Here is a 72,089-nt window from a genome sequence, read left to right as displayed (position 1 = left end):
GATTTTGTATTACCGAGTGGGCCCCGAGATACCTCTCCGTCACACGGAGTGACAAATCCCAGTCTTGATCCATACTAACTCAACTAACACCTTCGGAGATACCTGTAGAGCATCTTTATAGTCACCCAGTTACGTTGCGACGTTTGATACACACAAAGCATTCCTCCGGTGTCAGTGAGTTATATGATCTCATGGTCATAGGAATAAATACTTGACACGCAGAAAACAATAGCAACAAAATGACACGATCAACATGCTACGTCTATTAGTTTGGGTCTAGTCCATCACGTGATTCTCCTAATGACGTGATCCAGTTATCAAGCAACAACACCTTGTTCATAATCAGAAGACACTGACTATCTTTGATCAACTGGCTAGCCAACTAGAGGCTTGTTAGGGATGGTGTTTTGTCTATGTATCCACACATGTAAATGAGTCTTCATTCAATACAATTATAGCATGGATAATAAATTATTATCTTGATACAGGAATTATAATAATAACTATATTTATTATTGCCTCTAGGGCATAATTCCAACATCTCTATCACTGAGACGCCTACACATGACGTGTACCCCAGCAACGTACTCGTCTTCGATGGTCCTCCGCCATCTATGGGGTTCTTCACCCCGTACCATGTCGCCGCCGTCTCGAACGTCGTGGAGGTGATGGTCATCAGCGCTGGCACCAGCACGACTCATGGCAAGGCGTCAGCAGACGCTGGTGAGCCTGCTGCTGTCACCGCTGACACTATTCAGGCTGCGCTTAACGGCGTGAAGACACCCATCGCCGCCTCCACAAACCCTAACAATGCGCGGGCCTTGCTGGAGGAGGCTCGCAGGCAGATCTTGGAGGAGGGCATCGCCATTGCTTCGGCTAAACGCCAGATGGAGGCCACGCAGCGCGAGTATAACTCTACATAGCCGGCTTGGCTCGGTCTGCAGTCGTGGCCGGGTCATCGCCGAGATTCTAGGCGGCAAGCAGCCCATCTACGGGACTCCTACAGCCAACTTGCGGGCAGCCTAGGCGGACATGGCCGAAATGCCTAGTTTGCAGGGCGAGAAGCGCGTCTTCCAAGAGAAGTGGGTCAAGGATCTCCTTGACGCCGCCAACAAGCAACAGACATGGCTTGACCCCGGTCAAGCCCAGTCAGAGTTTCCGGGACCCAACCACCAGAGCGCGCCGCAACCCCAGCGGTCATCAGCGCGTCGAAGGATCTTCCTCGCATCGCACTTCCGGCCGGAAGGGTGAGGGCAGCCACGACAGGCGCTCCCAGCGCCAGAGCGAGCATACTTCGAGCCGGCGTCGTGGATATGACGAGAGCGACTCGGTGTATGAGGTTCCTCGACCGAGGAGGACCCATGCCACCGGTTCGCAAGGTGCCCTTCCGATCACAGCTCGGTTCGGCACTCGCGTCCCTCAGGGCAACCACGACGCCCACAGGCATCTCAACGGCCTAGCGCGGTCAGCTCTTCTGGAGGATGATGGTCCCATCGGTCTGGCCTGCTTCGGCCCCCGGATCCGAGGGGAGTCGTTTCCCCGAAGCTTCACCCTGCCTCGGGATACTCCCAAGTATAATGGCGCCGCCAAGCCAGAGGACTGGTGATCGACTACACCATCGCCGTCGGCATTTCCAGGAGCAACAAGCGCGTAGCAATCCGCTACGTGCCACTTATGTTGGCCGGCTCGGCTCGGACATGGCTTAACAGCCTTCCAGCCGGCACCTTCAACTCATGGGTTGACTTCGAGGAGGCGTTCGTACACAACTTCACTGGCACCTACAAGTGCCCTGGCCGGCCTCGCGAGCTGGCCATGTGCGTCCAGAGGCCCGACGAACCCCTTCGCGACTACATCACGCGCTGAACGGAGCTTCGCAACTCCTACGAGGGAGTGCATGAGGTACAGGCCATCCAGTACTTCATCGACGGTTGCCGAGACGGCACTCTCCTCAAGCACAAGCTCATGTGCTCCAAGCCCACCTCTCTGGCGGTGCTCATGGCCAAGGCGGACAAGTACGCCACGACTGACTCCACGATGCGAGTCAAGGTGACCGCCTCGGACAAGGTTGTCCCCATGCCGGCTACTCCTAAGCCGGCTAGAGAAAATCGAGGCGGCCAGAACAACAACAAGCACAAGGCGGATTAGCTAGATTCGCGCTCCAACAACGAGTTGGTAGCCAACGTGGAGGGTGAGGCACCGGCTACTCAGGCCGGCTCCCAACGAAGGCGGCCCAACAAGGGCAACTGGCAGCCCAAGCAGACCTTTGAGCAGATGCTTGACACACCCTGCAAAAGGCATTCTGGGGCACAACCCTACCCACACTCTTTGACAGTGCAGCTTTGCACGACGATTGTCACAAGGGGAGGGCCTGCCGGCTGCCCCAGGTGCACAGGCTGCGCCTCAAGCTCTGGCTCCCGGTCCTGCTCCGGCTCCACCACCGCCGCCTCATGACGACGGGCGTCTTCACGAGGACTACCCCCATCAAGACGGAGCATTCGTCGTCTTCACTAGTGAAGGCGACGACAAGCATAGCCTGCGCCAACGTCGGCGTGAGGTGAATGCCACGGTCCCCCCGGCTCCCCAATACATGCACCGGTCTGAAAAGCCCATCACATGGAGCCGGGTCAACCATCCTCCGGTGATGCCCAACCCGGGCTCATACGCGCTCGTCCTCGACCGTACCTTCGCCTCCAAGAGGCTCACCTGTCGGTTCTCCCGGGTGTTAGTCGACGGCGGCGGTAGCATCAACATCCTCTACCTCGACACCCTCCTCAAGCTCGGGCTCAAGGAGACGGACGTCTTGCCAACTAGCACTGTCTTCCATGGCATCGTGTCGGGGCAGTCCTACTCGCCGATCGGCAAAATCCAGCAGGACGTCCTCTTCGGCGACAAGGCTCACTTCCGCCGTGAGTCCATATGGTTCGAGGTGGTGGACCTCAGCAGCCCGTATCACGCGATGCTGGGCAGACTAGCTTTGGCCAAGTTCATGGCTATCCCCCACTACGCCTACCTGGAAATGAAGATGCCGGGTCCAAAGGGCATCATCACCATTGCTGGCGACTACAAGAAGTCGCTCGAGTGTACACAGGACAGCAGCCGCCTGGCCGAGGCCATGGTGATTGCTGAGGAGAGGAGGCAGATTGACCGGCTCGTGGCTCAGGCTACCGAGCAACCGGCAATCCCTTCTCCTCCATCCCAGTCGTCCGACGAAGGCTCCTTCAAGCCGGCTAAATAAACCAAGCAGGTGCCACTCGACCCTGCAAACCCCAAGCAGTGCATCACCATCGGGGCTGGCCTCAGCCCCAAATAGGAAGGCGAGCTCGTCGACTTCCTCCGTGAGACTCGGCACATCTTCGCATGGTCCCCCAAAGACATGACGGGTGTTCCGAGGAAGTACGCCGAGCACAAACTTCACGCGCGACCGGATGCAAAGCCGGTGAAACAACCTTTGCGCTGCTTCGCCAAAGGGAAGCGGCGCACGATTGGAGAAGAGATTACTCGGCTCCTTGCAACCGGCTTCATCATGGAGGTTTTCCACCCGGACTCGTTAGCCAATCCAGTCCTGGTGCTGAAGAAAAACAACACATGGCGAATGTGTATCGACTACACAAGCCTGAATAAGGCATGCCCGAAAGACCCCTTCGTGTTGCCCCGGATAGATCAAGTTATCGATTCCACTTCCGGCTGCGAAATGCTGTCATTTCTGGATGCTTATTCAGGCTACCATCAAATCAAGCTGGATCCAGCTGATCGCCTGAAGACCTCCTTCATCACGCCCTTCGGGGCCTACTGCGACACCACCATGACGTTTGGTCTGAACAACGCTGGTGCGACATTCCAACGCTGCATGCAGCAGTGCTTACTACCACAGATTGGCAGAAACATCCACGTCTATGTGGATGACATCGTCGTCAAGACCAAGCAGCACTTCAGCCTCCTCGACGACCTGCGGGAGACGTTCGCCAACTTGCGCGAGTACAAGATCCGGCTCAACCCGGAGAAGTGTGTCTTTGGAGTTCCAGACGGCAAGCTCTTGGGGTTCTTCGTGTCCGCTCGGGGCATCGAGGCGAACCCCGAGAAGATCGGCACCATCAAGCGGATGGTGAAGCCGGCTCGAATCCTAGACATCCAGAAATTCGTCGGCTGCCTGGCGTCCCTTAGCCGGTTCGTCAGCCGGCTCGGTGAGAAGGCCCTTCCACTCTACCAACTCATGAAGAAGAAGACAAAGTTCGAGTGGAACGACCAGGCGGACGAAGCCTTCCGTGACCTCAAGCGGGTCATCTCGAGCCTGCCAATCTTGGCAGCACCGGCTGAAAGGGAACCCATACTCATATACATTGCAGCAACCACTCGCGTGGTTAGTGCAGTGCTAGTAGTTGAGTGCAAGGAGGAAGGCAAGGTACTTTTAGTGCAACGCCCTATCTACTACCTTAGCGAGGTCTTGTACGCCTCCAAGCAAAACTACCCCCACTACCAAAAAATGTGTTATGGTGTTTACCTTGCCGCAAATAAGTTGAAGCAATACTTCCAAGAGCATGCCATCACTGTGGTGAGCACCGCTCCACTTTCAAAAATCATGGGCAACCGTGACGTGACTAGCAGGATCGCCAAGTGGTCCATCTCCATGGCGGACCATGACATCCGCTACGAGCCTCGCACTGCCATCAAATCTCAGGTGGTGGCCGACTTCCTAGTTGACTGGGTTGAAACCCAGTTTGAGCCGCCTCCTCCAGACTCCACTCATTGGCGGATGCACTTCGATGGCTCGAAGATGCGAACTGGTCTAGGAGCCGGCATCGTCTTGACATCTCCAAAAGGAGACCAGCTCAAGTATGCTCTCTAGATTCACTTCGCTGTCTCCAACAACGTCGCCGAGTATGAAGCACTCGCTCATGGCCTCCGGCTCGACAAGGAGATTGGCATCCGGCGGCTCCTCTGCTTCGGTGACTCAGACCTCGTGGTGCAACAAGTTTCTGGCGAATGGGACACCAGGGAGGCCAACATGGCAAGCTACCGCTTCCTCATCCAACAGTTGAGCGGCCCTTTCAAGGGTTGCGAGTTTCACCACGTTCCCAGGGCAGACAACGAGGCGGCCGATACACTGGCTAAGATAGGCTCCACGAGAGAGGTCATCCCAGCCGGCATCTCCCTCGAGCAGCTGCACAAGCCATCTATCAGGCCGTCTCAAGAGTCGGCATCAATTTTCATGCCGGCTGATCCCTCGGTGCAAGCGCCGTCAGCTACACCAGCTGCGCCGGCTACAGCTCCTGTGCCGGCTGCACTGGTTGTGCCGACTCCAATTGCGGCACCGGCTACAACCACTTCGCCGGATACGAATACTTCGCCGGCTACAACAACAAATCCGACTCCGCCAAGCCTCGAATCATGTCGTCTCGACACCCAGTGGGTGGACGTCATGGAGGTAGACGGTGAGCTGGCTGCCACGACGGCATCAGAGACAGAGCGTCTCGAGCCCGCGACTGCTTCATCAAGCACGGGGGCCTCAGAAGCCCCCGACACTCAGGTCGAGACGGAGCCAGCCCTTGTGTCGGCTCCATCATGGGCTCAACCCATACTGGACTTCCTTCTTTGCGGCGAACTTCCTCAAGAGGAGGCAGAGGCGAGACAGATCCAGCGCTGATCTTCAGCCTACGCTATCATCAATTGCGAGCTGGTTCGGCGTAGCGTGACTGGCGTGTTCCAGTGCTGCGTCGAATCAGAAAAGCGGCAGGAGATCCTCAGAGACATTCACCAGGGGGAATGCGGACATCATGCCGCCTCTAGAACCCTGATGGCCAAGGCATTCCGCCATGGATTCTACTAGCCCACAGCCCTCGAGGAGGCCATGGACATGGTCAACAAATGTGAGGGTTGCCAACGCTTTGGCGCGCAGAGCCACATGCCGCCTTCGGCCCTCAACATCCCCTTGTCATGGCCTTTTGCCGTCTGGGGGTTGGACATGGTGGGGCCATTCAAGACGGCTCGTGGTGGCATGACTCACCTCTTGGTGGCCATCGACAAATTTACCAAGTGGATCGAGGCTAGGCCCATCAAGAAGCTTTATGGCCCCACAGCTGTCAGGTTCATCATGGACATCTCTGTCCGATATGGCGTCCCCCACAGCATCACTGACAACGGCACTAACTTCGCCAAGGGCGCTTTGGCGCTCTACTGCTCCAAGGTATGCATCCGACTCGATTTGGCTTCAGCGGCACACCCACAGTCCAACGGCCAGGTGGAGAGGGCCAACAGCCTAATCCTGGCCAGCTTCAAGCCAAGACTGGTGGCACCGCTTGTTAGGTCAGCCGGCTACTGGATCGAAGAGTTGCCGGTAGTACTGTGGAGTCTCCGCACCACGCCCAACCGGCCAACCAGCTTCACCCCGTTCTTTCTGGTATACGGGTCTGAGGCTATCATCCCTACGGATATCGAGTTCGACTCGCCTCCGGTCACCCTGTATACAGAAATGGAGGTGAAGGAGGCAAGAGAAGATGGCGTCGATCTCCTCGAGGAGGCACGGGACCTAGCCTTGAGCCGGACGGCAATCTATCAACAGAAGCTGAGGTACTACCACAGCAAGAAGATCAAGCCTCTCTCTTTTAGGGAGGGAGACTTGGTGCTCAGAAGAATCCAGCGCACAGCCAGCCAGCGCAAGCTCTCATCCCCATGGGAGGGACCCTTCATCATCAGTAGAGCATTGCACAACAATGCATACTACTTGATCGATGCCCAGAAGCCAAGGAAGCGCAAGAGGGACGACTCCGGCGAGGAGACGGGATGTCCATGGAACGCGGCGTTGCTTCGCCCGTTCTATTGCTAGAAGGCAAGTATCAAACATGGAAAGAGCATGCGCATATGTATCTTTCTCCCTCTTCACGGATTTCTAATGAATGCAGTGAAAAGAGCATGCGCATATACTTCTTTTTAGATTCATATCTATAGTTTTCACTCACTCTGTGAGTCCCTTGACCGGCTCTAATGGGCTCGGGGGCTTGCTAGCCGCCCGGACGACTTCCATATGTTGTATAAAAGCACCTAGTGTACGCCGGATCGATCCCTGGCCGTCTCGTAACAAATACAAACCGGCTCTCGGCTGTCCGGCTAGCAAGGCGACGCCAGGTAAGACCGGATACATGAAAAGTTAGACTACAATAAGGTTGCCGGCTCGGGTTGGTTTGATCTTTTTACAATCCCATTCTAGCCAGCCTCTGAAGGTTTATGTTTGAGTCTTTAAGTCTTGATGGCTTCGAAAAATCTAAGTCGTATATTCCCAAAGACAGAAGCCTCGACCCAGTCACAGACCGGCTCCCAGCTGTTAGGCTGGCGGGGTGGATGCTAGGGGGAGTAGAGGGGTTGGAGAAAAAGAAGTCAAGCAGGAATCAAAAGATGAAAACATAAACAGCACGCATGGCATTACAAATATAGTGCAGAATTCATACATTCAAAAGCATTGGCCCACGGCCGAAGTTTATTACACACCCCCAGTGGGTGGAACTGTTGGACTGACAATTCATTGCAGACAACCAAAAAAAACAAGACCGGCTAAGGGGCGACGGCCTCGTCTGTCGTCCCGGCTGCGGCTCTTGAAGTGGTGGCTTAACCATCGTCGGCTGCTCCCGAGGCGGTGGCGTTGTCTCCTCCATGAGGGCTTTCGGCTCCGTCCTTGGCGGAGTCGGCATATGCCTCGCCGCTGGAGGCGGCGTCTTCCACCTCACGGGCCGCCTCGTCGGAGCTGCCTTCGGCATCATAGGGCCGAAGGTCATGCAGATCCTCGAGGATCACGTTGCCGTCTTCACCCCGCTCTAAGTTGAGCTTATCCCAGGCGGCATACGAGGCGATGTCGCTGGCCCTCACGCACAGCTGCTCCTCCACGACTTGCAGCTCACCCTCCGAGCCGTCGCGCTGAGCGACGAGCTTGCCCAAGTCCAGGTTTCGGTACCAGGACTTGGCCAAGCGCAGGGCCATGTAGGCTCCAGCACGCGCGGCCGAAGCACGCCAGGCGTCAAGGCGATCATCGCCAGCCGCGAGCCAGCGGGAGAGCCGGCTCATCGATGCCGGCTCTATGGCATCAGGCAACCAAGCCTTTATCATCGACGAGCCTGCGACTTGGAGCCGCGCCATGGACTCGCCCAGGGCACGCAGGCGGGCTCTGAGGCCCACGCCGATCTCCTCCACGCTCCAGCCGGAAGCAACGTCTACCTCCTGCTCGTCCACTCGATGCTCCTTGCGGCTCACCTCGACGGCCGTCTCGGCCGCGTCCCGTGTCTCAGGGAAGAGACCTGAGATAGGGGAAGGGGCTCAAAGAAGTGTAAGAAGAGGAGGCGGCAAAGAAGAAAATTCAAGACAAAACAAAGAGGACTCATGGTCGAAGTGGCCTTCGGTCTCGTGAGCACTCTACAGGGCCTCGAGCTCCCGCACCTTGCTCGCTTGGGTGATGCGTGAGACTTCTTCCTGGAGGGCCGCAGCTGTGTCCAGCGCCTTGGCCAGCTGCGTCTGCCTCTGGATCAGGGCTTCCTCCTTCTCCTTCAAGGCAGCGTCCTTGAGCTTCATCTCCTTGAGATGAACCGTCTCAAGACGCTCCATGTAGGCAGCATGGGAGTTGTCCTTCTCCTGTTGGGAGGCGCGTAGCTGCTCCTGCTCAGCCTGACGGGCCGCCTCGAGCTCCTTCTTCTCCGTCTGGAGAAGAGTCAACTGCTGCTGGAGCCGGCCGTCCGCCTCGTGCAAGGCGTCCCGCTCCGCAACGACCTCACCCAGCCGGGCCTGAAGTTCGGCGACCTGGCCATCAGCTGTCTGGTTCTGACCTCGCAGCATGTTATATGTCTGCACCTGGGCATCATAAAGATCCTACAAGCAAAGCAAAGTAAGATTCAACCTGGTTAATTCATAACCAGCCCGAATCTCGGGGGCTACACCGAGTGGGTGCGCTAGCGCGCCCCCACTAAAAAAGCAAAGCAAGAGATAAACTCGAAGAGATTCGGCCTGGCCAACGCTTGGTCGGCCCGATTCTCAGGGGCTACACCCAGTGGGTGCGCTGGCGCGCCCCCACTGATTCAAGAAGAAGAAGAAGAAATTAAAAACCAAGGCAAAGAGGAGGCAAAAGACGAAGCACTTACCCTGGTGCGCTCCTCGAGATGCTCCAGATCGCTGCCCGCCATGCGGGCTGCCTGCTCCACCTTGTACCGGCTGTTGGCGAACAGCGATACCAGCTCCGGGACGCCTTGGTGTATGGTGCACGCGGGCAGTGTCTGGCGCTCAAGGTTGGCCGCTCACCAAGCCTTCATGGGCCGGCTCCCGGCTCTGGGACCAGCTCCTGGAGCAGCCGGGCCACGATTGGAGACGACGATGGTGCCGTCTCCAGGCATCAGTGTGGTGGCCGGCTCCGCCAACGTCTGAGCCGGCGCGGTCTCCACAACAGGAGGTGGATTGGCCGCGTGCGGCGCGTCCATCACCACCTTTGGCGCACCCATAGCCGCCTCCGACACGTCCAGGTTTAGCTCCGACGCATCGGCCGCCGCCTCGGCCTTCGGCGACTCAGGGATCTCCTCGAGGTCCACTGGTGCAGAGGCGTTTGGCTCGGACGACCTCGCTGCCTCGGCCCTCCGGGTATGCCTCGGGGCCGCCTCGCTAGCTGGCTCCTCCACGCGAGCACACGTGGAGGGGTCATGTTTAGCCTTCGTACGCCTCTCTGTAGGCTTCTCGGCCCGGTTGGCCGAGATCGGCCTTCGGCCATCTTCTCCGCCGCCACCTCCCAGCAGCGGGTGGATTGTTCTTCAATTTCCTTCTAGGCAGCGTCAGCCGCTGCCCAGACGGCTTGCTCAGCGGCAGAGGCGGTATCTTCCTCTACATCCTCCGCCTCCCTGCCAAGTAGCGCCTTGAGGAACATGTCTTCACACAAGACAAAGCAAAAAGAATGAAAGGGAACCCTTACCCCGCGACGATGGGCACCTGCCTCCTGCTGGCACCAGCATGGCGCTTCTTAGCGCCGCCTGCTTGTACTCTGGTTGGAGGACCTATATCAACTCGCTTGGGAGCCGGCCTGGAAGCTGTGGCACCCTTGCCTTTCCTCCGGGCCGCCTCACCAAGACCGGCCGTCTCAACTGCATGGCGGCGACCGCGCGTGAGGGGTGGACTGGTGACCTCCTCCACCCCATCGGAGTCTTCCGCGAAGGCTACATCAGATAAGGAGGGCGGTGTCTCATCATCATCCGTCCAAACAACAATGGAGGGCTTCAGATGCTCACCAGCCGGCTCTGTGCCCTCCGACTCCAGCGCATCCTCCGAACCTTTGAAGGCGGCAGAGCGAGACTCGATCATGCCCTCGTCCTCGATCTCCGAGGCGTCAGACGTCACCATGTCGGGGGCAGGCGGGTTGAGTGCCTGCAACTTCTCGAACATCTCCGCAATGGAGTCGGCGGCCGGCTCAAAAAGATGATCGACTACAAGAAAAACAACAAGAACAGCCTCAACTAGAGGGCTTACCATCGGAGGAAGACGGGACTTGCCATAAGGGGCCAGCCCCCACTCCCAGTTCCCACCATCGTCCATGTGGGCGGTGGAAATCTGGTTCACACCCCGCGCCACTGTGCTAGCTGTGAAGCTCTTGGTGGAGGTCCGGCAGGGATCATATCGGCCGCTCATCTGGCAAACCATATGGGGCCGCCTCTATAGTGGCAAAATCCTACGAGAGACCATGGTGGTAAGTAGGTCACGGCCCAGGAGGCCGCGACCCTTCAAGATGTCGAGGTAGGCATCGATCTGCGCTACCTTGGGAATCGGCCTCGGATACTTCACGTGCCAGTTCAACTTCGCCATCGGAGGCTCGATGTCGAATGGAGGCATGTTGAGGGCGTCGTGTGCGGGGCTGGCGTTCTTCACATAGAAGAAGCCTCTCTGCCACTGCTTGATGGATTCTTGCAGTGGCATCTGGGGGAAGCCGGACTTCGAGCGGTGGTGCACCAGTGCGGCTCCGCATGGCGTCATCGGGCGAGGGCCACCGAGTTTCTCCAGCTCGGCCTTGTCCATCTTCTTGGACTGCTGCTTAAGGAAGAATAAGCTCTGCCAGAGGTCGAGGCAAGGCTCGATCCCCAGAAAGCCCTTGCACAGGACGACGAAGGAAGACAACTGGAGAATGGCGTTCGGCGCCAGGTGGTGTGGCTACAGGCCAAAGAAGACGAGCCATTTGGAGAAGAATGTGCTCGCCGGAAGCCCGAAGCCCCTATAGAAGTGCTCGTTGAACACGACAATCTCTCCGTCTCGCGACATCGGGGCGGTCTCAGCATCGGGGATCCGCACCGTCATGAGAGAGGTCGGAGGCAACATCCGGCGGTGGCAGAGCGCCTCGATGTGATCGTTACAAATCTCGCTGCCGAGCCAAGCTCCGTGGGACGAGCCCTTCTTCGAAGAGGAGCCGCTCGCCATGACCACGGGCGACTGATGCTTCGGAAGACTGGTGGCGATGGGTGGCGCGACGGCGACGGAGAGGATGAAGACGAAGACAGACGGACTCTTTCTCTCTGGGCTTAGGGAGGAAGAGGGCGTCGATGCGGGGTGAGAAGGGGGCAAATGGCCTCCTCGGTACCCCCGCACCCCATTTAAACCCCACGAAGGATCGTGAGGAGGGGATCCGATGCACGCAGAGGCCCACTAATCCCGTGTATTACGGGCGGTAACGTTTCCCGAGACCCAACCATCGTGGAGTAAATCCGCAGAAGATCCTCCGCACGGCGGCCGAGGGGCGTCATGGCGGGACCTAGGGCCTAGGCCCGGTTCCGTCACCTACGTAAACCATCATCACGCCAGGCTGGGCCTGGCATGTGGAATGATTTGCGCAGCCTACGACGAAGCCGAGGCGTCACTTGGAAGCCAGCCGGCTTTCGAGCCGGCGCCCCCTACCGCAGGCGGCGACAAGAATACAACGACATACAATCAAGCCGGTGAGGCCACCCGCAACCAAGCGGCGGGCCTCTCCAGCTTCGGGGACTACCGTCGGGGGGGTAACCCCGGGATGGGCTCAACGAGCCTGCTCCTTTAGCTTCAACCCAGAAGGAATGACCAAAACAATTCTACAAGGCCCAAGTCCCCTGGCCGGCTAGGAAACACCTACCAGCTGGGGGGCGACGCGGCCAACTATCTGGCCAGCCAGGAAGCACCTGCCGGCTAGAGGCAAGACGGCTACCTCTCCCTGGCCGCCTAGGCCAAGCCAGACGGCTAGGGACGAGGCGACCGTGCCCAGGGCGGCTAGTCGAGCAGGCTAGCCGGCTGGGGATCACAAGTCACATAAGATCATAGGTCATGACGATACCCTACGATTAAGTGTGGTTGCGCGTCAACAAAGGTACTAGATCGAAGTGCACGGCGGGTACCAGCGTCGGCGGCCACGCCGCTGACCTCCCCCGGCTCTGATCCATCACCCTGCACAGTGTCGGCCCGTCACACTCCCACTCCATTACTACACTCGGCGTGGGAACAGTGGAGGCGGTCGTACTGCCTGCACATGACGAATCTCGTTGGACGACGCCGAGCATACCATACGTGTCCTGCGTCAACCTTACGCGAGAGCCTCATTGGCTAGCCGACGGGTCCCACAACCAGATGGGACCTCGCAGCCGGCGGGCCCCTCAAGCGACCAGACAAGACCCCCGTGGGGCCCCTGGCCAGCCGGCGAGGCTGCCAGCCGGGTCCCACTCTTGTACCCTTTATCCATATTATAGGCTGGTGGGTTCGTCTATAAAACCCCCCGGCCCCCCTCCATGCAGAGGGTCGGTCAACTTATCAGACACACCAACCACATAGAAGAGGCAGAGTCGAGCCGGCTGCTCCTTCTTCCTCTTCCCCGATACAGCTCCAGGAGCAACTTGTAATCCCATCCATATACATCATACACTCCGGCAGGACTAGGGGTATTATCTCTATGGAGAGCCCCGAACCTGGGTACATCGTGCGTTCCAAGCTTGTACCAACCTCGCCCCCAGCGCCCTCCGGTGTCACTTCGGTTCCTGCCATCTTTAGCCTACCCATGGCTTATGTTGTGAGTATTCATCGACAGAGGGCATCATATTGAACATCAACGCCCACAAACACTTTTGTGTTCTACTCGAGATATCATCTACGCATGAACCTAGCTCATGATGCCACTGTTGGGGAACGTTGCATGAGAAACAAAATTTTCCTACACACAATCCTTGGTGATGATCATCTACGAGAGGGGAGAGTGAATCTACATACCCTCGTAGATTGCTAAGAAAAAGCGTATATAACGTGGTTGATGTCGTGGAACATCTTCGCGATCCAAATCACAACCCGTAACCCGATCTCATCACGATCTGTCCCGCGATCCCATCACGATCCACCCCGATCTAGTGCCGAACAGACGGCACCTCCGTGTTCAGCACACGTATAGCTCGATGACGATCACCGCATTCTTGATTCAGCAAGAGGGTTGGAGAGGTAGATGAGTTCTCTAGCACAATAGCATGGTGTTGGTGGTGAACTAATCCAGCAGGGCTTCGCCAAGCCATGCGAAACTAATCTAGAGGAGAAAACGATCTAGAGAGAGTGCAGCCATGGCTTATTAGGGTTAGGGCTGCCCTCAAAATCCACTAGTATATATAGGAGGGAGGGAGGGGAGGAGGCAGCCACAAAACCCCTAAGGGTTCGGCCGAAGTGGAGAGGAGGTGGAGGAATCCACCTCCAATCCTACTCCTAGTAGGATTCCATCTTATCTCTTCCTTCCCTTTTTCCCTTTTTCCCCTTCTTTTGCTCCTTGGACGAAATAGCCTTATTGGGCTAGCCGCACTAGCCCACAAAGGGTTGGTGCACCACCTTTAGGCCTATTAGGTTCTGTCCCGAGTGGGTGGCCCCTCCCGGTAAAAACCCGGAACCCATTCGTCACTCCCGGCACTTCACCGGTAATGCGTGAAAACTTTCGGGAAGCCAAATGCAACTTTCCTACATATCAATCTTTACCTCCGCACCATTCTGGAGCTCCTCGTGACTTCCGGCATCTCATCCACGACTCCGAACAACTTTCGGTTACCAAACACACATAACTCAATAATACTGAAACGTCACCGAACCATAAGTGTGCAGACCCTGTGGGTTCGAGAACTATGCAGACATGACCTGAGACACTCTCCGGTCAATAACTAATAGCGGGACATGGGTGCCCATATTGGCTCCTACATATTCTACGAAGATCTCTATCAATTAAACCTCTATGTCAAGGATTCAGTTAATCACGTTTGATGTTCCCTTTGTCCTTTAGTATATTACTTGCCCGAGGGTCGATCGTCGGTATCTCGATACCTAGTTCAATCTCGTTACTGGCAAGTCTCTTTACTCGTTCTGTAATACAAGATCCCATGACTAACTTCTTAGTCACATCGCTTGTAAGGCTTGTTTTGATGTTGTATTACCGAGTAGGACCTGAGATACCTCTCTGTCACACGGAGTGACAAATCCCAGTATTGATCCATGCCAACCCAACACACACCTTCGGAGATACGTGTAGAGCGCCTTTATAGTCACCCAGTTACGTCGCGACGTTTGATACACGCAAGGTATTCCTCCGGTGTTTGGGAGTTGCATGATTTCATGGTCATAGGAACAGATACATTGACATGCAGAAAATAGTAGCAATAAACTGACACGATCATATGTTATGTTCATAGTTTGGGTCTTGTCCATGACATCATTCTCCTAATGTTGTGATCCCGTTATCAAGTGACAACGCTTGTCTATGTTCAGGAAACCTTGACCATCTTTGATCAACGAGCTAGTCAACTAGAGGCTCACTAGGGATTGTGTGTTGTCTATGTATCCACACATGTATTTGAGTTTCCAATCAATACAATTCTAGCATGGATAATAAACGATTATCACGAACAAGGAAATATAATAATAACCAATTTATTATTGCCTCTAGGGCATATTTCCAACACTTTCCGGAATTTTTGTTCGTTTTTCCGGCCTCGTTTAAACTTGCTATAATTCCATGTAGTTTCATATTGTCTCGTTCCCCCATGTCTTAACATGTTGTGGTTGTCTTTTGCATGCATTTTGCATCCATGTCATATTATCTTGTGTTGCTCATATCTTTTAAATCGTAGCTCAGTTTTAAATGATGTACATGTATAAACTGACTAGAATGACGTGTAGAATCACATGGTCCACTCTATTTTGTTGTTCAATAAATATAAAGTATGTTGAGATCAGTTTTGGATAGATTTCAAAATTAACATATGGGGTCATTTTGGAAATGATATATGTTGTTTCCGACCTCATTTAACATGCCTAGATAGTGTAGTTTATTTATGCTTCATCTCTTTCCATGTTTAACAACATTTAATGTTGTCGTGTACCTAACGGGAGTGAACTAAGTAATTCAATATGGAGTTTCGTCAATATGCAACGAGTTGCATATTGAGCTTCATTTAATGTGTAGTAATAAATTATTGTGATTGTCATGTCGTGGATAATTAAATGGACATGCATCATATTTGATTGTGCATCTTGTCATGAATATGTGTGGAGTTATCGAGTGTTGATTGTTGTTTCCCAGTTATTTCTTCTCGATAGAGTTTCGAACCGCTTCCGAGTGTGAGGATCCGTTCGACTACGTTGGTTTGTCTTCTTCACGGATTCGTTCTTCTTCCAAGCAGGATCATAAGCAAGATGATCTTTTCCCCAGATACCATTACTATCAATGCCATGCTAGTGTCTCATTTCTTTCACTATGTCTCACTGCCTACCACATGTTTAATAATCCTCCCAACATTGTCATGAAAAGCCTCTAACCCTTCCACAACCCAGCAAACCATTGTTTGCCTATGTTACCGCTTGCTCGACCTTTTGATAGCATTGCTAGTTGCAGGTGCAGTTGCTTCCATGTGAAAACATGGGTTCCTTGTTATATCACCGTATTATTGCTATTTAATCTAATGCACCTGTATACTTGGTAAAAGGTGGAAGGCTTGGCCTTCTAGCTTGGTGTTTTGTTCCATCTTTGCCACCCTAGGTACTTGCGTAACGATGTTATGTTCCATAATTGAGCGCTCCTAACATGCTTGGGGTTGTTATGCGGACTCCCTAGATTTTCGTTTTGGGATAAAACTCGCCTGGCAAGGCCCAACATTGGTACTACATTTGCCTAAAAACTAATGAACTTGCATGGGGACCAGTCGACCCCCGCGGATAATTAATCAACCCCCAGGCTAGTGCATCTCATGAGTGTTTGTCCAACCTGTCAACCGCCGGTGGCTACCAGGGGCAAATCTATGATTGGCCTACCAGAAGTTTGGACCATCCGCCGTGTCCTGAGAACGAGATACACGTCTCCTATCGGGATTGTCGACATGCCGGGCGGCCTTGCTGGACTTGTTTTACCTTTCTCGAACGTCTTGTGTGAGGGATTCCGAGGATACATTGGGCTATCTCGAGGTTGAGATTTTCCACCAGGAATCCAAGGAGATCAAGGGTTTTCCGTGGTCGAGGTTTCCGATGCAGCGTGTGGTAGTTTGTGATGGAGTAGTTGGAGCACCCCTGCAGGGTTAAATCTTTCGGAGAGCCGTTCCCACGGTTATGTGGCAACTTGGAAACTTTGTTTAACACCCGATCATGGCAAACTTGAAGTAAACTTAATTAAAATATGCCAACTATGTGTGTAACCGTGACTGTCTCTTCTCGTGAGTTTTGCATCCGGAAGAGGACATGGTGGGTTTATGTTTGATGTAAGTAGGTGTTCAGGATCACTTCGAGATCATTATAGTTCTCGTCCGTTCATGCGTAGATCAGCCCCCTCTTGTATATTGTACTCGTAAGTTAGCCACTCAAATAATATGCTAGTTGCCTGCTACAGCCTCACCACTTAACCATACCTCACCCATTAAGCTTTGCTAGTATTGATACCTTTGGAAATGATATTGTTGAGTCCATGTGGCTCACTTATTACTACAATAAATAGTTGCAGGTATAGGTAAAGCGATACTTTGACGTGAGCGCGATGATTGTGCTATTTGGAGTTTCTTCTTCTTCTTCTTCTTCACCGATCTAGAATGGGTTCCAAGCCGACAACTAGGGATAGAAAGGATGCATATTGTTCTTTTATCATTTGATTTCGTCCATAGTTGGACCCTGCTCTTCTACATGATGATTGAATATATTGTTGTATTGTGTTGTTCATGATGTAGCTTGTGGTGAGTGTAAGCCAATTCCATATACCCATCTATTTTGTACATGTAGTTGTAACGATATCCATTCTTGCAAAACGATGAGATGTGCTTCTATCCCTGTTGAGGCCCTCGTGCCAAAATAAGGATAGAATCGCATCTTGGGCATTACACTCCTACTCCTCGAATAGTCACGTCAAGCGGTGTTCCAAACAGACGAGCCGGCTCGAAGGTTGATGACACGAGACTCTGGTGCTTTCTTGTGTGAACCAAGGAGTTCTCGTTTTGGAAAAAACCTAAGTGGACTGCCTCTTTCCGCAAGCGCTCATGCTCGCTATGGATGCGGGCCTCCATCTCTGCCATACAAGTGTTCTCTGTGTTGATCTCCTCCTCGAATGTAGCTATTTACTCTTGAAGTTTCATAACCTTGGCGATGCGCTCTATAATGTTCTCCTCGGTTATGAGGGATGCCAGAAGGGTGCTCAATGCAGTTGCTAATTCTAGCAAAGTTTGAGTCGGTGGTTTACTCGAGCCGGCTCTGCCTGAAGCCGGGTCCTCGCCCTCAGTCCTAGCACCAACAGTAGTGGAATTTTGAATCATCGCCATCTCTAGCGTGTGATCCCCTGTCATGTACACGTCCATGCAACGCGGCGGCTCGAAAACCTCTGAGTTAGTCTCTTCGTGTGTATAGACACTAAGTTGGTCATTAATAAGTGGAAGTATCGACTCGGTTTTGCCAATCAATGACCCCCCATCAGAGTAGGCAAGGGTTTCACCACCAGACATGGTTCCAAGCGGCTTGTGTCGGGCCCAATTGAGAGCGTCGCGTCGGCTTGATGATGTCGATGAAGGTGTCCGTCTCGGGCTCAGATTCGTCGTTCTTGCCAACGCAGATGTCGATCTTGCTGAAGGGGGCCTGTAAGTGCATCTAGTGCCCCTTAGTGATTTTGGTGGATTGAAGACTTATAGGTTAAGAGCCTGATAAGTTTATAAGTGTACACAAGCTCTATAAGTCGTTGAGGAGTTTGAGTTATTCGATGAATATTGACCCCTAAAAGTATATGTCTTCGGGTGAAGACTTTGGTAATTCCTTGAAGACTTTGATCGCAAAGAAATTGATATTCCTCATGAAGACATTCAAGATGAGGAATTCGGTGTGTCCCGAAGAAAATACTGTCAAGACTTTGAAGCTTGAAGATTTACTCTTTCCGTTTCATTTTCTTTATTCTTGAGTCAAAGGAACACCGTACTTTTAAAGCGGGTCGAGGTAAAACTATGGAAAGAATTTCCTCATGATGCTCAACTCAAACCTACACCTACGAGATCCTCAAAATGAGGAACATGAGAGACATGAGGACTTTCACGATTGAAAGTTCCAACCGTTGCCGTGCCACGCGCCACCTGTCCGAAATCTTATCCACCCAACGGTCATATCATTAAGGGCATTAATGCCATATCATGTCGAGATGCTCCGAGGCTATAAGTAGCCACTCCCCCCCCCCCACACACACACAACCACTAGCAGGTTGGCTACTCTGAGAGAAACTGACACTTGTCATTTAGAACTACCCAATTCCTCGAGGACCTTGGGAGAAAATCATCAAGTGAGGAAATACCCCGAACACCCAAACCCAAACCCAAACCCAAGTGATTGAGAATCACCAAAGAAGTGATTCATGTGTGGAACTGATGCTTGTTACCTTTAAGGATTGTGCATCCTCCAAACGGCTAGGTGTCATGGTCTAGAGCATCCAACAGTCAATTGTGGATTGGCGGGTGACCGAGTTTGTGAGGGTTTGGAAGTCTGCCCTGAAAAATTACCACGAGTGTTGGGCGAGGACTGTGTGTCCTTAGGTCAAGGAGAATACGATAGGGATTGTGTGTCCCGGGACTGTTTGTCCTTTGGTTTCAAAACCAAACCGCTCCTAACCACAGGCACAACTGTCACAGCATTTGGAACTGGGTCATCAACAACTGTCTTCATCAAGCATCTGGTTCTATTTCTTCAACTCTTTTCATTTCCTCAATTGCATGTTGAAGACTTTTACCTGTACTATCTAAACAATTTGACTGAAGACTTTCTCTGAATTCCTCACCTCGAATTATTCACCTGAGTTATTCATCACCTGCTTATCCTGTATACGTGACCTGTGCAAACCGATTCTCTCAATTCACGATGAGTACTTTGTTGTAGTCGTTTTATCACTTCTACCTAAGTACTATTTCCGCTGCACTCAGTTCATGACCCAGGACTTTCCTCACTAAGAATTTCCTTAGTGATGAATTTGTAAAAATCACCTATTCACCCCCCTCTAGTCGATATAACGCACTTTCAATTCGTATCAGAGCAAGCTACTCCCTTGTTCTTTGTGATTTTGGTTTAACTCCTTGGAGTTTTAGTTATGTCGACCGCGGGTATGATCAAGGTTACTGCAGGTTGTCCTACCTTCGAAGGAAAGGACTTCCCCTACTCGAAGACCAAGATGCAAATGCACCTTCAAGCAATTGACAACAATCTGTGGTACATTGTGGAAAATGGTGTTCCCTCCATCACTGCAACTATCTCTGCCGCTGATGTGAAGAAGTTCAAGCAACTCGACTCACAAGCGAAGAATATCATATGTGGCCATTTGAGCAAAGGTTAGTATGGCAGAGTCAGTGCTTTGGGCTTAGCAAAGCTTATTTGGGATAGGCTGTCCAAAGTTAATGAGGGAGTCTCCACACAACGTGACTCTCGTGTTGATGTTCTTCGCAATCTCTTCAACCATTTCAAGAGGCTTGATAATGAATGCTGCCAAGACACCTTTGATCGCCTCACTGACATATCAAATGAGTTGCAAGTTGTGGGATCCAGAGACATCACTGACCATGAAGTTGTGAAGAAACTGCTACGGTCTCTTGATTCATCGTTTAACACACTAGTTCTGATGATCCAAGAACGAAGAGACTACAAGATGCTTGACCATGTTGATATACTTGAGAGACTCAATACTCATAAATTCCAACAAGAAGAAAAGAGAGACCTATATGGACCAAGCTATTCAAGACCTCGTGCGCTGAAGGCAAAGGTTGTTTCCTCATCTGAAGAAGAAGAATCTGACTGCAGTCTTGGTGATCTTGAAGAACTTGGTAAAGAACTTGCTATGCTCGTGAGGAAATTCCAGAAGTTCACAAATGGTGGCCAGTTCGGAAAGTCTTCAAAAAAAGATATGAGGAAATCATAATCTTCATTTCAGGACTACGAGAAAAGAACCTCCCACAAATGCAAGAAATCTGGTCACTGCATTGCTGACTGTCCTTGTTGGGTGAAGGAATCAAGAAAGAAGAAATACAAGGATGAAAGTTCTAACGACTCGAAGAAAAAGAAGAAATCTTCAAAGTCCTCATTGCACAAGAAGACCAGTTTTAGAAAGGCTCGGACACTCATTGGCAAGGAAATGAATCCTGAAGAAGAATCTGAGGAATGTGATGAAGAGGAAGGTTCTAAAGTGGAGTCAGAATCTGGTGTGGCAAGTCTTGCACTTGCTACCACATTCATCAGCAAGTCGATCTTCAACCTTGAAGAAAATGACAAAGTCAACAACACTGATGAATAAGATGATGACTTCGCTCCCACCTATTGCTTCATGGAAAAAGGTTCAAAGGTACCAAACCACACATCCTCCTTTGATTCTAGTGACTGTGAACATGATGATTATCAAAAACCCAGTTACTATAAACTTGTCAACATTGCCACTAAGCAACAAAGTGTTATTGAAAAGCTTCAGAAACTGCTAGACAAAAGCGATGATTTGTTGAATGATGAAATGAATCATACTCAAATCCTCACTAAAGATGTACAAAGTCTTCAGTCTAGATTTGATAGTCTTCAAGATCGTTATGGTACACTCTTGGCTGATCATGAGAATCTTTACTATGAATTTCTTCAAAGGAAGCTTGATCTTGAGAAGTTGAAAATGTCCCATGATGATCTTCAAATGGAAATGATTCATTGCTTGCTCAACAGATTAGTATCGCTCAGGAAGAATTCATTCCACCATGTCTGAAATGCATCGAATATGGAAATGCTAATTCTTCACCTGAAACCTCAAATGCTCCTATCACTACAAATTCTTCAACTGTTCATGTGGTATCAAATTCTTCACTTGAGGGAACCACAAATGCTACTGATGAGAATGCAGGACTGAAGGAATTGTATGTGACAGGCATATACAAAAGTCTCAAAGGGCATCAAACCCTTCGCGATGTGCTCAAAAAGCAAATTCTGGACAGGAACCCGAGGAAAGAGGGCATTGCCTTTGAGAGGAAACTGGACGTTGATGGGTCATACTGGAAACCTGAGCGGTACCCCAAAACCTCATGGGTTGCTGTTAAAGGGCCTCCCATTGATCCATCCACTCTAACAGGCTTTGCATGTGAAATGTCTTATTCCTCTCATGAGTCATTTGACTCCAACTATAAATTGTTCAAAAATCAATCTGGTGAAGTATTTGCTCGATATGTTGGAACTAACTGCAGGAATGGACCTCCCCTGAGGAAAATATGGCTTCCCAAAAGTTGCTTGGAAAATCTTCAAGTGAATGTCCTCATGACACCACCAGTGAAGAACCGGAACCTCAGATCAAATTCCTCAGGTGGACCAAAGTCTTCACAAGGATTAAATTCCTTGAATGGTCAAAATTATGCTTGTACTCGCACTAATGCTTCTGATATGCAGGGAAACTACAAGGGGCATGAATATGTGCACTATTCCTCAAATCCTTATGTTCATAAGTCCTCAAAGAATTTCTCTATCTATTCATTTGAGTGCTCTAACCCCCCTACTATGAAAAGAAGTGCATTAGCTTCAATGCCCCCATTCTCATATGGTGCTCGTAGGATGATGAACTCTTTGCCACCCCTTCATATGTGGGTGGTGAAGAAATCGAACTAATCGCTTCTGCAGGTCAGGTCTCTAGATGAAAGTCATCATCTGAAGAATTTGTTGGAGACCTGAGGAAATTTCTTGATACGAGGCAAGCTAAGACATGATGAAATGATCTAACATTTCAATCATCCTCAAATTTACTGTTTGTGATGAAATTCAAGTCTGATGAAATTGATATCATATTCTTCAAATCTGAAGCATATGAGATGGTAAGTAGTACTAATTCATCTGCAGGATGATCAACCCAAGAACAGGGTTCTTGATAGTGGATGTACAAATCACATGACTGGTGATAAAAGCTTATTGATGAATATCTCACTGACTCCATCACCATTGAAGCATATCACCTACGCAGACAAAGGTAAAAGCATGGTATTGGGACTTGGTAAAGTGGCTATCTCTAAGTATCGGCACATGGACAAAGTCATGCTTGTCGAATCCCTTGGGTTTAACCTCATGTCCGTCTCAATGCTTTGTGATCTTGATATTATCGTCATCTTTGGGAAATATAGATGTGTAGTCATCATGGAATGTGACAAATCCAAAGTCTTCAAAGGCTTTGGGAGAGGAGACTTGTATATTGTTGACTTCTCTACAGGTCCACAACCAGCCACGTGTCTACTAGCAAAAACATCAGAATGCTGGCTATGGCATCGACGACTTGGTCATGCACGCATGAGGAATTTGCACACACTAGCGAAGAAGAAGCATCTCATTGGCATCGAACCCGTCAAATTCCTGAAGGACCATCTCTACGGTTCTTGTGAGTCTGGAAAAATGACCAGATCCAAACGCTCCTAAAATACTATCATGACTACTGCTCGTCCGTTTGAATTGCTTCATATGGATCTCTTTGGACCTACTCATTATGCTACTCTAACCAATGCAGCATCTCTATATGGCCTTGTCATCGTTGATGACTATTCTCGTTATACTTGGGTACACATCATTGCTTACAAAACTAAGTGGAGGAAGTCTTCAAACGATTTTCCTCAAGGGCCACAACGAACTTAGACGTCAAGATCAAACACATCAGGAGTGATAATGGGACAAAATTCAAGAATACTGGTCTTGATGATTATCTTGATGAACTTAGTATTACTCACGAATTGTCTACTCCTTATACTCCTCAACAGAATGGCGTCGTTGAGCGCAAGAACGGGACCGTGGTTGAAATGGCATGGATTATGCTTGAAAATATCACACTCCTCATCGCTTTTGGCCTGACGCAATCAATACTACTTGCCACATCATCAATAGGGTATATCTTCACAAATTCCTCAAGAAAACCTCATACGAACTCCTCATTGACAAGAAACCCAATGTAAGTTATTTCAAAGTCTTCTATGCAAGATGCTGGATTAGAGATCCTCACCATAGTTCAAAATTTGCACCTAAAGCACATGAGGGTTTTATGCTTGGTTACAAAAAGGACTCACACACCTACAGAGTCTTCAACATCTATCACAACAAGGTTGTTGAAACTGTAGATGTGCGGTTCGATGAAACTAATGGCTCGCAAAGAGAGCAACTACCTCGTGTGGCAGATAGATTGACTCATGAGGAAGCTATTGAGCGCAAGGCTACTGAAGATATCATTCCTACTGAGGAACAACCGCTTTTTGAAGAAGTTGTCCCTAACAATGATGAAATTCAAGAGGGTGCACCTGAGGAAAATGCTCCAGATCAAATTCCTCAGTCTAACCAAAGTTTTCAACCAATCTGAGGATTGCAAATGAAGTGGAAATTGACAAAATGCTCGATGACATCAATGCGCCAGGTCCTCTCACTCGCTCAAAAGCTTCACATTTAGTTAAATTTTGTGGGCATTTCTCCTTTGTGTCTATCACAAAACCCTCAAAAGTTGTTGAAGCCTTCATGGAAGCTGAGTGGATTCAAGCCATGCAAGATGAACTTCTTCAGTTCAAGCTAAATGATGTATGGGAACTCGTCAAAAGACCTGATCCTCACAAGCACAATATATTTGGCACCAAGTGGATCTACCGAAACAAGCAAGATGCGGATGGTCAGGTTGTGAGAAATAAGGCACGGCATGTACCCCAAGGCTACACACAGGTTGAAGGAATTGACTTTGATGAAACTTTTGCACCTGTTGCTAGACTTGAAGCTATTCGTATATTGCTTGCTTATGCTAACCATCACAATATTATTCTATATCAAATGGATGTGAAAAGTGCATTCCTCAATGGTAAGCTTGAGGAAGAAGTATATGTTGCTCGGCCCCCAGGTTTTGAAGAACCGAAGCATCCTGACAAAGTCTTCGGACTCAAAAAGGCACTCTATGGCCTCAAGCAAGCCCCTCGGGCATGGTATGGCACATTGAAGGAATTCCTCATGAAGAAAGGCTTCAAACCCGGTTCACTTGATCCTACTCATTTCACAAAATCCTATGACAATGAACTATTTGTGTGCCAAATATATTTCGACGACAATATCTTTGGTTGTACTGACAAACGTTACAGTGATGAATTTTCTTACATGATGGGTGAAGAATATCAAATGTCCATGATGGGGAAGCTGAAATTCTTCTTAGGTCTGCAAATTCATGAACAACGCAATGGCATCTTCATCTCTCAAGAGAAATACCTCAAGGATGTCGAAGAAATTCAGCATGAATGAATGTAGAGGCGTCAAGATTCCTATGCCTACCAATGGCCACCTCTGCACTGACAAAAATGGTATAGATTTCGATCAGCAGGTATATTGCTCAATGATTGGTTGTTTATTGTACCTATGTGCATCTAGGCCAGACATTATGCTTAGTGTTTGCATGTCTGCATGTTTCCAAGCAAAACCAAAGGAATCACACCATAAGGTTGTGAAACATATTCTTCGATATCTAGATCACACAGCAACGCTTGGATTATGGTACCCCAAGGGCTCAAATCGTCACCTCGTTGAATATTCAGATTCTGATTATGTTGGTGACCGTGTGGGTTGTTGGAAATATTCCCTAGAGGCAATAATAAAGTGGTTATTATTATATTTCCTAGTTCATGATAATTGTCTATTATTCATGCTATAATTGTATTAACTAGAAACCGTAATACATGTGTGAATATATAGATCACAATGTGTCCCTAGTGAGCCTCTAGTTGGCTAGCTCGTTGATCAATAGATGATCATGGTTTCTTGATCATGGACTTTGGATGTCATTGATAACGGGATCACATCATTGGGGAATTATGTGATGGACAAGGCCCAATCCTAACCATAGCACTAGATCGTGTTGTTCGTTTGCTAAAGCTTTTCTAATGTCAAGTATCATTTCCTTAGACCAAGAGATTGTGCAACTCCCGGATACCGTAGGAGTGCTTTGGGTGTATCAAACGTCACAACGTAACTGGGTGATTATAAAGGTGCACTACGGGTATCTTCGAAAGTGTTTGTTCGGTTGTGCGAATCGAGACTGGGATTTGTCACTCTGTGTGACGAAGAGGTATCTCTGGGCCCACTCGGTAATTCATCATCATATTGAGCTCAATGTGACTAAAGAGTTAGCCACGGGATGATGTGTTACGGAACAAGTAAAGAGACTTGCCGGTAACGAGATTGAACAAGGTATGGGGATACCGACGATCGAATCTCGGGCAAATATCATACCGGTAGACAAAGGGAATTGTATATGGGATTGATTGAATCCTTGACATCGTGATTCATCCGATGAGATCATCGTGGAACATGTGGGAACCAACATGGATATCCAGACCCCGCTATTGGTTATTGGCCGGAGAGGTGTCTCGGTCATATCTGCATGGTTCCCGAACCCGTAGGGTCTACACACATAAGGTTCGATGATGCTAGAGTTGTAAAGGGAATAGTATATGGTTATAGAAGGTTGTTCGGAGTCCCGGATGAGATCTCGGACATCACGAGGAGCTCTGAAATGGTCTGAAGGTAAAGATTGATATATAGGAAGTCCTGTTTTGGTCACCGGAAAAGTTTCGGACTCATCGGTAGTGTACCGGGAGTGCCGGGAGGGTGCCGGAGGACCCCCCGGAAGGAGTGTGACGACCAAAGGAGTTCATGGGCTGTTAGAGGAGGTGGACCCGACCTTATTGGGCTGGCCAAGGCCTTCCCTAAAGGCCCATGCGGCTAGGGATAAGGAGATAAGGCAAAAGGAGGTTTAAAAGGAAGGGATCCACCTTCCTTGTGGGAGGTGGACTCCTCCCTTAGCTCGGCCGAACCCCTCCTCCTTGGAGGAGGGGCCAAGGAAGCCCTCCCTCTCCCTTTTCCTATATATACTTGAGATTTTGGGATTTGAGACATAAATATTATCTTTCTCACATGGCGCAGCCCTACCTCTCTCTCCTTCCTCCTTCGCAGCGCTTGACGAAGCCCTACCGGAGAACCACATAGCTCCACCACCACCACGCCGTCGTGCTGCCGGAGCTCTCCCTCAACTTCTCTCTCTCCTTGCTGGACCAATAAGGAGGAGACATCACCGGGCTGTACGTGTGTTGAATGCGGAGGCAGCGTCGTTCGGTGCATAGACCGGAATCTACCGCGATCTAAATCGTTGCGAGTACGACTCCATCAACCACGTTCTAGTAACGCTTCCGCTTAGCGATCTTCAAAGGTATGAAGATGCTCTACAACCTCTCTTGTTGCTGGTTTCTCCATAGAAAGATTCTTGCATGGCGTAGGAAATGTTTTGAAATTACTACGATCCCCAATAGTGGCATCTGAGCCAAGGTTCTATGCTTAGATTTTATGCACGAGTAGAACACAAAAGTTGTGGGCGCTGATTTGTCAATTGCTTGTCATTACTAGTCTTATCTTGATTCAGCGGCATCCTGGGATGAAGCAGCCGGGACCGACTTTACACGTACTCTTACGTGAGACTGGTTCCACCGACCGACATGCACTTGTTGCATAAGGCGGCTAGTGGGTGTCTGTCTCTCCCACTTTAGTCGGATCGGATTCGATGAAGAGGGTCCTTATGAAGGGTAAATAGCATTGGCATATGAATGCTGTGCTGTCACGTAGGTAAGAAGCGTTCTTGCTAGAAACCCTAATCAGCCATGTAAAACTTGCAACAACAATTAGAGAACGCCTAACTTGTTTTTGCAGGCTATGCTATGTGATGTGATATGGCCAAAAGGATGTGATGTAACATATGTGATGTATGAGATTGATCATGTTCTTGTAATAGGATTCACGACTTGCATGTTGATGAGTATGACAACCCGCAGGAGCCATAGGAGTTGTCTTAATTTATTGTATGAGATGCAACGCCATGTTCATTACTTTACTTTATCGCTAATGGTTAGCTATAGTAGTAGAAGTAATAGTTGGCGTGATGTCTTCATGAAGACACAGTTATGGAGATCATGGTGTCATGTCGGTGACAATGATGATCATGGTGCCCCAAAGATGGAGATCAAAGGAGGAAGATTATATTGGCCATATCATGTCACTATATGATTGCATGTGATGTTTATCATGTTTTTCATCCCTCATAAAATTTCGAGATAAGTATTCCCCTAAGTGTGCACCGTTGTGAAGGATCGTTGTGTCGAAGCACCACATGATGATCGGGTGTGATAGATTCTAGCGTTCGCATACAATGGGTGTAAGCCAGTTTACCCACGCAGAACACTTAGGTTGACTCGACGAGCCTAACATGTACAGACATGGCCTCGAATACGGGAGACCGAAAGGTCGAACATGAGTCGTATGGTTGACACGATCAGCATAGAGATGCTTACCATTGATGCCTAGTCCGTCTCACGTGATGATCGGACACGGGCTAGTCCACGTGGATCACGTAACACTTGGATGACTAGAGGGATTTCGATCTAAGTGGGAGTTCATTAGATGAAATTAATTATCATGAACATAGTCAAAAGGTCTTTGCAAATTGTGGTGTAGCTTGCGCTGATAACTCTACAATTTTTGATATGTTCCTAGAGAAAATTTAGTTGAAATATGATAATAGCAATCATGCAGACTCGGTCCGTTAACTAAGGATTGTCCTCATTACTGGCAGAAGGCTTATGTCCTTAATGCACATTCGGTGTGCTGAACCCCAAGCATCGTCTGTGGATGTTGCGAACATCTGACATACACGTTTTTGATAACGACATGATAGTTCAATGCATAATGCTTAAACGGCTTAGAATTGAGGCGCTAAAGATGTTTCGAACGTCGCGGGACATACGAGATGTTCCAAGAGATGAAATTGGTATTTCATGCTCGTGTCCTTGTTGAGAGGTATGAGACCTCCGACAAGATTCTTTGTCAACAAAGTAAGGAGAAAAGCTCAATTGTTGAGCATGTGCTCAGATTGTCTGAATACTACAATCGCTTGAATCAAGTGGGAGTTGATCTTCCAGATGAGACAGTGATAGTTCTCCAAAGTCACTGCCACCAAGCTGCTAGAGCTTCATGATGAACTCTGAACATATCAGGGATAGATATGATGATCCTTGAGCTATTCACGATGTTTGACACCGCGAAAGTAGAAATAAAAAGGGAGCATCAATTGTAGATGGTTAGTAAAACCGCTAGTTTCAAAGAAGGGCAAAGGGCAAGAAGGGATACTTCATGAAACAGCAAACCAGTTGCTGCTCTAGTGAACAGACCCAAGGTTGAACCCAACCCGAGACTAAGTGCTCCTGTAATGAGGGGAACAGTCACTGAACTACCCTAGATACTTGGTAGATAAGAAGGCTGGCAAAGTCGACAAAAGTATATTAAATATACATGATATTGATGTGCACTTTACTAGTACTCCTAGTGGCGTGAGGGTATTGGCTACCGGTTCAATTGCTAAGTGTTAGTAACTCGAAATAAAAGCTACGGAATAAACGGAGACTAGCTAAAAGCAAGGCGACGATGTGTGTTGGAAGTGTTTCCAAGGTTGATGTGATGAAACATCGCACGCTCCCTCTACGATCCAGATTAGTGTAAAACCTGAATAATTGTTATTTGGTGTTTGCGTTGAGCATAGACATGATTGGATTATGTTTATTGCAATACGGTTATTCATTTAAAATAATAATGGTATTCTCTTTACTTGAATAATACCTTCAATGGTCTTGCACCTAAAATGAATTGTTTATTAAATCTCGATCATAGTGATACACATGTTCATAATATTGTTGCCAAAGATACAAAGTAGTAATGATAGTACCACTTACTTGTGGCACTGCTGCTTGAGTCATATTGGTATAAAATGCATGAAGAAGCTCCATGCTGATGGATCTTTGTACTCACTCGTTTTTCAAATGTTTGAGACATGCAAACCATGCCTGTTGGTATAAACGCATGAAGAAACTCCATGCGGATGGATCGTTTGGACTCACTTGATTTTTGAATCACTTGAGACATGCAAATCATACCACATGGGCAAGATGACTCAAGACCTCGTTTTCCAGTGAGATGGAACAAGAGAGTAACTTGTTGCAAGTAATATGTTTTGACGTGTGCAGTCCAATGAGTGCTGAGGCACGTAGTGGATATCATTATGTTCTTACTTCACAGATTATTTGAGTAGATACTAGTGTATTTACTTGATGAAACACAAATCTGAATTATTGAAAGGTTCAAGTAATTTTAGAGTGAAATTGAAGATCATCGTGACAAGAGGATAATATGTCTACGATGTGATCGTAGAGGTAAACATATATATAGCTGAGTTACGAGTTTGGTAAACATTTAAGACAATGTGAAAATTGTTTCTCGTGGAAATTGTTTCACAACTCATGCCACCTGGAACACCATAGTCTGATGGTGTGTCCATGTGTCATGCCCTATTAGATATAGTGCATACTATGATATTTCTTATCAAATTACACTATCATTTATGGGTTAGGCATTAGAGACGATCGAATTCACTTTAAATAGGGCACCACGTAATTCTGTTGAGATGACACTGTATGAACTATTGTTTGGAGAAACCTAAGCTGTCATTTCTTAAAAGTTTGGGGTTGTGATGCTTATGTGAAAGAGTTTCAGCCTGGTAAGCTCGAACCCAAAGCGGATAAATGCATCTTCATAGGACACCCAAAACAGTTGGGTATACCTCTTATCTTAGATCCGGAAGCAAAAGTGTTGGTTTCTAGAAACGGGTCCTTTCTCGAGGAAAAGTTTCTATCGAAAGAATTGAGTGGGAGTATGGTGGAAACTTGATGAGGTTATTGAACCATCACTTCAACCAATGTGTGTAGCAGGGCATAGGAAGTTGTTCTAGTGGCGCCTACACAAATTGAAGTGAAAGCTGATGATAGTGATCATGAAGCTTCGGATCAAGTCACTATCAAACCTCGTAGGACACGTACTACTCCAGAGTGGTACGGTAATCCTATCTTGGAGGTCATGTTGCTAGACAACAATGAACCTACGAGTTATGGAGAAGTGATGGTGTGCCCAGATTCTGACAAATGGCTGGAAGCCATGAAATCCGAGAGAGGGTCCATGTATGAAAACAAAGTATAGACTTTGGAAGAACTAATTGATGGTCATAAGACTATTAACTATAGATGGATTTTTAAAAGGAAGACAGACAACGATGGTGAAAAGTCACCATTAAGAAAGCTCGACTTGTCGCAAAGATGTTTCCGACAAAGTTCAAAGAGTTGACTACAATGCGACTTTCTCAATCGTAGCGATGTTGATATTCTGTTGGAACTATGTTAGTAGTTGATGCATCATTTATGAAATCTTTGTTTTCTCGACGGTTTCCTTGAGGATGTCAAAATATTGTTTCCTCGACGGTTTCCTTAAGGGAAGGTTGTATGTGATACAACCAGAAGATTTTGTCAATCCTAAAGAATGCTAACAGGTATGCAAAAAATCTCGAGCGATCCTTCTATGGACTCGAGCAAGCATCTCGGAGTTGGAATATACGCTTTGATGAGATGATCAAAGATTTTGGTTTTATACAAAGTTTATGGGAAACTTGTATTTCCAAAGAAGTGAGTGGGAGCACTATAGACTTTCTGATAAATATATGTGGTTGACATATTGTTGATCGGAAATAATGTAGAATTTCTAGAAAGCATATAGGGTTGTTTGAAAAGTGTTTTTTTAAAGGAAAACCAGGATTAAGCTACTTGAACATTGAGCATCAAGATCTATGGAGATAGATCAAAGTTCTTAATAGAACTTTCAACGAAATGCATGCCTTGACAAGTTTTTGAACGATTTCAAAATGGATCGGCAAAGAAAGGAGTTCTTGGTTGTGTTGTAAGGTGTGAATTTGAGTAAGCTTCAAAAGACCGACCACGGCAGAAGAAAGAGAAAGGGCGAAGGTCATCCCCTATGCTTTAGCCATAGGCTCTATAGTATGCTATGTTGTGTACCGCACCTGAAGTGTGACTTGTCATGAGTAAGTCAAGGGGTACAAGAGTGATCTAGGAATGGATCACTGGACAGCGGTCAAAGTTATCCTTAGTAACTTGCAGACTAAGGATTTTTTTCTCGATTATGGAGGTGATTAAAGAGTTCGTCGTAAAGGGTTACGTCGATGCAAGCTTTAACACTAATCCGGATAACTTTGAGTAGTAAACCGGATTCTTATAGTGGAGCAGTAATTTGGAATAGTTCCAAATGTTGTGTGGTAGCAATATATATAGGAAGACATAGATATTTGTAAAGTGCACAGAGATGTGAAAGGTTCAGACCCGTTGACTAAAACCTCTCTCACAAGCAAGACATGATCGAACCCCAAAACTATATGGGTGTTGGATTCATTGCAATCACATAGTGATGTGAACTAGATTATTGACTCTAGTGCAAGTGGGAGACTGTTGGAAATATGCCACAGGCAATAATAAAGTGGTTATTATTGTATTTCCTAGTTCATGATAATTGTCTATTATTCATGCTATAATTGTATTAACTAGAAATTGTAATACATGTGTGAATATATAGATCACAATGTGTCCCTAGTGAGCCTCTAGTTGGCTAGCTCGTTGATCAATAGACGATCATGGTTTCTTGATCATGGACATTGGATGTCATTGATAACGGGATCACGTCATTGGGGAATTATGTGATGGACAAGACCCAATCCTAAGCATAGCACTGGATCATGTTGTTCGTCTGCTAAAGCTTTTCTAATGTCAAGTATCATTTCCTTAGACCATGAGATTGTGCAACTCCCAGATACCGTAGGAGTGCTTTGGGTGTATCAAACGTCACAACGTAATTGGGTGATAATAAAGGTGCACTACGGGTATTTCCGAAAGTGTTTGTTGGGTTGTGCGAATCGAGACTGGGATTTGTCACTCCGTGTGACGGAGAGGTATCTCTGGGCCCACTCGGTAATTCATCTTCATATTGAGCTCAGTGTGACTAAGGAGTTAGCCACGGGATGATGTGTTATGGAACGAGTAAAGAGACTTTCCGGTAACGAGATTGAGCAAGGTATGGGGATACCGACGATTGAATCTCTGGCAGGTATCATACCGGTAGACAAAGAGAATTGTATACGGGATTGATTGAATCCTTGACATCGTGGTTCATCCGATGAGATCATCATGGAACATGTGGGAACCAACATGGATATCTAGACCCCGTTGTTGGTTATTGGCCGGAGAGGTGTCTCGGTCATGTCTGCATGGTTCCCAAACCCGCAGGGTCTACACACTTAGATTTGATGACGCTAAAGTTGTAAAGGGAATAGTATGTGGTTACCGAAGGTTGTTCGGAGTCCCGGATGAGATCCCGGATGTCACGAGGAGCTCCATAATGGTCCGAAGGTAAAGATTGATATATAGGAAGTCCTGTTTTGGTCACCGGAAATGTTTCTGACTCATCGGTAGTGTAGAGGGAGTGCCGGGAGGGTGCCGGAGGACCCCCGGGAGGGGTGTGACTACCAAAGGAGTTCATGGGCTATTAGAGGAGGTGGACCAGCCCTTATTGGGCTGTCCAAGGCCTTCCCTAAAGGCACATGCGGCTAGTGATAAGGAGATAAGGCAAAAGGAGGTTTAAAAGGAAGGGATCCAACTCCCTTGTGGGAGCTGGACTCCTCCCTTAGCTCGGCTGAACCCCTCATCCTTGGAGGAGGGGCTCAGGCAGACCTCCCTCTCCCTCATCCTATATATACTTTAGGTTTTGGGATTTTTGAGACACAATTATTATCTCTCTCTTACGGCGCAACCCTACCTCTCTCTTCTTCCTCCTCCGCAAGGCTTGGTGAAGCCTTGCCGGAGAACCACATAGCTCCACCGCCACCACGCCGTCGTGTTGCTGGAGCTCTCCTTCAAATTATCTTCTCTCCTTGCTAGATCAAGAAAGAGGAGACGTCACCGGTGTGTACATGTGTTGAACGTGAAGGCACCATCGTTCGATGCATAGATCGCAATCTACCGTGATCTGAATCGCTGCGAGTACGACTCCATCAACCACGTTCTAGTAATGCTTCCGCTCAGTGATCTTCAAAGGTATGAAAATGCTCTACAACCTCTCTTGTTGCTGGTTTCTCCATAGATAGATCCTTGCATGGCTTAGGATTTTTTTTGAAATTACTACAATCCCCAAGATGGATCGCAAGTCAACGTGAGGCACATGTCATTTCCTCGGACGATCCTTAGTTTGTTGGCCCTCAAAGAAGCAGAACTGTGTATCACTCTCCACTTCTGAAGCTGAATACATTGTTGTTGGATCTTGATGTTCTCAATTCTTATGGATGAAGCAAACCCTCAAAGACTATGGCATAAATATGAAGAATGTGCCCCTCTACTGCGACAATGAGAGTGCAATCAACGTCGCCTACAACCTAGTACAACACTCGAAGCCCAAGCACATCCAAATTCGACATCATTTTCTTTGAGATCATGTACTCAGGGGCAATATCATCATCGACCATGTGAAGACTGATGGCCAGGTAGCATATATCTTCACTAAGCCCTTGGATGAGTAAACGTTTTGCAAGTTGTGGTGTGAGCTAAATATCCTAGAATCTTTGAATGTTCTGTAAAAATGCACACATCCTAACACTTACGCAAAATTGATGACTTAGATGTGCAACACACAAAGTAGCATTTTTCTTCAATCAATGAAGAATAACTCTCTAAGTGTGAAGAAATTAATGTAGAATTTGATTCTGAGGGCCCTACGACAACTGTACGCGGCGCCTGAAATCATCATTCTTATACGGTGGGTCACGCCACCACCAAACTTTGAAAATTCTTCAAAAGTTGAAATTCTTCAAATTTGAGACTTTTCACAAATTTCTCAAAGTCTTCAAAAAAATTCGAATTCTTCAAAAAAAATGTGATGATCTTCATTGACTATATATGAGCTTTCAATGTCCTCAATAGCATTCACTTATTGCTAAGTCTTCAAGTTGGTTTTTCTTCTAAGTGAATGTGATCGGACCCGTCTCCCCTCTATGCTAAGATCAACCCAGTATATTCTCAATTCTTCATATGCGTTCTATTTGACACTTGTTCAAAGTCATCACTGAGTCCTTGTCAGCTGATGACTTTGCTACAAAATCCTCAAATTTTAAAAAAAAATTACCGTTGCCACTCTAACTGCACCCACTACTCACGATAGGATAACCACAATCTCCACTATCTCCACCACTTCATACGTGGGTAGCACGTGTCATGCGGAGACGAAAGGGCAGGGGCAGTTTCGTCCGAATATTTCCCTTCAGACCATTTTTACCTGAGCTATAAATAGCTCCTTCCCCCTCCAGTGAAAAACTCTTCTCTCACTCTCGTCTTCTCCGCTCGAGCTCAAACCTAGCGCCGCCGCTAGCAATCTTCGTCGCCTCTAATTCCTAATTTCGCTCTACTGATTCTGATGAAGAACCTGCTGATACTCCAACAGGCCCAACCAGGAAGACTGACACGAAGAATGTTGGGCCCTCTCCTCCACCACTGAAGAAAAGTTCTTCATGGGCGTTAGTCCTCGGTTTCGTCTCATTTCGTCACTTGAGGACAAAGGGGGAGAAATGTGAGAGTTAGTCTTCAAGCGGGTCAAACTTTATGGGCTTATAAACTCTATTAAGTTACAAACTCTCGTTTCTTCTGAAGTGTTTGATGTAATGAGTTGTAACTTAAGCCTGATGGTGTTCTGATACTTTTTGAACGTTTTTCCTCGCATGCTTATTCCTCAAGTTAACTAATGCATGCATGCTGAAATTCGTCAGACACCATTTTTCATCATGCATTTCAAATTCCTCATACTATATGTCAAATGCATGCATGAATTACAAGATACATGGGAGATCTCCATGATATATATCATCAATGTGCATTTTATTTCCAATGCAAATTCCTCAAATATGCACATCTTTAGGGGGGGTTCTTTGTATCTTGCAATCAAATTCCTCAAACTCTATACTTACATTTCATATTTTTATCTCCGTTGAAAACTTAACCTATTTGTCATCAACCACCCAAAAGGGGGAGATTGTAAGTGCATCTAGTGCCCCTTAGTGATTTTGGTGGATTAAAGACTTATAGGTTAAGAGAATGATAAGTTTGTAAGTGTACACACACTCTATAAGTCGCTAAGGAGTTTGATTTATTCGATGAATATCGACCCCTAAAAATATATGTCTTTGGGTGAAGACTTTGGTCATTCCTTGAAGACTTTGATTGCGAAGAAATTGCGAAGAAATTGATATTCCTCATGAAGACATTGAAGATGAGGAATTTGGTGTGTCCCGAAGAAAATGCTCAGAAGACTTAGAAGCTTGAAGATTTCTCTTTCTGTTTCATTTTCTTTATTCTTGAGTCATAGGAACACCGTACTGTTAAAGGGGGTCGAGGTAAAACTATGGAAAGAATTTTCTCATGATGCTCAACTCAAACCTACACCTACCAGATCCTCAAAATGAGGAACATGAGATACATGAGGACTTTCATGGTTGAAAGTTCCGACCGTTGCCGTGCCACACACCACGTGTCCGAAATCTTATCCACCCAACGGTAATATCCTTAAGGGCATTAATGTCATATCATGTGGGGATGCTCCCAGGCTATAAATAGCCCCCCCCCCCACACACACACACAACCACTAGATGGTTGGCTCCTCTAAGAGAAACTAACACTTGTCATTTAGAGCAACCCAATTCCTCGAGGACTTTGAGAGAAAATCATCAAGTGAGGAAATACCCCAAACACCCAAACCCAAACCAAAACCCAAGTCATTGAGCATCACTTAAGAAGTGATTCCTGTGTGGAACCGATGCTTGTTACCTTTGAGGACTGTGCATCCTCCAGACGGCTATGCGTCATGGTCTAGAGCATCCAGCAGTCAATTGTGGATTGCCGGGTGACCGAGTTTGTGAGGGTTTGGAAGTCTGCCCTGAAGACTTACCACGAGTGTTGTGCGAGGACTTGGTGTCCTTAGCTCAAGGAGGATACGGTAGGGACTCTGTGTCCTTTGGTTTCAATATTAAGCCACTCCAAACCAGACGTACAACTGTCACATCAGTTGGAACTGGGTCATCAACAACTGTCTTCATCAAGCAACTGGTTCTATTTCTTCAACTCTTTTCATTTCCTCAATTTCATGTTGAAGACTTTCACGTGTACTGTTTGAAGAATTTGACTGAAGACTTTCTCTGAATTCCTCACCTCAAATTCTTCACCTGAGTTATTCATCACGTGCTTATCCTGTATACGTGACATGTGCAAACCGATTCTCTCAATTCATGCTGAGTACTTAGCTATAGTCGTTTTATCACTTCTACCTAAGTACTATTTCCGTTGCGTTCGGTTCATGACTGAGGACTTCCCTCACTAGGAATTTCCTCAATGATGAATTTGTAAAAATCACCTATTCACCCCCTCTAGTCGGTATAACGCACCGTCAGGCCCAGACCCCATACTCGATTGAGTCCGTTTCGAAACCCCAACCAGAGTCGAGCTTGCCAAGGCGACACTTTGTCATCCGGCCGATCACGTATCCCTCGATCCGTGGGAGAGCTCCCTCCAAGAAATCAACACCACCATGCACTGGCCCCATGGTGGACGCCAATTGTCGTGGTTTTGTCACGACACATGTCCTCATGAAAAGACTTAGTCTAGGAGACATCACAAATAGGTGGTTGCTTAGATAGGATTGATCGGGAACGAAAGACACGGGCTTACCCAGGTTCAGCCCCTCCAATAGAGGTAAAAGCGTATGTCCTCCTTGATTGTTATTGATGATGATGATCTCGATTAAAAGGGTGTGAAATCGCTCACCTAGCTCTCGAGAGTTTCTTACCTAGTTATTTTGTCCCACGGGCTCCCCTTTATATAATAGGTTGGACTCCTAGGGTTACCGGATAGTCTGGGTCGTACTTGTTAACCCATTTTCTGATTTATCTCTTATTAATCTTATCTCTATATTAGGAATCTTCTCATCCAGGCCCTTTCTATGAGCCGGCTGTAACGACTAAGATGCGACCCTTTCCTATTTTGGGGGCGATGCCTCAAAAAAGGGAAAAAGGCGCATCTAAATGTTTCGCAAGCGAGATAATCATAACATTACATAACTGAAGAATGGCAAGTAGGGCATACACTTGCCACCTGACAATAGTATAGGTCAAAGCTTACATACACACAATTATTCACAGCATAGTTTAGTCCCGCTACGGACAACATGAAACAAGTAAAATTATGACATCCCGCATGCTGGCCCACGATCACGACCACTACCTTAGTCCTCCGGGTAGTTCATGTACAGACGGCCAGAGTCCTCATCGAACTCGCACTTCATCTGGTTGTCATCAGGATCTCCTGCGTCGGGCCTACCTGTACCTGTTGGGGTTTGTAGTAATCTGTGAGCCACGGAGACTCAGCAATCGAATGACCTTGGTATCGAATCTAGCTAAGTTATTAGGTGAGGAAGTTTTAGTGTATGGGTTTGCAGCAACCTAAGCATATAAGGTGGCTACCTTACGATGATCAGAGTAATCATATGGTGGTCTACGCGAGCGATCGAAGACTATATTGATCACTAAGTGATCCTGAACACCTACTTACGTCAAACATAACCCCACCGTGTTCTGGATCGGAGAGCGATCCCCGAAGGAGACAGTCACGGTTACGCACACAGTTGGCAGTTTTATTAGAGTTACTTCAAGTTGTCTAGAACCAAATGTTAACAAAATATCCACATTTGCCACATAGCCGCGGGCACGGCTTTCCAAAATATTAAACCCTGCAGGGGTGCTCCAACTAGTCCATCACAAACTTCCACGGGCCGCAAAGTAATCCTCTATCACAAAACTCGAGATCTCGTCGGATTCCTTAAAGGAAAACCTCAACTTTGAGGAGACCCAAAGTTTCATCGGGATTCCTATACGCAAGATATATAGCTAAGGTAAGCCAAATCTAGCAGGACTTCCCGACGTGTCGAAGACCCCGATAAGAGCCGCGTATCTCAGTCTCAGGACACGTCGGATAAGATACGCGCACGGTGCCTGATAGAAATCACTCAAGTTGCCCTGAGTTGGCCCCGCGCAGTGCTCTAGTTTGGACCAGCACTCATGAGGAGCACTACCCCGGTTTGTTGATTAAATCCTCGGGGTAGCTATTCCCTATGCAAATTATTATTAAGTTATTAGCAGAATAAAAACCAATGTTGGGTCCTGCCGGACAAGCCTTAACACTACGCGGTTTATCAAGGGGGTCCCCACAACAACCCCGAACGTGTTAGGAGCGATCAGTTATAGAATCAAACACCAGTAACCGAAACTAAGGCGGCAACAACGGAACAAATCACCCGGCAAAAGGCTAGGCCTTCCGTTATTTACCAAGTATATAGGTGCATTAATTAAATAGCAGTTTAAACATAATGATATCAAAATACCCATGTTATCACATGAGACAGCTGGCACCTGCAAGTAGCGAAGCTACTCATTAGAGGATGAGCAGCCTACTTAGCCAAACAACATTTGCTAGGACAGGGAGGTGTTTGGGGTTCATGGCAAAGACAGGTGGCATTTTTATCAAGTGGTAGGCAACGAGCATGTAACGAAGGAAATGTGATTCTAAGCATAACAAACCTAGATACGGTGTCAAGGTCACGGTCATCTTGCCTGTGATGTCTTCAGCTTGGAACTGCTCTTGATCTTCCTGCACGTACTCTCCAGAATCCACGTACTCGCTCTCTGTTCCCGATGCTACCCAAGATAAGATAACATCCAATGAACACCGGCAAAGCATAATGCAACAATCAATATGATGCATGTGTGAAGAAGGAAGCATGCATCACTATTCTAGTCACTTTCATATGCATTAGTTGAGTTAATTGAATTCTGGACAAAACCTCATATTAAGTTATCTTGACAAGCATGAATATGGCATGAGCATGTGCGACACGAGAAAACGATGCAAAAACATATAAAGAACATAGAGAACGGAGTCACGGATCAACCGGAAACTACAAAACAAGTTTCAAAGGCCTACGGGTCAAAACAGCCACAAACACACTCTAATGGGCACTCCCTGGTGTTACCAGGTTGCCACATGATCAAGCAACAAATTATAAGTGGGGTGGTGCATGAGAACACACCACTCCATCAACAATGCCCACACAAGCTTCAAAACAACAAAACATACAATCTGTTTTCAACAGCAACATAGCAGTTTGTCTACAATATTTAAAGTAGCTACAACCATCTAAATGAACCAAACAAGATATGAGACAGAAGCCATCCAAAAACTCTACAACCATGTACAAGAAGCTAATGCAAAGGAATCACCCATGAGCAGATCTATAGACACTAACTTGGACAAAATATCACAGTTCCTGGGCAGATTTTCACCAGCTGCTTATGCTTTGAAGCATTTTGGAAGCCTCCAAAATGGCATCTACAAGAAGTGTATACGCATGAAAATTTAACAGGGAGCTAAACAAACATAAAAGCTCACAAACTTTAGTTTGTTGCATGGGCTAATTCCCAACACAGGAGCTAATTCACACAAGACAACAGGGGAAGAAAATAACATCAGATTCCCAGACTTAGTGAAAATCACAGGGTTTCACAAATCTGACAGTTTCAGCCAAGTGTCCACTTTGACAGGGCACAATAGGTGCATGTCAAGCCCTAAGAACAAAACAAAGGCCCCATGCTGTAGAGGGATTCACCCACTACCATTCTACAAGGGAATCATCCACAAAGGGCCAAAGCACCACCTAATGTAAAGCTCTAAACATGGCATCATATCAGAAAAAAAAACAGTTTTATTAAGTTGCTCTAAATTGAAATCTCACTGCACCATTGGATTCCTGGGATGATTCTACCCGAAAAGCATATATCATACATGGGTACTCCCATGTAACATCAAAGCACAAAGCTAGCTCGAAAATGACACATAGAATCCCATAAGCTACAACTACTATCATCACATGTAGAGCTAGCACCAGTGGCGGAGCCAGCCCGTGAGTGGAGCCTGGGCAAGACTAAATTGTGACCGACTATGAGCTATCATTTGCCCATGAAAACATTGCTTCTACCCATACAGAATTCCATTGCTTAGGCTTCATTTTCCGGACTAGCCCGTGCAGCCGCCCGGGGTCGCCGGGAGGTGGCTCCGCCACTGGCTAGCACATATTGCATCACCTACACATGCACATACACTAGGACAAGAACATCCTATCTAGGCATAGCATGGATTCACTAACATGTCATACTAACATATAAGAATAGGTGTTCATCCACACACACACATATGTGCACACACATACACATGGACATGTATATAAATGAACTCACACCACACCATCTACACCTACACATGCACACACCATAACTACTCACACAACACCACCATGTGAAGATGCAAACAAGTCTATGTTTGTGCACACTTGCACAAGTGTGTGTGTGTGTGTGCAAACACATGCACACATACACACACATATCTCCACCTACACACTAACTACACACTCTAACACTACCTCTAGTGCAACATGGAAAAAAATAAAAGAAACATCACACAAGCCCCTGGTGTAGAAAGAATCAATACAAAACATCAAAAGAAAGAAAGAAATCAACAAAAAAATAAAAGGGGAGAGTGTGGGGTTCGAACCCACAACCTCCTGGTGCCACTTAATGTACACACCACTGGGCTACGGCTTCGGTGCTTACCAGAGAGGGGGGACATAAGCAGGCTAAGCCTTCTCTGGCGCTACACAGGGAATAGGAAAATAAAAGCAAAAGAAGGGCGTCCGAGGGGATTCGAACCCACAACGCACAACGACGCACCAGGCTCAGTTGCCACTTCACTACGGAGAGGGATCTTACCACAGAGGGAGGAGGTGCCCTCTTGAGCAGCCCCTCTGCTCTGCTACATACTACGGCAGCGACCGAAATAGGGGAAGCACCCCGGTGGCTCTCTAGCGACTAGTTCCTACAGTGGCTACCACGCGGGGGAAGAGGGAACCCTAGGGGTTCCATTCCTGGGGCTAGCTCCCTGGGAGGAGGCCCACGGCGACGGCGCGACGACGCAACTATCTACGGCAACGGCAGCGACAGTAGAGGCCTATCGCGAGGGCTACGCGCGACCAGAGCCTCTACGGCGAGGGGAAGAGGAAGGGGGAGGAAGAGGCGCTTACTCTAACGCGATGAGGAAGGAGGTTCACCCGACGAAGAGGAAGAAGAGGCGATGCGGCCCGACGCTCTGCTCCTTCTACCCGAGACGAAGATGGTGAGGAGAGGCCGACAGAGGAGGGGATCCACCCTCCTAGCGCCGGGAACGGGTTGGGGAAGGCCCCAGCATCCTCGCAGACGCCTCGGACGCTGCCGGGGAGGCTGCCGGCGATGAGGAGAACGGCCGGGATCGACGGCGGCGCTCTCTCTGAATCTTCTCTCTCTCTGAATTTCTCTCTGGAGACTTACCTGCAGAGGGGGAAGAAGGAGGTAGAATGAGGGAGAAGGAGGTGGCGGCGGGGGAGAGGAACCCTATCACACACACTGAGGGGGAGGCGGTAAATAGGAGGGATGGGACGGCGACGGCACGACGCTCTCTCTCTCTCTAAACCCCGACGGAAAGCAGGGAGGAGGGGGACGGCGTCAGGAAGAAGAAAGGAAAGGGGAAGGGGCCGCGCGGCGAAGCAAAGGAGGCGAGGCCCAGGTGGAGGAGGAGTAGGCCGGCCCACCTGGGCTTCTGTGGAGCCTGTGAGGAAGAAATAAAAAGGTTTTCCCCCCTTTTAAATAAATAAAACAACAAAGAAACCCTCGGGGCCACATAGGGATGTGAAAAAGAAAATAATTTCACATAGGCCATGAGGTATTTATGCCCTAAATAAATAAAATACAAACCACATTTTTAGAGCAATTAAATTATACCCAAAACAGGAATTAATATGTTGTTTTTATAAAAAAAACAAATGTCTTGAAGCTTAAAAACAACAAGACAACTACCCCCTCAACCACAAGTGTATTCTTTGAAAGTTTAACATTTTTAAAACAGTTTCCAACAAAGTTTAGCGCACAAGTTAAAAATAACAAAAGAGGAAGGCTTTGCATAGTTTGAAAAGCATTGTAGTTGAAAGCATGTTTGGAAACAATGTTTGAAGACACCACAACATCACACCACACCAAAGCAAGCTATCACAACCAAGATGGAGTTGAACACAATGCACTTGAAAGGGATGCCATGGTGCAAGATGATGACATGAAATGAAGCCACATGAAATGATAACTTATATAACATCCACAACATGGTTCACAAACTAGGAAAGGATCCAAATATGGAAAGGATTACATCTGGGCTGTTACATCGGCCCACAAGGTTCTTCTTTGAGCCAGCCAGCGGGTAAGTTTTTTTCCTTCGTGCATCTTCTCGACCCGGGCTTGGACTGACCCATAGTACCTTTGGTATCTTGCCGGGTCATTCCTTAACCAGGTCATAACCGTGGGGAATATCCCCAACAGTCGCCAAGAGTAGTGCATGGGGCAGAGAATACTTGGAGTGCGATCGTTGCTAGAGTCCCACAACTCGACTAGTCCGAGCCACAGTAGTCCCCCGAACTCCAAGCTCTTGACCTTTGTTTGCCCTCCTAAATTTTGAAGGGGCAAGTGACCATGCACTAGAGTTTATTCAAGTGAGAGTGAGTGAGTTACATGCTCTTGGGGTTTTTATATAGATAAGGGGTCCTCGACAAACGACCAAGTCTACCCTTGCCGAAAAAGGCTTTCGCACCACTTTTTATATAAAGTAACAACCATTAGACTAGAACCATACAAACACATGCTAACACTAGCCCTCGCGGGGATACCACATATACAACATAAGCTCACACAACCGAACATGGAACTAAAAACAAGGACAAAGCGAAGCTAAATTAAGCATTGTAACTGAAGGAGCTTGCTTGTTCCTAGCAATGAGCATAAGCCTTCCTAGAGCGCCTTGACACATCTTGCCAAGTAGGCCACCGCTCCCAGGGGAGACAATCGATGGGCTAGGCGATATAGGACAATGCCATCAGTTTGAAGGAGGAGGGTTTCAATCAACGACGTTTCCAAGGAAGAGTAGGGTGTCTGCGGACGTCATCGTTGTCCGCCTGACCAAGGTCAAGAACGACATTTGCTAGGAGCCCACCATCCAAGCTCGGAGAGGGTAAAGCTAGGTGCTTTTTCGTTCTTTGGCCATGTGCTCCATGTTGGGCTAGGAGGTAGGGTGTAGCCAATTAGGGGGGAATCCTTATGCTTTCAAAAAGTTTCCTTATTTGTGCATGGGCTTCTTTGCTATCTTGCCTTCTTCTTTGACTTATTCTTTATGCGGTCTTCCCCCTTTCACTTGTTGGCCGTGAACCTTTGCTTGGACTTTAGTTCACCGTAGTAGTCTGGTTGAACCCACGAGGGGTGGCTTGCACTATTTTTGACTATCTTGGCTTGTGTTGACCACTTGTGTGGCACCGATGTAGGATAGGGCGGCACCTTAAGTAGGCTTAAAATCCGCTGCTACAATGGGTACAACATTCATTTATTACAACTTGATGCCCCCCACATGCCACGAGCTGTTATGTGACGTGGTCTTCGTCTATGTTGTGAGCTCACTCTTGTTGGCTTGAGCTTGGTTCTTTGCGCCCCAGCGAGCTCGTGCGAGTCTAGTCTAGGAATTTTTGGCCCGCTTGCTCCTCTACGCCTCTTCACACGCCAAAACTGTTATGACACACACACACGTTTTCCTAGAAGGCAACGCGAGGTTAGTGTTTCTCTTTCTAATTGCACAGAAAACATACATCTTTAGCCTGAAACCTGTAGCTCAATACCCTACTCGACCAACAACTACTTCACTAACTAAGAGACACTCAGTTGCAACGACGAACGAAGAACAACATAACTCATTTCACATCCTTCCTTCCTAAATCGACCTTCCAGTTCGGTCGCCTCCTTCTCGCGAGTTTTTGCTGGGACAATGGCTGCCGGGGGAAGGAGAAGGACCAGCAGTTTTTTTTTTTTTTTTTTGAAATTGAGGGTGCGAAGGACCAATAGATAGACTTTTTTTTTAGAAACACGAGTTCTTTTTTTCTTTTTGGAGAATTTATGGGCTAGGTCTCCAGAGTACAGAGCCCGACAAACCCAAACCTACAGAGCCCAATAAGAGCCGAGCCCGTCAGGGTATAGCAGAAGCATTCGCGCAGCACACTCCCAATCCAACTAATCATCCCCTCTGATGGCCTCGCTGCTGCGCCTCCCCTCGCTGCTCGCGCCGGCGGCGGCCAGACCGGCGGCCCTGCTCCGCCACCGGGGCCGCTGCATACACACGTCTCCGGCGAGGTTATGCGCTGCCGCCACGAACGCGGGCGCTTCCTCGGCAGCGCCCGCTAAGATGGAGACACGCGGTGGCGACAGGGAGGGGCAGGTGACGCCGCGGTCGACAGACTTCAACGCTTGGTACACGGACGTGATCGCCGCCGCCGAGCTCGCGGACTACGGGCCCGTGCGGGGAACCATGGTCATCCGCCCCTACGGCTACGCCATCTGGGAGGCCATACAGGTCGGTGCTCCTTACTGCGTGCTCGCTTCAGCGCTAGTCCGCCCCCACCTTAATGTCCGTGCTTGTTGGGCAGAGTTTGGCATTGTTGGTGTAAACAAGAAAGTTACGAGTAGTTGCCTGGTGCTACCGCGAGGCGATGCTTGAATACTTCGTGAACTGTATGAACTTATTTCTGGTGTTGTCTATGTCCGAATTGTAGCAACCATAACGGCATCTTGGCCTCGCCTCTCAGTCTTATACCTTCTGTAGATTCCATGCTTGGCTTTGGCAACTCTGGTTCACACTTCATGACACGCTTACCATGTTATAGTTGCTTATGCATTCCTTTAATATTCATAAAATGCTGTCAAATTTTAACTTGTAATCCTTGCATAGGATTGGAAGTGGAGTACATCATAGCAGGAAGTGTCTTTAGTACAGGGTTGAATAATTTTTATTTTATTTGTTGTTGTAGGATTATTTGAATGTAAAGTTCAAGGAGACGGGGCACAGCAACATGTACTTCCCCCAGGTACGCATACTATGTTTCATTTGGTTGTGTTATTTTTTGTAGTACCGAAGTCAGAGTGTTGATCGATCAAGATGTTAGTTTGTTTCTGCCCTTCTTTGCTCTGATTCGATGTATGTGGATATGTCATTTACTAGCGCCACATCGTGAAATATAATCCTTTTGTGAAAATAGCAGTTATGTCTTGGCTTATCTATGGCTGATGCTATGATCTTCATACCTGATGTGCACATGCTAGCCATGAACTTGTTTGGAGTGTAAAGCAGGCATAACAAAGTGAAAAAGGACATACTCCCTCTACTATGTTTCAAATGTTACTACTAGTGTAAAAAACGCTCTTATATTATCGGACGAAGGGAGTAATATTTGAAACATAGTAGGAACGTATGCACGTGTTCCAGATACTTACGTCCTATATATTGTTTTTTCTAGCTAATTAGCTAGTCTATTTTATCAAACCACTGCTGTAATTGGTGTGACTGTTTCTTCACACATAGCTTATCTCATGTTTTATCTGAATGAGACTCTTTTCTTGGCATGCCCCTTGATGTAGCTTCTTATCCTTGCCCTCTTTGTTGTACCAGTTCATACCATACTCGTTTATAGAGAAGGAGGCCAGTCATGTCGAAGGGTTTAGTCCGGAGCTTGCAGTAGTTACCATTGGAGGAGGAAAAGAGCTGGAGGAAAAGCTTGTGGTAATACTTTGCTCTAGTTTTATGAAGCTAAGAACCATTGTATTCACTTGGAACAATTCTTATAAATATGTGACTAATTCTGTGAGTGGGTCACTTCTAAAGCTGCACTTTTTTGCATTTCCCTTCTTGAGGGCTTTGTAGGTAAGACCAACAAGTGAAACCATCGTAAATCACATGTTCACTAAATGGATCCAGAGCTATCGTGATCTTCCTCTCATGATTAATCAGGTGACCTCATTGGCGACTTGGGCTAACACGTTCACTATCATTTACTGTACTAAGTATTTCCTATTATTCTAGTGGGCTAATGTGACAAGATGGGAAATGAGGACCAAGCCATTCATCAGAACTCTTGAATTTTTATGGCAAGAAGGCCATACAGCTCATGCCACCCTTGAAGAGGCAGAGAAGGAGGTTTGTTCACCATTCTGCAAGTTCCTTTTCCCTCTGAACTTGTTTAGTACCATGCCATTCATGTAATGATACAGATGTGAAACAATGAAAGGTTCTAATGTGCTGTCATCTGTTCCATTTCTTAATACTCTGCAGGCGATGCAGATGATTGATGTATATACCAAATTTTCTTATGAGCAAGCTGCAATACCAGTTATTCCAGGCAGGAAATCAAGAGTGGAGACATTTGCTGGTGCTGATCGGACCTACACTATAGAAGCTATGATGGGTGACAAGAAGGCCTTACAAGCTGGAACTAGTCACAACCTTGGCCAGAACTTCTCCCGTGCCTTCGAAACACAGGTTGCTGTTTACCAACTTTGAACTACCTCATTTTCTTGGTGTCTTGCATGCTTCCTGTACTCGATCATTTAGCTAATATAAGTAGTTAAGTACTCCCTAAAATAGTGATCTAAATGCTCTTATATTAGTTTATGGAGGGAGTACCTATTGCAACCCTTTGAGACAAACTGCTTATTTTGTTTTCCCCATCTGCTGCAGTTTATGGATGAAAATGGTCAACTTGAACACGTATGGCAAACTTCTTGGGCTATTAGCACTCGGTTTGTTGGTGGGATCATCATGACCCATGGTGATGATGCTGGTCTAATGCTTCCACCAAGGATTGCACCCATTCAGGTCTTATCCCATTGCTTCGTTTACACCTTTGTTGACACAAAGCTCAGGCCCTTGTACCTGTATAAGTTTTTCCTTCATATGTTTTGTACTCTACAAAACCCCTGTGAAAGTTTGGATAAAAGGGATACTCTTTTTTTGTCCGAAAATGCCATCTATGTCCCTTTTTCTGCAAAGTTTTGCATCGTACCATCTGCTCTCAGTATTTTAAACTATACACTTGCGAGTAGAATGTAAGAAGTTTTTGTTCAACACAGGTGGTAATAGTGCCTATTTGGAAAAAGGGTGACGAAAAGCGTGTTGTTATGGAAGCTGTAGCCTCAGTTCAGAACACGCTCAAAGAAGCAGGCATTAGAGTCAAAGTGGACAACTCAGAGTTGAGAACACCTGGATGGAAGTTTAACTTTTACGAGATGAAAGTAATCAGTTTTGCATGTCTACTGGAATTCCATTTCGGTTTTTTTTTCCTTCTACTTTTCCTAGGCTTGTTGTTGACATTTCTTCCATTGTTTTCACAGGGAGTTCCCATAAGGATTGAACTTGGTCCCCGTGATGTGAAAAACAGGAGTGTTGTGCTTTCTAGGCGAGATGTCCCTGGAAAGCAAGGAAAGGAGTTTGGAATATCTATGGAACCATCAATATTGGTGGATCATATAAAAGGCCGTCTAGAGGAAATTCAGGCATCTCTTCTACAGAAGGCCATCACATTTCGTGATAGGTACTCCTGATCCAGATTTTTTTTATGAACTCATAACTTGGCTGCAAGAAGTGTTTATTACTCCCTCCGTCCCATAATATAAGAGTGTTTTTTACACTACTTATGTCCATTTTCGTTCCGTGTTCTTATGCCACCCTTTCCCCATAGGGATAATAACTGTTCTAGTCTGTACCTGTGTCGGGTTTATGTATTTGTCGTCCGACACATGGATTTTCTTGTGGTTTTCTTCATTGCACGATACAATTTTTTTTTATTAGAGCTAATAACCTTTTCACTCCTTGCAGTAATATAGTTGATGTCAACTCATATGGAGAACTGAAGGAGGTCATTGCTGAGGGCAAATGGGCAAGAGGTCCATGGTCAGCTAGGTAGGTCGTGTTTGAATGGACGACTTTTATCCGTGTGGGTCCACATTGTTTTTTTTTTGGCGGTCTGATTGATTTGTGGTAAACTCCAGCGATGCGGATGAGCTGAAAGTGAAAGAAGAGACCAGTGCCACCATCAGGTGCTTTCCCTTTGATCAACCGGGGGGTGCGAAGAAATGTTTCATGACCGGCAATCCAACTGATGAAGTTGCTATTTTTGCGAAGTCATATTAGGCCATGTTTGTGCAACCAGAAATCAGAATATTTTTACTACAGATTCTTTTCTCTTCGACACAGTTTCTCTGTGGTCTTTACTGACCCATGAAAGAATTTAAAGTTTTTTTACCGTGTAATACCACAATCAGCAAGATTTTAATTCTGTCATGCTATGTAATCTCACTTCAGCAAAACATCAGTGTCAATGTATAACAAAGTCCTTTTGTCAAGTTTTTCTTATTTTGCATATAAGTATCCTGTTCTTCCGAAAATATCTTTTGTTGTAATATCCCTCTCACGGTCATTAAACATAAGGTTAGCTTGATAAGTACACCTATTTATATGTAAAAGACGGTAAATACAGGTACACATACGTGAGGCTCTTCAGAAGCAAGTTGGTAATAATGAGCTCATATAAAATCAAGGTAATATCATTGACGGTCATAGAACTTGCGTTGCATGTTCAGTTCGATGCTAAAACTTGTAAAATACGGATTTTTAGTTATCTAACTTGTTTTTGTTACAAATACGATGCATTCTACTGTATGCAGGCGTACACCTTGGCTCAGTGGCTTGGAGTAAAGGTTTTTCAGATAACTCCCTGATTTTTTTTTAATTACGCAGAAAACATGTCAGTGCTATAAGGGAAAAATAAATGATAATATGGATTACATGGGACGGGATGCGAACACAGGGAAAAATAAATGATAATATGGATTACATGGGACGGGATGCGAACACGTGACGTTTAGAAGGTGCACACACCTGGTCTATCACCACGACCAAAGCCACTTGATGCTTAAAAAGAATAACAATACATTTATATGCTCAAATGGCCTATGATTGGTGCAGCCCATTTTGCACCTTCAATTATTTAAAGAAATTTGTAGATAGTAAGTAAATTATGATGTAGGTCAGAAAAATAATGTTTAAATATTCGTGTTATAAATATTGTTAATACAAACAAAATAACTTACTTCCAAAGTTGTTCACGTATTGTTTCAAAAATATTTACAAATTTAAAATAATATTTATGAATTACTAAAATAATTGTATGCTTTCAAATAACACAAATATTTGTAAAATTACAATTCAAAATATTATTTTAATTATACAGACATTTCAATAATTATATAAACATTTGTATAGTTCAATTTCCATGTAAATACATATTCATACTTTAAAATATATTCATATTGGTTCCATACGCGGCCACTAAACGTTCTGCTGTTACACTCCTATTAACTACTCCCTCCGTTCCTAAATATAAGTCTTTAAAAATGTTTCATTAGTGGACTACATACGGATGTATATAGACATACTATAGAGTGTAGATTCATTCAATTTGCTTCGTATGTAGACTCCTAGTGAAATATCTTAAAAGACTTATATTTCGAAACGGAGGGAGTATATTCTTTTTTGAACAATTGACATTCATCTGGGCTTCATATGCACGCTCACAAATAAATTACTGTTAGGACACATGATGCCCCTCATCTCCATCCTCCACACCCGATCCTAGCCTCTCCACGACGTCCTCGTGCGGCACGGCAGCCGTCCCCGGACCCACCCGCCAGTCACCAGCAGACATCCAGCCACCCCGGCAATCGTCACCGGCCACGTCGCCCCCGTCACGAGCCGGGGCCACCGGCCGAACCACCGGCGCGGTCTCCCCCCGCAACCGCGGCTGACGCGCCGCCACGTCACCCCCCGCATCGCACTACTACTACAACTTTGCATGCGCGTGCACACGGCCGTGCCGCGACTGGCGCGAAAAAGCTATGGCCGCCGTCGTCCCCTCGCCGCGTGGGCCCCGCCGCGGAGAGAAACGCCCGCCCGCGCCGGTGACGGGCGGGTGACGCGCGCCACCTCCCGCCATGAGCTCATCGCGCTTTATATACCCGTCCTCCCAACCCAACGGCCATTGCCCACTGCACCACCACGGACGCAAACCAAACCGCGCAAGCCACCCGGTGGAGAAGGCAGCGAATCGCGAGGAGGAAGAAGACGATCGAGCTCGACCGGTTGAGATGTACCAGGCGATCCCGTACAGCGCGGGCCGGTTGCCAGCGTGGCCGCGGCGGTCCGAGCAGGCCGAGGCCGAGGGCGCGGGCGGCCAGGAGGGCGCGTCGGCGAGGGGCGATGGCGGGGAGGCGGTGAGGCAGGCGGTGGCGGAGAGCCCGGTGCTGGTGGTGGGGAGGCGCGGGTGTTGCCTCACCCACGTGGTGAAGCGGCTGCTGCAGGGGCTCGGGGTGAACCTCGCCGTGTACGAGGTCGCCGCCGCGGTCACCGGGGACGAGGCCGTCGTCGCTCTTCCCGCGGTGCTCGTGGGCGGGCGGCTCCTCGGCGGGCTCGACCGGCTCATGGCCGTCCATATCTCCGGCGAGCTCGTGCCCATACTCAAGGACGCCGGCGCGCTCTGGCTCTGAGTCTCTCAGCAAGACCAAAGATGCATGCGGGACGGGGTACTACTACGGACGGACGGATGAGGGTGATTGCGAGGGGGTTCACGTAAAAACGAAACATTTTTTAACTCACAAAAGGACCGCGGGTTGAATAGCCGAAAACAGAAGGACTTTTTTGCAAAACCGCCAGTGACGTACGACAGAAACGATCCGTGGTTTATTATTAGGGGAGAAATTGTTGATATGAATATTCATTCGTGCCTAATATGATACACAAGTTTATATTCAAATTTTTTATTCACTAATCATCGTTTGTATATGTAATATTTCCAACACACAAATATTTGAACATGATTTTATTACTTACGTTTACTAAATATATTTTTTATATAATACTCATGCTTATAATCAAAATTTTGATTTCCTATCCATCTTGTGTATGTATACACTATAGATCATTAAGGGTGTTGTTGTGTTGGAGATATGCCCTAGAGGCAATCATATATGATGATATTGTCTATGTGTTTATGAATAAAGATAGTCCTTGGACATTATCAATGATGTGTATTAACAAGTATTCCCTTCGTAAACTAAATAAGATCATTTAGAACACTACTTTAGTAATCTAAACACTCTTATATTAGTTTACAGAGGAAGTACGTGACTTGTTTGTGAGACTATACATTATATGATAAGTGTCCTAAATGGTTCCTAATAGAAAGGGTTGTGTGGACGCGCAACCAATCAGACTAGCATATGACATGGTGGATGGTTCAGCCTCACAGGTCATGTAGCATTGGATGCTAGCCGGATAATATGGACTCAAAAAGATTTCGTCGGATTCGACGTAGTCGGATCCTAGTCGAGATAAGATCTCGGTTGGACAGACCAACTATGAGACACAACGATAGGTCATGTGTAAGTCTCTAGTACAACATATGTTCTATGTCCTAAGGCCTGAGTTGGCACATGTGCTCGGGATGATGACAAACTAGCTTTGGATCGACCGAACGCTACTCCGAGAGTAGATAGTTGCAAATGTAGGTTTCGGACTTGTCTAGACCCATGCTGCGAGATGGTCGAGCAAGATGGGATTTTCCCATCTGACCAGGAGAGATATACTCTGGGTGTGACAACCCGACACCGACGCTCTAGAAGATTCCCCTTTTAATTCATGGACGCAGTGTGTTTATTTTGTTTGTTGCATTCATCACGCATCATGCATCATCTCCATCATCTCTGGTGTGATTGCTTCCCTTGTTGTGTTCATTTTGTCTTTCCCTCTTCTCATAGCCACTCCTTGATCCTTTCCTTTTCCCTTTGATTTCATTTATTTGAGTTGCAGATTTAAGTGCTTAAATAAATGTTTCGGTTGAGCCCATAAATAATATCTATTGTATAGGGTCACCATCTTAAATCTCGGTCCAATTGGGGTTGGTTTGGTTATGGTTTAAATTTAGGCAAGCTTGAAATAAATTCAAAACTTGTACGAATTTATAATCTGTAAAAATCCCCAAACCAATTTTATTTAATCCTCCATATTTTTCTGGCTCCGGAAAAATATCTATCTTGTTGGAATTCCAACTTTATCTTTTGTTTTCTTTCTTTGCAAGTGGTTGTAAAGAGATTAAAAAATAAAGAGGGAGAGAGGAGGAGCCCAGCCTGTGCCAGGCCGGCCCAAGGCCCAACCGGGCTCCCTCCAACCCTAGCGATCCCTCCTCCCTCTCCTCCCGCAGCGCTGCTCCATCCCCCGTCTCCTTCACCCTCCAGCCCCGATTCCCAGCCTCGCCGTTGGCCTCGCTCGCCCAGGGAGGAGCTCCCCTGCCCGTCGTGCTCGCCTCCCGCGCCGGTGTCCGTCCGTCCTCCCGCGTCGCCCTCCATCTGCGCGCCGTCGTCGTCCTGCCGAGGGGCCCCGCAGCTCCCGAGCCCGCGGCTCCTCCCATCGCCCTGCTGCCTCGTCGGCAGGCCGTCGGAGGCTAGCCCTGTGTCGCAGCCTCCCTCTCCCCTCGACCTCGCCTCCTCTCGCCGAGTGCTCGCCCCACCACTGTTGCTGTTGCTTGCTGCTTGTCGTCGCCTGCTTGGTTGTTGATGTTGCTATCGATGGTGCTATGCTGGCTGCTGTTGCTAGCGTTGCCTGCTGCTGCTTGCGTTGCCGCTGCTGCCGACCACTGCTGTTGCTGTCGCCGCAATACTGAAGCCGTTGCTTGCTGCTGAAACTGTTGCCTGCTGACGCTGAGGCTTGTTGCTTGTTGTTACCTGCTGCCGCCGATGTAGCCTCTTGTTGTTGCTTGTCGCTGTTGCCGCTTGCTGTCGCTGCTTGCCATGCCCGCCGCCATGCCCGCGAGTAGGACATCGAGCTCGTCGCTTCCGTTGTTTCGGTGGCCCCTGCCCAAGCTTCCACCATGACTCGAATGGACATCGAACTCATCAAGTCATTCGCGAACAATGTACGACTACTGACGCTGAAGACCCGTGTACCACGACGCCAAGTGTACGACTACTGTCGATGAGATCCCGTGTACAAATACTTCCACGACGACCACGACGACCTATGTTCACACCGCAACGACCCGATCCGCTCTGATACGCACGCTTCGAAGGTATAACGTTGGAACGTTGTCGTGAACCGAGTGCATGTGATGTATGAGATGTAACCGTATGCTTGCGCCATATATGTTGCCCGTTGCACGTTGTCCCTCTTACGTTGTGCCCCCGACAGATGGGAACCCGGTTAACGGGATCACCCCATCATTATTTGGCTTGACCCGCACACGCTTCCAATTCGTTGGCACCGACCTCTCATTGAGTTATCAGGATATGAATGTTGTCGTGGCTTCGTTTCCGTCTTGCCGCCATGGTTCCTATCGCTCGCCATGGTGACACATGTTTATTTCTCTTCTTGCCCATGATGTTATGAACTTGCATGCATGACGCATTCATGGCATAATTTCTTGTGTTACATGTTTCTTGTAACCGTAGCGACTTTCAAAGTCCCGTGTGTTAAGCGACTAGGATGACATGTAGAATCACCTGCTTCACCCCTGGCCATGTTAGCAACAATTTAATATTGCGTGTAAATAAACGAGAGTGAACTAAACAATTAAACGTGGAGTTTCGTCGATATGCAACTCGTTGCTTATCGAACTTCACTTAATGTGTAGTGTTTGCGTGAGGTGAATTGCCATGCCATCCCTTGCATTATTGAACTGTTCATGCATCATATTAGGTTGTGCTTCTTGTCGTGCATTTGCCGTGGTGAATATCTGTGTTGACGCTTGTTTCCGGTTTGCTCCGTCTCGATAGAGTTCCGCAAGCGTGTCGGAATGTGAGGACCCGTTCGACTACGTTGGTTTACCGACTTCATGGAGTTGTTCTTCTTACAAGCGGGATCTCAGGCAAGATGACCATTTCCCCAGATACCATTACTATCATTGCCATGCTAGTTTTATCACTTCTATCGATTATGTCTCGCTGTCTACCACCTGTTAAATATCAGCCTCTCAACAATGCCATGAAACCTTCAACCTGTTCACCACCTAGCAAACCACTGATTGGCTATGTTACTGCTTGCTTAACCATGTTGTTAGCGTTGCTAGTTGCAGGTGCAGTTTCTTCCATGTGATAACATGGGTTCCTTGTAATATCACCCTATTAAATGCTATTTAATTTAATGCACCTATATACTTGGTAAAAGGTGGAAGGCTCGGCCTTTCTAGCCTGGTGTTTTGTTCCACCTTTGCCCCCTTAGTTTCGGCTACCGGTGTTATGTTCCATATTTGAGCGCTTCTAACACGATTGGGGTTGTTATGGGGACCCCCTTGATATTTCGTTTTAGATTAAAGCTGGTCTGGCAAGGCCCAACTTTGGCTTTACATTTGCCAAATAACTAATGAACCGCATAGGGAGTAATTAACCCGAGGAAATTTAATCAACCCCCGGGCCAGTGCTCCTCATGAGTGTTGGTCCAAAATGGGCAGACTGCGGGGCCACCACGGGGTAACTTGAGGTTTGGTACATGTAGGCTTTTCCATCCGTCGTGTCCTGAGAACGAGATACGCGGCTCCTATCGGGATCGTCGACATGTCGGGTGGCCTTGCTGGATTAGTTTTACCTTTGACGAAATATCTTGTGCATTGGGATTCCGGTGCTGCTTTGGGCAATCTCAGAGTTGAGGTTTTCCACTAAGGAGTCCGACGAGATCGCGAGTGTCGTGATCGAGGATTTCTATGCGGCTTGTGGTAATTTGTGATGGACTAGTTGGAGCATCCCTGTAGGGTTAAATCTTTTTGGAAAGCCGTGCCCGCGGTTATGTGGCAATGTGGAAACTTTGTTTAACACTGGTTCTAGATAACTTGAAGTTAACTTAATTAAAATATGCCAACTGTGTGCGTAACCGTGACAGTCTCTTTCGTGAGTTCCTTCTCCGATCGAGGACATGGTGAGGTTATGTCTGACGTATGTAGGTGTTCAGGATCATTCATTTGATCATCAGTAGTCACGTCCGCAGTGCGTAGATCTTCCCCCCTCTTATTTCTTGTACTCGTAAGTTTAGCCACCAAATATATGCTTAGCCGCTGCTGCAACCTCACCACTTAACCATGCCTCACCCATTAAGCTTTGCTAGTCTTGATACCTTTGGAAATGAGATTGCTGAGTCCCTGTGGCTCACAAATTACTACAACACCAGCTACAGGTACAGGTAAAGGTTACTTGACGCGAGCGCATTGATTGTTCATTTGGAGTTGCTTCTTCTTCTTCTTCGTCTTCGATCTAGGATGGGTTCCAGGTCGGCAGCCTGGGATAGCAAGGATGGACGTCGTTCTTATTTTCTCGTTTGTTTTCGTCCGTAGTCGGACCCTTCTCTTATTCATGATGTTTATGTATTGTACTGTTGTGACTCTGATGTAGCTTGTGGTGAGTGTAAGCCAATTCTATATATAAATCTCTTCTTTACATTACATGTACTTGTAACAATATCCATTCTTGCGACATGACGAGATGCGCTTCTATCCTTGACGAGGCCCTCATGCCAAATTGAGGATAGGGTCGCATCTTGGGCGTGACAAGTTGGTATCAGAGCAGTACCGACCTAGGAGCCCCCTTGATTGATCGAACTTGGCCGAGTCGATTCTAGTGAAAAAATTGCTTTGAGTCTAGTTATATATCGGAGGGTAGGATTCTTTTTTCTCCTCTTCCATGCTCTGGTGAGGAATCTTGACGTGATAATTTATTCTACTCCTCTTCTCACTCAAAAAAATTATAGTATCACGCGGATATTTTTGGATCTATATGATGCCGATGTGACGGAGTTCTCTCTTGGTGCCTCCTGTCTAACTTGATTTCTTCCAGGGAGTTGAGCTCCAGGGAATTCTCGAGCACATCGTTATCATTCAGATATCTTAGTATCTCAGAAGAAGGATGTTCGTAATTGCTTCAATACTAGTTGTGGCGAGATAACCCCGATGTCCCAAGTACTGGTGCAGATTGTTCGGGAGTACTGCCAAACTTTGTATCGTTGTGATCACGAGGGTCTGTAGTAGATGAAGGTCCGAGATTCTGGTCGTGTGTTGACGAATGTGATACATTGGACGGGTTAGTATAGGAGTTGTGTAAAATTTTACTCCTTGTATCCGTGTACCAGATTGCATGACCAGATAATTTCGGAAATTCTTAGGTGGGAATTCAAGTAGTTACTTATAGGACAATCTTCCAACAAATGCATGATGTTAGGTTGGGGTTCGACATCTAGTGGATTTGTTTGTTGACGGTCGACTTACAGCGGTTCTCGTTGTGTCTTAAAGAGTCCTTGTAGCTTGCTACGACTCGGGGACGGTTCGTATGTCGGGTGCACTGCCTTGCACTTGATGGCTACTGTAAGGATCGAGCCCGTGCGATCCTGTCCACGAAAATATCGAATGGAAATCTTTCTCATGAGTTTGTTCTGGCTTGTTTTGTAAACCGCATTCTTTGTTTTGTTGGAATATGGTAATTCAAGTTGCTTCGATGTCAAGTGGTGATTTCAGATCTTTCCTAAGTGGTGTTCTCATATTTTTTATGAGAGTATTAATTCTGTTGCTCAAATCAACTTGTCTTTTCAATTTCTTGTCAACCGGAGTCGTCATATCAATTCTTTTTCAACCGTGTGCTTCTCATCAGTCAATTCTATCCTCTCCAATTTTGCAAGATCAATCTCTCATTTCTTCCAGAATTCATCTCATATGTCCCAAGTTGTCTTTGCTTTTCCCCGCCCTCCCACCCTTTTCTTCAGTGTTTGGATTTCATCCAAGTGCCTTCTTATTCAGTGATGCTTCCGCTATCTCTTCCTCCTTTTGTAGCCGGTGCTTCATTGTGAAGATTCTCACGAGCTTCGTGTTCATCTTTATTCAATCTTGTTGTCTTTTCCGGTGAATTCAGTTCAAGCTATCCGTGTTCATTATATCCTATTCATCCTTGTAATTCTTTCCTTTGTTGGGAATTCTTATCAGCCTATGTCGTTTATTCATTCCTCTCTTTTCTTTTTCGGAGTGTTGAAGATATCCCAGTAGTTTCTTGTTTTAAGTTCTTTAATTATTTCGAGGTGCTCAACCTCATCAAGTTTTCATTTGCACAGGTGCAGTATATTTCTTTGTTAGTAATTGGTTCAAGGGTGGTTTCTTTGAGTGGGCCCATAACCCACAGGTTCTTTCCCAGGATCTTACCTGGCTCTTTTAATCTTTTTCCGGAGATCTCTAAATCTTTTCAACTATGACGTAAGTATGATTTCCATCAGTCATATTACTTCTTCTAGATCTATTTGAATTAATTCTCATATTTGGCTCAACCTTTCATTCTTCTTTATTCCGGAGTGTCTCGGTTATTCTTGGTGTTGTTTCTCGTCATCATTCTCAGCTTGCAATTTGAATGGGTGTTTCTCTCAAATCTGGGTTCATTCTCTTGCGGAATCATCATTTGAGCCTTGTGTTATCGTCTTGATTTGTTGTCAATCGTGAGTAATCCCTTTCTTGCTATCCGGTGCATTTCTTTGATTGTTTTCATTCTCGATCCTCCGAAGGCCATCATTTTAGAAGATTCTTCGTTCTCAGCTTTCAGCTTTCATCCTCAATTCTTCTCAATTGTTGTCTCTTTGTTCGTCTCTCAATTATTCCGACGCCTTGTTCACAGATTTCTCTCGGGTGGCTTATGATCTCTTCATTCTCATGTATCTCCATTAATTCGTGGTGTTCCCATTCAATTGTGAATTCTTACCGGTGCTTCCTTCAATTATGCCTCAAATGGTGCTTATCTCTCTGCCTCTTCAAGATTCTTTCAAGAGGAATAAGTGCTATGCTAAATCCGTTGCTTGTCATCAATTTAATTTGATGAAGGATGAGCATAACAAAATTCTTATTCTTGTTCTCCCTTCTTCCAAGAGATATGAATTCTTCGTCCGGAGTGGCTCATGATATCAATTCCTTTTTCTCAAGTGTTTATATCTTTTCTTTTCCGGAGTTCCAAGTTTTCTCAAGTATCTCTTCGTGAAGCTTCATCGAAGTCTTTGCAAGTCTTCAATCTTATTCTTTCATCCTTCATATCTTGCATAATCCTTTTGATACGGAGGCTCGTCATGGTGGTTCTTCAAGCATGTGATTTTCTCAAAGTGTTCTTCAAGATTCCTGTTGGAGTACCTCAAGTATTCTTTCTCTTCCATATATAGTGCATTGTTCTTCCTTCATCCTTTGAGGTGGTATTATAGCACTCTTGTTAGTGTGGGAGCCTCGAAGATTTTTCCTTTCAAGAATGATATAATTAAATCCACCAATTCTTTGATCATGAGATATTTCAACCCATGATTTCTTAATTGAGCTATCTTGGTTTAGACTTCACCTAAAGCTTGTCTAAGGATGTTGCTATTATGGTAATTATCATTTATCGAAGTTCTCAATGTATCCTCTTGGTGAAAGAAGTGTTCATATCTTGTTGCTCCCAATCTGTCACGCCCAAGATGCGACCCTATCCTCAATTTGGCACGAGGGCCTCGTCAGGGATAGAAGCGCATCTCGTCGTGTCGCAAGAATGGATATCTTTACAAGTACATGTACTGAAAAGAAGATATACATAATAGAATTGGCTTACACTCGCCACAAGCTACATCAGAGTCACATCAGTACATTACATATTCATCAAGAGTAAGAGCAGGGTCCGACTACGGACGAAAACAAACGAGAAAATAAGAACGACATCCATCCTTGCTATCCCAGGCCGTCGGCCTGGAACCCATCCTAGATCGAAGAAGAAGAAGAAGAAGAAGCAACTCCAAATGAACAATCAACGCGCTCACGTCAACTAATCTTTACATGTACCTGCAACTGGTGTTGTAGTAATCTGTGAGCCACGGGGGACTCAGCAATCTCATTTCCAAAGGTATCAAGACTAGCAAAGCTTAATGGGTGAGGTATGGTTAAGTGGTGAGGTTGCAGCAGCGGCTAACCATATATTTGGTGGCTAAACTTACGAGTACAAGAATAAAGACAGGGAAGATCTACGTATAACGGACGTGACTACTGATGATCAAAAGAATGATCCTGAACACCTACCTACGTCAGACATAACCCCACCGTGTCCTCGATCGGAGAAGGAACTCATGAAAGAGACAGTCACGGTTATGCACACGGTTGGCATATTTTAATTAAGTTAACTTCAAGTTATCTAGAACCAGTGTTAAACAAAGTATCCACGTCACCACATAACTTCGGGCATGGATTTCCGAAAAGATTTAACCCTGCAGGGGTGCTCCAACTAGTCCATCACAAATTAACACAAGCCGCATAGAAATCCTCAATCACGAAGCTCGCGATCTCGTCGGATTCCCTAGTGAAAAACCTCAACTCTGAGATTACCCAAAGCATCACCGGAATCCCGATGCACAAGATATCTCGTCAAAGGTAAAACTAATCCAGCAAGGCCACCCGGTGTGTCGATGATCCCGATAGGAGCCGCGTATCTCGTTCTCAGGACACACCGTCTATGCATAGTGGACGGTAGCCAAACCTCGAGTTGCCCCGAGGTGGCACCGCCGACTGCTAGGTGGGTGGACCAACACTCATGCGGAGCATTGGCCCGGGGGTTGATTAATTATCCTCGGGGTCCAGAAAGTCCCTATGCAATTTTATTAGGTTATTAAGAAAATGTACTACCAAAGTTGGGCCTTGCCAGACCAGCTTTAATCTAAAACGAGTTATCAAGGGGGTCCCCATAACAACCCCGACTGTGTTAGGAGCACTCAATTATGGAACATAACACCGGTAGCCGAAACTAAGGGGGCAAAGGTGGAACAAAACATCAGGCTAGAAAGGCCGAGCCTTCCACCTTTTACCAAGTATATAGGTGCATTAAATTAAATAGCATTAATATGGTGATATAACAAGGAACCAATGTTTTCACATGGAAGCAATGTACCTGCAACTAGCAACGCTAACACAGGGTTAAGCAAGCGGTAACATAGCCAATCAGTGGTTTGCTAGGTTGAAGGTTTCATGGCATTGTTGAGAGGTTGATATTTAACAGGTGGTAGGCAACGAGACATAATTGATAGAAGCGATAAAACTAGCATGGAAATGATAGTAATGGTATCTGGGGAAATGGTCATCTTGCCTGAGATCCCACTTGGAAGAAGAATGACTCCGTGAAGCAGATGAACCGATGTAGTCGAACGGATCCTCACAATCCGACACGCTTGCGGAACTCTATCGAGACGAAGGAAATCGGAAACAAGAATCAACACACGGTATCCACCACGGCAAATGCAAGACATGATGCACACCCTAATATGATGCATGAACAGAACAGTGATGCAAGGGATGGCATGGCAATTCACCTCACGCAAACACTACACATTAAGTTAAGCTCGATATGCAACGGGTTGCATATCGACGAAACTCCACACTTAATTGTTTAGTTCACTCCCGTTAATTTACACGACAATATTTAATTGTTGTTATCATGGCAAGGGGTGAAGCGGGTGATTCTACCTGTCATCCTAGTCGGTTAACACGCGGAGCATAGATCGGAGCTACGTCACAGAAACATGCAACACAAGATATCATGCCATGAATGCGTCATGCATGTGAGTTACAACATCATGGCAAGAAGAGAAAGAAGCATGTGTCACCACGACGAGCGAAAGGGAACCCTGGCGGCAAGTCGGAAACGAAGCCGCGACAACGTTCCTATCCCGATAACTCGACGAGATATCGTGCCAACGTATAGGAAGCGTGTGCGGGAACGCTAAATTAAGATGGGGTGATCCCGGTTACCGGGTTCCCATGTGTCGAGGGCACGACAAAAAGGAAGACAACGTGCAACGGGCAAACATATGGCGCAAACATACGATACATCTCATACAACATTTGCATACGGTTCACGACACGTTCCAACGGTATACCTTCAAAGCGTGCGTATCGGAGGGGTTCGGTTCGGTGAAGAAGAACTAAGATTACCGTGGTCGTCGTGGTCGTAGTTGTACACGTCTCGTCGATGGTAGTCGTACTCTTGTCGTCGGTGCACGGGTCTTCTCGTCGGTAGTCGAACACGTTTACGGGGGTCGTCGAGGACGACGTGGTGCTCGACAAATTTTTCGATTCCACGGCGGCGGGGATGGTGCACACAGTCTTCGGCGACGGTCCCGAAAGGCGATAGGCGAGGCAACACAACAGCAAGCAACATCTACAACAACTAGCAACGCAGCAAGCTACCTACAACAACTAGCACTAGCATGCATCTAACAGCAAGGCAAGCTAGCCACCACATCAGGCATCTACTAGCAAAGCCAGCAAGCATCAGCACACAGCAAACTAGCAACTAGCAATAGCAGTAGCATCACCCGACAACTTCTATCAGCACCTACAAGCAGCAACTAGCAGGCAAACAGCAAGGCGACAGCAAGCAGCTAGCGCATGGCAGGGCGGCAGCAACAGGCAAGCAAGCAGCAGCTTCGGCATAGCAAGCTTCAGCAAGCACAACAACATCAAAGCTACAGCAACAGCAACCTGCAGCTACAGGGCCAGCCGGTGGCGGGGCGAGCACCGGCGGGGGAGGAGACGACGGCGGGGCGCGCGGGGAGGCAACCACGGGAGACCTGCAGGCGGCGGCGCGGCCATGGCGAGGGAGAGGCCGAGGGCGAGGGCGAACCATGGCGGGGAGAACAGCGGCACAACTCCTGGAGCAGGGCGGGGTGCAGCGCGGCTGGCGGTGAGGCTGTCGGAGGCCAGGGCAACGGCGGAGCACGGGAGGCGGCGAGCCGGCAGCAGGGCTGACGGTGGGGTACTGCGGCGGACGGACACGGCGAGCACGGGGCCTGGAGGCGAGCGACGGCACCTCGGGCATGGCAGAGGACGCGGGGAGGCGGCGAGGCGGGCGCGGCGCACCGACTGCTGGGCCTGGGGAAAGCCGGCGGCGGGGCAGGTGGCTCAGGGTAGGAGAGGGCAGGGAGGCGAGGAACGAGAGGAGGGGATCGGGCAAGGGGGTCGAGCCTGGGGAGGGGAGGACGACGGGCAAGAAGGAGCCACGAGGGGGAGAGATCGGGTTGGGGCGCTAGGGTTGGGGGGACTTGGGCCGGCTCGGCCTTTCTCTCCCTCTCCTATTGCACTTTTTTTTTAAACAGAAGACTCATGCAAAGAAAAGAAAAGAAAAGAATTAAACAAAATAGAAAAAAATGCTTTTGGGCTCCTTTGAAAAATATACCCAACTATAAAAATAACTTGGGCATCTTTTAAACGAATAAAATTGGAACCTTTTGAAGAATAAAATAAAACCCTTTTATAAATAAAATGAGTCTTTAGTTTTAAAATAAAACAAAAGGAGAAATAAAAGAAAAACCCAAGGGGTTGCCTCCACATTTAGTAAAAGGTTTTTTAAAAGAAGACGGACCTTTAAAAGGGGGTTAAAACTGAAATCTTTAACGCAACCACAAAATAGAATAGAGAGGAGAAAAGGGTTTTTCCTAAGGAGCAACATATGGGTTTTGACATGCACCTGTTGCCCCCACACCTAAACAAACACGAAGCACATCAACAGAACACTAACAAAACATAGTTCACATGATGCCATGCATGATGCCATGATGCAAACTACATGATGATGCCACAAAATAAAATAACCACGCGACGGAAACGGAAATAAAGGGGAATCTTCTGAAACGTCGGTCTTGGGTTGTCACACAATCAATCCTTGTTTCTGTTAGTGGCTGGTTGTCACTTCATTAGTTTGAAAAGGTTTCCATAAGCCCACTTCTATCTTGTTCTTTTCGTTGTTGTTTTAACAACAACTCCGTTCAATTCTTCTTGCAAGGATGCTTGCAAGTTCGTTTGTGATAATAGTTGTCATTCTTTTCTTCATTCTCTTCTTCCGTATAAGCTAGTCTTTATTCTCTTGTTCCGGAGGCATTGTGATGTTGCTCTTTTGGGTCTATCATCTTGTTCTGTCAAGATCATGGTGTTCCCTAGTTCTATTCAGTTATTTGTTATGAATATTGTCTAATTCTTCCGTCTTGTCGAATTTTTTGTCCCTTTTTCCTACCGAAGTGCTGCCGAAATTTTCCGTGAATTCTTGCTTGTTTCTCATATCATTCCTCATCTCTTTGCAACTTTCAAGGATCGTTGGGTTCACTCGTTTGTCAAAGAAGCGACTAAATTTTTACCTCTTGTTCTTTCTCATCCTCTCCCCCTTCCATTCTTGGATCTCGGGGCGAGATCCTCTTGTAGTATAGGAGAGTTGTGACAGCCCGGCACCGACGCTCCAGAAGATTCCCCTTTTTATTCGTGGACACAGTGTGTTTTATTTTGTTTGTTGCATTCATCACGCATCATGCATCATCTCCATCATCTCTCGTGTGATTGCTTCCCTTATTGTGTTCATTTTGTTTTCCCCTCTACTCATAGCCACTCCTTGATCCTTTCCTTTTTCCCTTTGATTTCATTTATTTGAGTTGCAGATTTAAGTGCTCAAATAAATGTTTTGGTTGAGCCCATAAATAATATCTATTGTATAGGGTCACCATCTTAAATCTCAGTCCAATTGGGGTTGGTTTGGTTATGGTTTAAATTTAGGGAAGCTTGAAATAAATTCAAAAGTTGTCCGAATTTATAATCTGTAAAAATCCCCAAACCAATTTTATTTAATCCTCCATATTTTTCTGGCTCTGGGAAAATATCTCTCTTGTTGGAATTCCAACTTTATCTTTTGTTTTCTTTCTTTGCAAGTGGCTGTAAAGAGATTAAAAAAAGAGGGAGAGAGGAGGACCCAGCCTGTGACAGGCCGGCCCAAGGCCCAACCGGGCTCCCTCCAACCCTAGCGATCCCTCCTCCCTCTCCTCCCGCAGGGCCGCTCCATCCCCCGTCTCCTTCACCGTCCATCCTTGATTCCCAGCCTCGTCGTTGGCCTCGCTCGCCCAGGGAGGAGCTCCCCTGCCCGCCGTGCTCGCCTCCCGCGCCGGTGTCCGTCCGTCCTCCCGCGTCGCCCTCCGTCCTGCCGAGGGGCCCCGCAGCTCCCGAGCCCCGCGGCTCCTCCTGTCGCCCTGCTGCCTCGCCGGCGGGCCCTCGGAGGCCAGCCCTATGCTGCGGCCTCCCTCTCCCCTCGACCTCGCCTCCTCTTGCCGAGTGCTCGCCCCGCCGCTGTTGTTGTTGCTTGTTGCTTGCCGGCGCCTGCTTGCTTACTGCTGTTGCTGTCATTGGTGCTATGCTGGCTGCTGTTGCTAGAGTTGCCTACTGCTGCTTGCGTTGCCGCTGCTGCCGACCACTGCTGTTGTTGTCGCCGCAATACTGAAGTTGTTGCTTGCTGCTGAAACTGTTGTGTGCTGACGCTGAAGCTTGCTGCTTGCTGTTGCTGCTGCCGTCGTTGTAGCATGTTCTTGTTGCTTGTCGCTGTTGCCGCTTGCTATCGCTGCTTGCCATGCCCGCCGCCATGCCCGCCAGTAGGACATCGAGCTTGTCGCTTCCGTTGTTTCGGTGGCCCCTGCCCAAGCTTCCACCATGACTCGAATGGACATCGGACTCATCAAGTCCTTCGCGAACAGTGTACAACTACCGACGCCGAAAACCCGTGTACCACGACGCCAAGTGTACGACTACCGTCGACGAGATCCCGTGTACAACTACTTCCACGACGACCTATGTTCACACCGCAACGACCCGATCCGCACGCTTCGAATGTATAACGTTGGAACGTTGTCGTGAACCGAGTGCATGTGATGTATGAGATGTAACCGTATGCTTGCGCCATATATGTTGCCCGTTGCACGTTGTCCCTCTTACGTTGTGCCCCCGACACATGGGAACCCGGTTAACGGGATCACCCCATCATTATTTGGCTTGACCCGTACACGCTTCCAATTCGTTGGCACCAATCTCTCGTTGAGTTATCGGGATAGGAACGTTGTCGTGGCTTCGTTTCCGTCTTGCCGCCATGGTTCCCTTTCGCTCGCCATGGTGACACATGTTTCTTTCTCTTCTTGCCCGTGATGTTATGAACTTGCATGCATGACGCATTCATGGCATAATTTCTTGTGTTGCATGTTTCTTGTAACCGTAGCGACTTTCAAAGTCCCGTGTGTTAAGCGACTAGGATGACATGTAGAATCACCTGCTTCACCCCTGGCCATGTTAACAACAACTTAATATTGCGTGTAAATAAACGGGAGTGAACTAAACAATTAAACGTGGAGTTTCGTCGATATGCAATTCGTTGCTTATCGAACTTCACTTAATGTGTAGTGTTTGCATGAGGTGAATTGCCATGACATCCCTTGCATTACTGAACTCTTCATGCATCATATTAGGTTATGCTTCTTGTCGTGCATTTGCGGTGGTCAATGTATGTTTTGATGCTTGTTTCCGGTTTGCTCCGTCTCGATAGAATTCCGCAAGCGTGTCGGAATGTGAGGACCCGTTCGACTACCTTGGTTCGCCGACTTCATGAAGTTGTTCTTCTTCCAAGCGGGATCCCAGGCACGATGACCATTTCCCTAGATACCATTACTATCATTGCCATGCTAGTTTTATCGCTTCTATCGATTATCTCTCGCTGCCTACCACCTGTTAAATATCAACCTCTCAACAATGCCATGAAACCTTAAACTTGTTCACCACCTAGCAAACCACTGATTGGCTATGTTACTGCTTGCTTAACCATGTTGTTAGCGTTGCTAGTTGCAGGTGCAGTTGCTTCCATGTGATAACATGGGTTCCTTGTAATATCACCCTATTAAATGCTATTTAATTTAATGCACCTATATACTTTGTAAAAGGTGGAAGGCTCGGCCTTTCTAGCCTGGTGTTTTGTTCCACCTTTGCCCCCTTAGTTTCGGCTATCGGTGTTATGTTCCATATTTGAGCGCTCCTAACACGATCGGGGTTGTTATGGGGCCCCCCTTGATAATTCGTTTTAGATTAAAGCTGGTCTCGCAAGGCCCAACTTTGGTTTTACATTTTCCTAATAACTAATGAACCGCATAGGGAGTAATTAACCCGAGGAAATTTAATCAACCCCTGGGCCAGTGCTCCTCATGAGTGTTGGTCCAAAATGGGCAGACTGCGGGGCCACCACGGGGCAACTCGAGGTTTGGTACCTTTAGGCTTTTCCATCCGTCGTGTCCCAAGAACGAGATACGCGGCTCCTATCGGGATCGTCGACACGTCGGGCGGCCTTGCTAGATTAGTTTTACCTTTGACGAAATATCTTGTGCATTGGGATTCCGGTGATGCTTTGGGTAATCTCAGAGTTGAGGTTTTCCACTAAGGAGTCCGACGAGATCGCCAGTGTCGTGATCGAGGATTTCTATGCGGTTTGTGGTAATTTGTGATGGACTAGTTGGAGCACCCCTGCAGGGTTAAACCTTTTTGGAAAGCCGTGCCCACGGTTATGTGGCAACGTGGAAACTTTGTTTAACACTGGTTCTAGATAACTTGAAGTTAACTTAATTAAAATATGCCAACTGTGTGCGTAATCGTGACTGTCTCTTTCGTGAGTTCCTTCTCCGATCGAGGACACGGTGGGGTTATGTCTGACGTAGGTAGGTGTTCAGGATCATTCATTTGATCATCAGTAGTCACGTCCACAGTGCGTAGATCTTCTCCCTCTTATTTCTTGTACTCGTAAGTTTAGCCACCAAATATATGCTTAGCCGCCGCTGCAACCTCATCACTTAACCATGCCTCACCCATTAAGCTTTGCTAGTCTTGATACCTTTGGAAATGAGATTCTTGAGTCCCCTGTGGCTCACAGATTACTACAACACTAGTTGCAAGTACAGGTAAAGGTTACTTGACGCGAGCGCGTTGATTGTTCATTTGGAGTTGCTTTTTCTTCTTCTTCGTCTTCGATCTAGGATGGGTTCGAGGCTCGCAACCTGGGATAGCAAGGATTGACGTCGTTCTTCTTTTCTCGTTTTTTTCGTCCGTAGTCGGACCCTGCTCTTATTCATGATGTTTATGTATTGTACTGATGTGACTCTGATGTAGCTTGTGACGAGTGTAAGCCAATTCTATATATAAATCTCTTCTTTACAATACATGTACTTGTAACGATATCCATTCCTGCGACACGACGAGATGTGTTTCTATCCCTGACGAGGCCCTCGTGCCAAATTGAGGATAGGGTCGCATCTTGGGCGTGTCACTGGGCCCCTCAAGTGGTCCGACCTGGATAACCATGACCATGCGATGAGGATTATGAGATAATCTGAAGTGTTTGTCGGATTCATCGGAACGAGAAAGAGGTCGTGCTGCAACAAGGATGACCATTTCGCCTTGTGCACGACAACATATATCGTGTGACAAAGGGAATAGAAGTGTGAAGTACATGTTCGCCTAACCAGTCTCATCGGACACTTGGAGTCGGCACGCTTTGCTAGAGGCCTCTACCGACTAGCCGAGTCGGATGTGATCTGACTCGTGACCAAGTGAACGAGAACCTAAGGGGTCGCGCTCTTAAGTGAAGGAACACATGGGCTTTAGGATCCATGCAAGGCCCAAGAGTTGAGCCCGCGTCGGATGCCTATATATAGTGGAGATGTGGCACACTTATTCAGTTGATCACTTCGACGCCGTCATTAGGGCTTTGCATGTGTTGCAACTAGCTACATCCATTCTTCGCCGCCGACCGTGTGATATTTAATTACTCAGATCATAATTTACATACATATTTTCTAAACAAAATATACAAAATAGGCTTCACAGATCATAGCTCATTTCAGCTGGGTGTGTTGGTTCGCGTGTTGTGCGCACCTTCTCCAAACAATATTTATTTTACAGCTTTTTTGTGTAACTAAAAAATATCTAGAGAGCTATTTTAGGAAAATGTACTCCTAACCACTGATATGTGGGGCCGCTGCCATGCATGTGCAGGGAGGGTGTACATCCAGATGTAGTAGAAAGCACCGTATTTGCACGAGACAATAAGTTAAATGACCACAAATTTGCATTTTACAAGTTTTAACATCAAACTGAACATTCATAGCAAGTTTTATGACCGTTGGCGATATTACCTCCCTAAAATCAAAAGAGTCAATTACATTAGGTGTGCTTAAACTTGGCAAGGAAAGCGAATATTGCTTTTGGCTCCCGAGCTCATTGGAGGCTTTTAAATTCAAACTTCAAATACAGTGAAATTTTGTATTTTAATGTTTCAAAAAATTCTGAAAAAAATACATAGATAAATGAAGGTATAATACACAAGTGTGTAAATTTTTAGAACAAAATACGTTGAAATGAGGGCTGTGCAAAAAAGACAAATCTGAGATTGTTTAACACATGTTACTATTCATCATTTCAGACCATAAATTTGTCTTTTTTATACAGATCACGTTTTAAAGTATTTTGACCTAAAATTTTACACACATGTCAGTTACATCCTTACATACATGCATATTTTTTTTCAGAATTTTTTGAACCATGAAAATTTGAATTTGAATTTTTCAAAAATAAATGCCTCTATGAAGCTCGGCCTCCAAAACGTCATTCTCCAAGGAAAGTCACTTTAGTACCGAAACTTGCCACATACATTGAATTGGTGCCGCAACTTGGCTCGTTGTGCAAATACGATGCAAAACTCATATGTATACGCATGTGGCGCTGGCAAGGCATGATAGCGTGGTGTGGGGGCTCATTATCAATGACCGAACGATGTATACCAGGCATGCGGCCTGCTGTTTTTACAAAAACACCCTTGGCTTTTTTTTTACGCAAAATAGCTCTTGACTGGTGCGGGACCTGCCTGCCAGTGAAAGAGGACAAGTTATGTTAAAATGAAAATTTGCAGGCTTCCTACCAAAAACATATTACAAACTTGAGGAATTGAACAATGAGCATGAGTTAACTAATTCCCACACCTGGCCAACCCACCACGGTAACATATGTTTTATTTTCTTTAAAAAAATCAAAATATTAAAAGAATGTGAATCCTAATTATAGATAACATACATATAATTGTACATACATATTCATTGGGGAATCTGTAGATGACACATTAGGTTCAAAACACACAAACTTTATCAAAACACATAAAAACTTTTAATGCAACATTACAAAATTTAAGCATGGATTCTTTTATATACTCATGAATATTTTATTAAAAACTTGTAAAAGTTGGAACTGACAAGTAAATTATTTTTAGTGTATATACATATTATAAACTTACTTTAATATTTCTTTTCAATATGCAAAATCTTTTTGAATTTATACAAACATTTGTATAAGTCGTAATTTAATTGTTTGAATTTTTGTTAAATTAATTGGTGGGCATTTTTTGGAATTAAATGAGCATCTTCGTGTAATTTATTTTATTTGTATGCATATTATTTATAATTAGTATTTAAATTCTTTTCACAAATTTATAAAAAAAAACAATGTGTTTTAGTCCATGAGCGTGCTGAGTTAGTGACAAAACGGATAACAATCCCAATAGAGATCATATGCATGTGGATGCAGTGGCCAGCTCTTCTTATTTTTGCCCCAAGTCGCAGGTAACAACCCCACGGCAGCATTTTTTTGGAATTATTAGAATTTTATTTCATGTTCTATATGGAAAGAATATAAGAAATTTGTAACCACCTAGGTCAACAAATGGTGTCCATGTAGGGTGGCTAGCCGAGCGAGCGGGGTGACTTGAAGTTGCGAGCTGGAATCTTCGAGGGTGTAATTTTCCGTTCTAATATGAAAGTTGTGTTATTTCCTGACAGGTGAGGTCTTCTTCATCTGTTATGAGCTTTTCTGTGCGAAAATAAAATCTAAGTGTGTCTTTGGAAAAACAACACGCCTGATGTACACGGAAAGGTCATTAACAATGGGCTCCATGCCACGCTATCACACATCATCAATGTCACATGCATATTCAGACGAGTTTTGCACCGTATGTGCACGATCAAGCCAAGTTATGACACCAGTTTAATGTATGCCGCAAGTTTTAACATTAAATTAACTTTTTTTAAGTTTAAACACAGATGATGTAATTGACTCAAATGGACAACAATGTATGGGTTCCCTATAGTAATACTACCTCCGTCCTGAAATAAGAATCAACAATGCTTACTTTGGGCTAGATGGAGTAGAATCAAGATGATACGTTTCTTATACTTTAATATCGTTTTTCATACTTTGTAACAAAAAAATTATTGTTCAAGATACCTTTCAGACATGCTCCATCCCTTTATAAATATATGACGTCTTAGAAACGTGTATGATCGGTCTAAAACATCCTATATGGAGAACAGAAGGAGTAGACGCCAGCAGCTGGAAGTTGTTAAACGGAAAACGATGTATGGATTGAGCACGGGCAGCAGCTATAGTTAGTAGTTGAATTTACAATAAGGTCCTGCAAAATAGCATAACAACCCCTACAAACAAAATAAAGGCTGCAATTGGGTGCTTGTCCTGGTCGAGGCGTCGAGCTATTGCTCCTGCTCGTGGCGCGAAGCAAGGAAGGTGCCCTGGCGCGCCCAACACGGATGTGAGAAATTCCTAGCCACCAGACGTCAATAAGAGGGAGGAAACAACGACGGAGACTCACTGGCGAGCGCCACGCGGGGACGACCGGGCAACGTGTAACGAACCCTAGGTGATCTAGGATCGGTACAAGGGAATTGGGGATGAGTTCAGATTTGCTTTATTGAGAGGAGGATGAGGATACATGGAAGTAGGTAGGAGGAGGGGAAAGTGAGGAGAGAATCCAAAGTCTCATACATGCATAACTCTCCCTTACACACAGACCTACTTATACACCACCACACCCTGACCAGTGGCCCCCGCCACCTGGCCCGCACTGATGTCCACCGCATTAGGGAATGTCGGTGTGACACTCCCCTCTTCTTTAGATAAAGCCTCCCCTTCATGGTGATCACGCCTGCTTGCTGCCTCCAGGTTATCATTGAAGCCATCGTCTTGGTTGTGCCATATTTGTGTTATAGGGAAGCGGCGACGCGGTGTGTCGTAGTCCTCCTAGGTGCTACTCGTGGGTGAAGAAGACCATCGAACTCGTAGTTGAACGAGTGCGCTATTGCCTCGCTTGACCATGCACCGCTCCAAGATCTCCATAGGCTCGATGCCGCCAGCTGCCAATCTGGTGGTCTTGGAAGCTCGGCGAAGACTGGTGTGTAGTTTGGAGTGAAGGGCTTGAGCTGCGAGACGTGGAAGACGTTGTGTATGCGGCTGTCCTGAGGTAGCTCCAGCTTGTAGGCGAGCCAGCTTGTAGGCGAGGGCACCTATATTGTCTGTGATCTTGAAAGGCCCGTAGTGTTGGGGAACGTTGCATGGGAAACAAAAAAAATTCTACGCACACGAAGACCTATCATGGTGATGTTCATCTACGAGAGGGAGATCGGATCCACATACCCTTGTAGATCGCTAAGCGGGAAGCGTTAAGAAACACGGTTGATGTAGTGGTACAGCTTCGTGATTCAAATCACCGTCGTCCCACGATCCTTTCCGATCTAGCGCCGAACGGACGACACCACCGCGTTCAGCACACGTACAACTCGATGACGATCTCCGCCTTCTTGATCCAGCAAGAGAGACGGGGAAGTAGATGAGTTCTCCGGTAGCGTGACGGC

General features: G+C 46.8%; 2 protein-coding genes across 2 annotated transcripts; both read left to right on the top strand.

Annotated features, from left to right (window-relative positions):
- The first annotated feature begins 44,653 nt into the window (after window positions 1-44,653).
- Window positions 44,654-48,841, top strand: LOC123426192 (proline--tRNA ligase, chloroplastic/mitochondrial). Its single transcript, XM_045109978.1, has 11 exons — window positions 44,654-45,020; window positions 45,475-45,531; window positions 46,113-46,223; window positions 46,365-46,451; window positions 46,524-46,637; window positions 46,773-46,979; window positions 47,178-47,315; window positions 47,570-47,731; window positions 47,831-48,030; window positions 48,315-48,398; window positions 48,488-48,841. The coding sequence occupies exons 1-11, from the start codon at window positions 44,697-44,699 to the stop codon at window positions 48,627-48,629; spliced, it is 1,626 nt and encodes a 541-aa protein (XP_044965913.1). The 5' UTR covers window positions 44,654-44,696; the 3' UTR covers window positions 48,630-48,841.
- A 1,800-nt stretch (window positions 48,842-50,641) lies between these two features.
- On the top strand, window positions 50,642-51,091 carry LOC123430052 (monothiol glutaredoxin-S9-like). Its single transcript, XM_045113974.1, has one exon. It carries the CDS (start codon window positions 50,642-50,644, stop codon window positions 51,038-51,040), a length of 399 nt encoding a protein of 132 aa, XP_044969909.1. The 3' UTR covers window positions 51,041-51,091.
- Window positions 51,092-72,089: the final 20,998 nt, after the last annotated feature.

This window comes from Hordeum vulgare, chromosome 2H, assembly GCF_904849725.1.
Source record: "Hordeum vulgare subsp. vulgare chromosome 2H, MorexV3_pseudomolecules_assembly, whole genome shotgun sequence".
Taxonomy (NCBI): Eukaryota; Viridiplantae; Streptophyta; class Magnoliopsida; order Poales; family Poaceae; genus Hordeum; species Hordeum vulgare.
The sequence above is the reverse complement of the archived record's forward strand: the minus strand, read 5'-3'. Positions and strand labels throughout refer to the sequence as shown.

What these genes read in the sequence shown, in the direction of transcription:
- LOC123426192 (XM_045109978.1), top strand. Translation starts at nt 44,697, where the DNA reads ATGGCCTCGCTGCTGCGCCTCCCCTCGCTGCTCGCGCCGGCGGCGGCC. An exon ending in GCCATCACATTTCGTGATAG is followed by an intron (nt 48,031 to 48,314) that starts GTACTCCTGATC and finishes CACTCCTTGCAG; the next exon opens with TAATATAGTTGATGTCAACT. An exon ending in AGAGGTCCATGGTCAGCTAG is followed by an intron (nt 48,399 to 48,487) that starts GTAGGTCGTGTT and finishes GGTAAACTCCAG; the next exon opens with CGATGCGGATGAGCTGAAAG.
- LOC123430052 (XM_045113974.1), top strand. Translation starts at nt 50,642, where the DNA reads ATGTACCAGGCGATCCCGTACAGCGCGGGCCGGTTGCCAGCGTGGCCG.